Source organism: Anomalospiza imberbis, unplaced genomic scaffold (assembly GCF_031753505.1).
Source record: "Anomalospiza imberbis isolate Cuckoo-Finch-1a 21T00152 unplaced genomic scaffold, ASM3175350v1 scaffold_83, whole genome shotgun sequence".
NCBI classification, from domain to species: domain Eukaryota; kingdom Metazoa; phylum Chordata; class Aves; order Passeriformes; family Viduidae; genus Anomalospiza; species Anomalospiza imberbis.
Window position 1 is genome coordinate 173,226 of NW_027100447.1, and position 69,461 is coordinate 242,686.

The window sequence follows — 69,461 nt, forward strand, 5'->3', positions numbered from 1 at the left end:
GTCTTGGAGGAAGGCGCCACAGCCAAAGTCAATCAGTTTCAGCTGCCCGGTGGCCAGGTCGAGCAGGATGTTCTCAGGCTTGATGTCCCTGTGCAGGACCCCGCAGCTGGTGCAGTGCCGCACGGCCTCCAGCACCTGGCGGAACAGCCCCCGCGCCTCCTCCTCCTCCGGCAGGAACCTCCGCTCCGCCAGGAAACCCGACAGCTCCTGGCACCGCTCCGGACGCTCCAGCACCAGCACGACGCTGTCAGGGAGCTCAAGCCACTCCAGGAGCTGAATGACACCAGTGCAGCCAGAGGACACCTTGTCCAGCAGCACGACCTCCAGGGGTGCGCTGGTGCCGTCGGGCTGCGGGAGGAGCGCGATGCCGTCAGTGGGGCTGAGGCCGTGCCAGGGCTGGGGAACCCCTCAGCCAGCCCGGGATGCTCTGCATGCCCCGCTCAGCCCATGCCCGCTCTCCCTGCAGGGCTCCCGGCGGCTCCCACCCTGCCGGGCCCCGGCTCCTCGCCACCCGGCACGGCCCGGCTTCTGCCGCTGGCCCCGCTCACTCACCAGCTCGCCCCAGTGCCGGACGCGGTTCCGTGGCACCCTTTTGATGGCCACCTGCGAGCAAGGGAGAGCAGTGGGTTGAGCGCACCACCCGCCCCGCCGAGCCCCATCCTCCTCCTCCTCCTCCTCCTCCTTCCCCCTCCTCCTCCTGCTAATCCTCCTCCTCCTCCGCCCCCTTCTCCTGCGCCCGCTGCCGGCCCCGCCGCTCACCGGGGCGCCATCCGAGAGCCGCGTGGCCGCGAAGACGCTGCCGAAGCCGCCGCTGCCCAGCAGCGAACCCAGCCGGTACCGCTCCTGCAGGGCCTCCTCCTGCGCCTTCCCTGCGGGCGGGACGGGGCTGTCAGCGCTCGGCCCGGGGCCAGGAGCGGCCCCCGAGCGCTCCCCGAGCGCCCCGGGCCGGCCCTCCCCAGGCGTTCTGTCCCTGGAACGGGACAGCGGCGGAGCTCGGGGCCGACGGCCGCGCTGCCGAGCGGCGGAGCTCGGGCCGGGGAAGCCGCAGCGGGGGCGGCGGGAGCGGCCGCGCCGCGTGTGTCCTCCGCGGGGCCCGGGAGGAGCCGGGGCCGGGGCCGGGACTGGAGCCCACGTCGGGGCCGGGGCCGGGCTCGGGCCAGGCGGAGCCAGAGGGCGGCGGTGCCGCCCGAGCTCCAGGCACTGATGCCCGCCCAGCAGCGCCACCGCCAGCACGGCCAGAGCCGGGCGGAGGCGAGACCCCGGCGGGACGGCCGGGGACGGGGACGGGGCCGGGGCAGACCCGCCCGGGCCTGGGGGCGGGCTGAGGACATGGCCCGGCCGGGAATGGGGAGAGAGAGATTGGGAGAGGAGGGGACAGCGGGAAAGGGAGAGGAGAATCAAGAGGAATGCGACAAAATCGCTGCTTTGTCTGCTTTCGCTGCTGCAGCCGCTGCCGCTGCCGCTGCTGCTGCTGCTGCCCTTGCAACTGAAGCTCCGGGGCCGTTTGTCCCCGTGTCCGTTTTTCCGTTGCCCGCTCGCCCCCGCGCCCAGCCCCCCGCTCCCCAGGGGCAGCCCCTGAGCCTGTCCAAACACGGGAACTTTGCCCTGGTCAGCCCAGACCCAGAGTCTGGACTCCTGCACAGGGGAACAGGAATCCCCTTGAGCGCTGCTGTGCATTGTCCCCGCTGAGGATCAAACCCTAGGGGAGCACATTCCCTGAATGCTGAATTTGTACCTGACCCAAGGGCTGCACTTAGTCTCCATCACTGCTTTCCAAGTAAACCAGGGGAAGGCAAAAACTGTGTGTAGCTCATGGTATTTTACAGTGTCTAAAACTTGCCATGTCATGGATCTTAGAGATGAGATCTATTTGGATTAAGGGGATGGAGAAGCAGTGCAACATGGAAAAGGGGAGCATAAAAATAAACAGAGAAAAACATCTTGGATTGTTTCTTTCCATTTTCATTTCATTTCCTAAAAGCTGTTTCAGTTTTCCCAGAATCTTCTCCACACTCCTGTTTGCTCTTTCCAAGAACCTTTCCTGGAGAACGAGGCGCAGCTTCTGTCACAAGATGTGCCACCAGCTGCAGCTTCTCTAGGCTTTCCACACCTTGTGTGCAGCTCAACTCTTGCAGCACAGCAGGACAAATGTTTGAAGAACTTGACAGCTTGTTCTTTCTTTTCCTTGTGGGCTGGGCAGTTGTGCCATTGGTAAGGTTTTCATTGTTACTGTTCTGCCCTAAGAAACCATGACGGGCTACCAGGAATTGTCAGGGAATGCAAGCCTGACTGAATGCAGAGAAAGAATCTGCAGAGCCTGCATCCAGAAATGGAGAGCTGTGTGATAATCATTGCAACATCCCCATGGGCATCTTGAAAGTGATCTAGAAGATGAAAATGCTCTGACAGAGGGCGTTTGTTTCTGAGTTCAGTGTAGAGGATTCCACATCTAGTGCATTGGTTCATAAATCAAGAGTTCAATCAGTTCATGGAAAGCACCAGAACAAGCTGGACCTCTCAGCCTTAAACACTTCAGTTGTTCAGGGACCCAAAAATGTTCCATAGAAAGAGCATTAGAAGGAGAGGAAAGAGACAGAGAGACAGAAGCTCCACAGAAAGACACACGTGTGGCTCCCAGCTCCTGGGGTTCCAGTGTGGATGAGACACAAACCCTAGAAGAAGGCAGAGTCCATAGCAGGGGCTGACCTTGTGCTCCTTGGTTTTAAGCCCCTGGGCCTTCGTGGGCCTCCCCCCAGCTGGGACTTGTGATTGCTCGGGCGTTCAGAGCCGGGTTAGCGCTGTCCCAGCTGTGGGACTGATTGACAGCTCAACCCAAGGTGTCTCGGGACACTGATCTCATCCAGCCTCTGACAGTGACCATGGTGACACTGGGGAACCTCATGGAACCGTGGGTCAGTGTGACAATGCAGGTCCAAGGACACCATGGTGATATCCAGGTTTGCTCAGCACCAGAGACACCTTTGCCTTGTTTGCCCCCAGCTGTCATCACTGCCTCCAATGTTCTGCTCTAACTGGAACCCGGGGACACTTTCACATGAGTTGTGTCCCTCAGTGGGACCCATTAAAAGTTAAAGAAAGTCTGGACTTTGAATCTGACTTTGAGTTCTTGAGAAGTTCTTTGAGCACACTCTGAGGTCTGGGTCCGATGCAAAGAGCACCAAAGCCCCAGAGGGTCATTAACGTCCTGGTGCTGTGTCTGTGCTGCTGAGCTGGGCCGGGCTCCTGGCCCAGAGGCAGCTCCTGGCAAGGGCAGCGCTGCAGAGAGACAGCTGTGGCCAGGAGCAGCTCCTGTGCACAGCCCAGCAGGGCTGGGGCACTGCCAGGGCATCGCAGGGACACGAGCAGGGCGCAGACAGAGCTCACAGGGGCTCAGCACTGGCAGGGGCTGTGGGGTGTCCCAGAGGGGGCTGTGTCACAGCAGCGCCTCTGTGGCTGTGTCACGGAGGCACAGAGCAGCTGTGATGTCAGAGGGGGGCTGTGTGACAGCACAGCGTGGGTTGTGTGAGGTCACAGATTGGGCTATGACATCACAGAGCGTGTTGTGTGAGGTCATCAAGCAGCTATGGCATGATAGAGGGGACAGTGTGACATCAGAGAGCAGGCTGTGACATCATGGCATGGCTGTATGACATCATAGAGTGGGCAGTGAGGTCAAAGTGTGTGCTGTGACATCACTGAGTGGCAGTATGACATCACAGGGAGGGTTTTGTGACATCACTGAGGGGCTTGTGACATAGCACAGCAGGGTGTGACATCATAGTGTGAGGCCATAGGGCAGACTCTGCCGTCATGTAGAGAGTGGCTCTGGGACATCAGAGTGTGGGTTGTGACATCACCGAGTTGGCTGTGTGACATCATAGAGCAGGCTATGACATCATGGAACAGACTGTGATGTCACAGGATGACTTTGTGACGTCATAGTACAGGGTGAATTTCTGACATCACAGAATCTTCTGTAACAGCACAGCTTTGTGACATCACAGAGTGACATCGCAGAGTTGGACCTATGACATCACAAGGGAGCTATGCGGCATCCAGGAGTGGGTTGTGACACCACAGGGGCTGTGTGACATCACAGGGGCTGTGTGAGGTCACTGGGGAGGTGACTCTGCCCCAGCCCCCCCTCCCAGTTCCCCCAGAGAAGTCCAACGCTGCTCGTGCACAGCGGGGTCCCCTGTCCCCCCGGGTCCCCCCGCCCCCGGCGCCGCAGCCTCCCCCAGAGGATGTTCCACGAGATCGAGCCCAGAGCCTGACACAGGGCCATGGGGGGCGGGACAGGGGACAGAGACCCCCCGGCAGCGTCCCCGTGTCCCCCAGGGCCAGAGCCTGGCCCAGGGCTCCTTCACCCTGTTGCCAACGAGGGCTTGAGAGCGCTGAAAAAATCCCCAGCAAGGGAGCAGCAAAAACCAGATTTAATATTGAGCAACAGCACCACAAAGTTCCTTGGCAAGCGTCACTCTGCTCCTGACTGGACACTTCAGGCACAAAAAAGGAAACAAAGCAACAACAAAACCAAATAAATTCCAGGCAATTAAATCAGAAATAAACCGAGAACTGGGGCTTTCATTCCTCTGGAAAAGAGCTGTCCTTCTTCCTGCAGGTGCCCATGGCCACAGCTGTGATTTCACCCCCCACACTGCCTGTTGTGACAGACTGGAGGAGATTGTGGGCTGGAAACATTTTGTGTGTGGGGGAGGAAGGGGCAGGTCCAGCCTTGCCCTGCCCTGGAACCCCATGCCACACAGCCCCTGTGATGTCATACAACCTCCTGTGATGTCACACAGCCCCTCTGATGCCACGCAGCCCCTGTGATGTCGCACAGCTGCCCTGTAATGTCACACAGCCCACTCGGAGATGTAACAGGCCACCTGTGATTTCATACAGGTGCCCTGTGATGTCACAGCCTGCTCTTTGAGGTCCCAGTGTGCTCTGTGATGTCACAACATCTGCCCTGTGATGTCACAGCCCAGGCTGTGATGTCACAGCCACCCTGTGATGTCACAGCCAGCTCTATGATGTCACAGCTACCTTTGTGATGTTATGCAGCCTCGCTGTGATGTCACAGCCTGCTCTGTGATTTCACAGTCAGCTCTGTGATGTCACAACCCACTCTCTATGGTCTCAGCCTTCTCTGTGGCATCACACCGCTGCTCTGTGATGTCACAGAGCCCTTTTCTATGATGGCAGAGTCTTCTCTGTGGCCTCACAGCCCATTCTGTGATGTCACACAGCCAGCCTGTAATGTCACAGCCAACTTTGTGACATCACAACCTCCTCTGTGATGTCACAGCCTGCTCTGTGATGTCACAGCCTGCTCTGTGATGGCAGAACTCACTTAACATGTCACACAGCACCTCTGTGGTCACACAGACCCACTGTGTGATGTCACAACACCTTCAGTGATGGAACACAGCCACTCTATAATGTCACAGCACACTCTTTGACCTCACAGCTTGCTCTGCTCTGTGATGTCATACAGGCATGCTCTGATGTCACAGCCTGCTCTGTGATGTCGCATAATAAACCAGAGATGTCACAGCCAACTATATGATGCCACAACCTGGTCTGTGATGTCACACAATGACAGAATCACAGAATTGCTGGGTTGGAAGAGACCTTTAAGGTCATCAAGTCCAACCCATGCCCTAACACCACCTCAGCTAAACCATGGCACCGAGTGCCACATCCAGTCTTTTTTTAAACACATCCCATGATGGTGACTCCACCACCTCCCTGGACAGACAAGTCCAGTAATTTATCACCCTTTCCATAAAAAAAACTTTTTTCCTAATCTCTGACCTAAATTTCCCTTGGTGCAGCTTAAGACTGTGTCCTCTTGTTCAGTCAGTTGCTGTGAGGAGAAAGAGACCGACCCCCACCCGACTGCAACCACCTTTCAGAGAGTGTAGAGAGTGATAAGGTCACCTCTGAGTCTTCTCCAAGCTAAACAACCCCAGCTCCCTCAGTCATTCCTCACAGGACTTGTGTTCCAGACCCCTCACCAGCCTTGTTGTCCTTCTTTGGACACGCTCCAGCCCCTCCATGTCCTTCCCAGACTGGGGAGCCCAGAACTGGACACGGCACTCGAGGCAGAGTGCCAGTACAGGGGAGGAATGCCAAGCACACCAGTGCCAAGCACAGGGGAAGAATGACCTCTCTGCTCCTGCTGGCCACACCATTCCTGATCCAGGCCAGGAGCCATTGGCCTTCTTGGCCACCAGGGCACACTGCTGGCTCGTGTTCAGCCTGCTGTCGACCAGTGGCCCCAGGTCCCTTTCTGCCTGGGCACTGTCCAGCCATGCCGACCCCAGCCTAGAGCAGTGCAGGGGGTTATTGTGGCCAAAATGCAGGACTGGGCACTTGGATTTATTAAACGTCATCCTATTGGATTCTACCCATCCATCCAACTGTTCCAGGTGTCCCTGCAGAGCCCTCCTGCCTTCCAACAGATGGACATGTGCTCCCAGCTTAGTGTCATCTGCAGATTTACCAATGAAAGCCTCAATGCCCTCATCCATGTGGTCAATAAAACTATTGAACAGAGCTGGCCCAGCACAGAGCCCTGAGGGACAGCACTGGTGACTGTCCCCAGCTGGATGCAGCACCGCTCACCACCACTCTCTGGGCCGACCATCCAGCCAGTTCTGAACCCAGCACAGAGTGCTCCTGTCCCAGCCGTGGGCTGCAGCTTTTCCAGGAGTGTGCTGTGGGGGACAGTGCCAAAGGCCTTGCTGGAGTCCAAACAGACACATCCACAGCCTGTCCTGCATCCACCAGGAGGGTCACCTGGTCATGAAAGGAGACCAGGTTGGTCAAACACGACCTAGCCCTCCTAAACCCCTGCTGGCTGGGTCTGACACCCTGGCCATCTGTCACGATCTGCTTGTGCGGGGTGTCGTGATGGTTCTTTTCACCAATCCCAAAAGTGCAAAACGGCAAACAGCAAGAGACTATCAGTTAATCACAACAAATGCACCTTTATTAAGGGCCAAAACAGTAAATGCGATAGTGGGAATCTGAAAGGAGATAAAAGGATAGAGAGAGAGAGAGAGAGAGAAAAGAGGGGGATGGGAATAGCTACCAACACAGGCGAGATCCTCACAGTTATAGTCCACAGAGGAAAGAGGGGGGAACATGCTGGACAGTGAGAGTCTATTGTGATTGCTGTGGGGGAACAGGTGAGTCCACTGAAACCACCAAGGCAGGACAAACACAATGAAGAATAAGTCCGTTGGAATTACTGAAGAAGAACAGGTCGTGTCATTAGTGGTTTCCCCTCTCCCTGTGGGAGGGGTCTCAGTCTCAGTCCTTGGGAGGAGGGTTTTCCATCTCCGTCCGTCTGTCACAGTGGTCACGGGGCAGATGAGAGGTCTTCCGTGAGAGATGATTAGGGTCACCCTAAAAGTTCATTCAGATTCAGGAGGAGAGTGGGCAAATATGCAGTAGGCCGTTCCTTGGTGGGTTCATGCCAAGTCCTTGCCAATTCCTTGCCAACTCCTTGCCAGGCCTTGTTCGGAACAGCTAACGTAACGGTACAGCAACTGCACCTGCACTGCCGCTCTCTCCAAGCCGGTACTGTAATGGGGGAAGGGGTTTCTGCTTGTGGCAATCGGTAGGCAAATGTGGGGGCTTCAGACGGCCTCTTACACCTTCCCCGAGCTGTCTGCAGAGCAATCCACATCAGCCCAGGCTGGGCTGGTCAGTGGCCGGTCAGTTCCATTGACTGGACGCGGCTCTGGACGCTTCCCTTGGAGCGACTCCAGGGAGGGAACGCTGGGGCTGTCACCCTGGGGTGTCACAGACAGGGGAAAGCTGGGGCTGTCACCGCTGGGGTGTCACAGGCAGGGGAACGCTGGGGCTGTCACCGCTGGGGTGTCACAGACAGGGAGCGCTGGGGTTGTCACTTCTGGGTGTCACAGACAGGGAAACACTGGGGCTTCCCCGCTCCTGCCCTGTCCCCAGCAGCTCTGCCAGCGCCTCGAGGGGACACAAAGGCTGATCCAAAGGGTGAGAATTGCAGAAGGGGCTGAGCTGGGAGGGACCCATTGGGATCATCAAGTCCAGCCCCCAGCCCTGCACAGACACCCCAACAATCGCAGCCCGTGAAGCCCCGGGAGTGGGGTCCAAAGGCTCCTGGAGCTCCAACAGCCTCTGGGCTATGCCCATTCCTTGGGGAGCCTGGGCAGTGCCTGAGCCCCCTCTGGGGGAAGAAGCTTTTGCTGATCTCCAGCCCAGCCCTGCCCTGGCCCAGCTCCAGCCGTTCCCTTGGGTCTTGTCCCTGCTCACCTGGGCAGAGATCAGAGCTTGCCCACAGAAGCTGTGGCTGCCCCTGGATCCCTGGCAGTGTCCAAGGCCAGGTTGGACAGGGCTTGGAGCAGCCTGGGATAGTGGAAGGGGGCATGGAACGAGATGAACTTGAAGGTCTTTTCCAAGCCAAGCCCTTCTGTGATTCTGTGATTTTGGGGGAGATGCTGAAGCTCTGTCTCGGCTTTATCTCACCCAGAGTCTGGACCCAGCAGCAGCCATGGGTGGGATCATCTCCTCCTCCCTCTCCCTGTGGCTGGAACTCACCCAATGGCAGCAACTGAATAATGTCCCTCACGGGGCAGTGAGTGCCAGAAAGGAGCGTTGCTCCTCGGGGAAACACAATGTCCTTGGACTTCAGCAGAGCGTTGAAATGGGCCCCCTCAAGCACCTCAGCCCCACTGAAATCTCCTCTTAGTGGACTCAGCCCCAGAGATCTCCCAGTGCAGCTGCAGAGGAGTCGCTGTCAGGAGGAGGGACAATTATCAAAAGCTGATGTAGATCAAAACAAGCTCTGGCACCATTCCACATTTTTGTTTGCCACTGGGAAATAAATACAGATGTCCCCATGCCACAATCTCAGTCCCCCCAGGGTTCCTGGGTTTGGTTTTATCCCCTGGTATGGAGACACGGGAGCTCTCCCAGCTGGACAGGGTGTCAGGAATCCCTTCCTGAGCTTGACACCCTTGGAGAGGGTGGACAAGGAGGTTCCTTGCTGAGGGAGACTGTGCGGGTTTTGGAAACAGGCCAGACCTAGAGAAGGCTCCTTCTACAGCTCCTCAGCACCTGGTAATCCCATGTCTTTATTTGTGTGACTGTCTTGTCAGGGCAGGGAGAGAAAGAGAGGAGCCTCCTTGGGGCAGGGAGAGGAGGCAGAGACACCAAAAGCAGGAGTCCCAAAGGGATCTGGGCAGCTCATGATCCAATGGCTGCAGTAGGTGTGCCATTCCTAAATCCAGTTTGGGAGAGTCACGGCCGTGTTACTGTGTAAGCTCTGAGGTATCTGCTGGTGGGAGATGCTCAGGTTCATCCTGTTTGCATCCCCAGTTCCTGCTGAGCCGGTTTTAAACAGTGCCAGGGGATGCTCCTGGCACTGACCCTGGCATGGCTCAGGGTGCTCCCAGGTGCCTCAGGCTGCTGTGACACCGCTGCACACGGGAGGCAAGAGTGGCAGGGGCTGTGCTGAAAGTCAGCTCCATGTGCTGCTGCTGCTGCTGGGTGTCATTTGTCCAGCCCTTCCCCAGAGTCAGGGATCAGACCCAGGCCCTGCTGCTGCTCCCTCGGGATCAGTCCCACTTTGGGTGTTGCTGTCAGGGCCAGCAGAAGCGGTGGCTGGAGCAGCGGGTGCTGACGGTGCCCCAAGCCCCGGGGCCGGAGGAGTCCCTGGGCTGGGACTGGGAGGGAGCTGCTCCAGCCCGGAGTGCACTGCTGAGTGCTGTGCTCTGGGGCTGGGGCTCCCCGCACAGGGGACTGGACTGGTGTGCCACAGGAGACAGAGAAGCTGCAGCTTCAGCCTTACTGAGGTGGGTGCGTGGGCTGGGAAGAGTGGAGAGGCTCAAGGGGATTCACAGAGCTCATTCTGCTGCAAGGACAAGGAAAAGGGAGTGGGAACTCAGCAGTGAGGACAGCTGAGGGCTGGAAAGCAGCTCTGAATGACACTAAAATCCCACTGGACCTCTGAGACATTGCTGCTCCTCAGCCAGTGACAGGATGAGTCCCCAAGCCTGGGGCTCGGCCTTCCTCATGGTGAGGGGCACCAAGGAAGGCAACAGTGTGATGGAGACTGCCATGGGCTGGGAACTCACTGGGGGACAAGAGGGAGCAGTTGGGAAGTAAAAGGCAGGTGGGGGAGAGAACAGTTCAGAGAAGGGCTGAGCTACAGCTTGAGCAAGCTGCAAAATATCATTTGGGGTCATCCCAGATTGATTTCATTTCAGAAGCTATTGAACAAGTTTAATTTTTGGGTGGTGTCATGTTTGCCCTTGGAGGTGTACACTCTGCAAACTTGAGCTGTGATGCTGAAATGCTCAAGCAGGTCTGTGCTGCAGGTCACCCCATTTCTTCTTTGGCTGATTGCAGCCCGGTGCTGAGCTCCAGCAGAGCCCTGGCAGAGCCCAGAGCAGCCTCAGCACCTGCAGAGCCCGGCTGCAAGGAGAGAAACCAGAAAGCGCCCGTCAGCTGAAGGCTCCTGTCCCCTTGTCCCAGCCGCCCGCAGTGCCCAGGCCATGCTGGCCGTGCCCAGAGCTGTGCCCAGAGCTGCCCATCCCTGCTGCCTGTGGGAGCAGAGCAGGAGGGCAGGACATGTGCCCAGCCTGCAGCCGGCCACGGCACATCCAGCCCTCAGCAGCTGCCCAGAGCAGGATGCTCCTGTGCTCGCTGCCATCTCCCCAAAGCTCTGATCCCACCATGCCAAGCAGACCGGACCCACCTCACGCCATCCCCCGCTGGAAGAAAAGCTGGTCCCAAACGATGTCCTCAGCCTTCTCCCAGGGCACGGCCCATCCACACCACAGCTGCTCCCAAGCACTTCCCCATCCCCAGACTGGACCCCACCTGGAATGCTTCCTCTAGAAAAACACACAACAAATTATTGAAAATAGATTACAGACAAAAAGGGGAACAAGAAAAAGGTCAAAAATCTTATCTCTGTCAGGGGCTAAGGAAGGCCCAACCCCTGCAGGCCAGGGAAAAACCCACCCACAGGTGAGGGAAGCCCAGGCTGTCTCCCTTCCCCCCTGCACTGCCCTCCAAAATAACGGTGATCCCAAAGCAAACAGGGGCAGTGGAGCAGCCCAAGCCCTTCCTTGCCTGCAAAGCAAAGCAGCCCCTGCACAGGTTCTGGAGTCCCACCTCTGCTCCCACCATGGGGGTTTCTTTGTGTCGGGCTGGCTGCCCCAGCCCCAGCCCGGGGCACGGTGGGTGCTGGGGCTGTTGGCAGGGCCAGGAGCCCACTCCCATTTCATCAGCACCCCAGCCCATCCCCCCAGCCCTGCCAAAAGCAGCCTGGCAGCCGACTGAAGGATCAGCTGCATCTGCCCCAGCAATGGGGGAACCTTTGGTTCCCGGCCAGGCTGTGCAATGCCCAAATCTGGGAGCATCCCCCTGCGTGTGGACTCACCTTCAAATTCCCTGTGGAGCCTGGCTTTGGAGAAGGTGTCAGAATCAAAGTCCATCATCCTCAGCTGCCGGTGGCCAGGTGGAAGAAGAGGTTGTCATTTTTGATGTCGTCCTCACTGTCCCCAGCAGCAGCAGCCCCACCTGGTACAGCTTCTCCAGGGGCTTCTTCTCCTTCCCTGGGGTGAGCCCAGGCTGTCTGGGTTCTGCCCAGGGCCCCAGCTGTCAGGGAACCAGGACAAGTAAAACCAGCTCAGATGGTGGCCAGCAGTGCTGGGCAGAGCAGCTCAGCTCCAGCACAAGGGCTGCGTGTTCCCATCTGATGCCCCCTGGGCAGTGACACAGGCAGGACAAAACCAGTCTGGTTGGCTTTGCCACTGATTGCCAGGACATGTGTGGAGCTGTTACCTGCCAGGCCCCTGGATCCAACTGTGCACGTGGAGCTCTCCCATCTTCTAGGGCAGAAGACCACCCTGCACCCATGGATCACGGAAAAGCTCTTCTAAGGATGGCCTGTCCAAGGGCTGCATGGACAAACACCTCTTAATGAGATCCTGGCACTCTGGGGAAACAAACCAGAAATCACCAGTCAGTTGGAGAAGTTGCCCCCCTGTTCCCATGCCCAGGCCATGCTGGGTGTGCCCAGAGCTGGGCCTAAACTTCCCCATGGATTCTGTGTTTGGAGGAGAGCAGGAGAGCAGGACATGTGCCACCTCCTCAGCAGCTGCCAGAGCAGGATGCTCATGAGCTGCTACTGTGTCCCAGCACTGGTATTGCCCCCGTGGCCAGAGATGAGGACCCACCTTGAGAGAGCCGTCGTGGGAACAAGATCCGCCCCCAGATGATCTCCTGGCCCCTCCTGAATGGGTGCTTCCCCATGACCAGGTGGTACAGCAGGAGGCCCAGGGACCAGATCGTCGCTGCCTCGCCGTGGTAGCATTGGTGGTGGATCCACTCTGGTGGGCTGTAGGACAGGGTTCCTGTGGAACACAGACAGAGTTCATCAGGGGGATGCTGCTGCTCCCAGAGCCTGACCCCAGCACCCCATGGCATGTGGGGGCTGCCCCAGTGGCACACAGGGTGACTGCTGCCCTCTCACCAGCACCTGGGACTTGTGTACAGACTTGGGGCTGGAAAAGAAGCCACTGGTGTTGGAAGAGGGCAGCAGAAATCCTGGGAAGGCCCAACCATGACACACAAAAGCAAAACTCATCCAGTGGTGGAGAAAGCCCGCTCTACTCCCCGCCTGCACGGCCCCCCAAAAATGTTAACCAGTCAAGGCAAACAATGGGAGCAGAGCAGTCCAAGCCCTTCTCGCCTGCACACCAAACCATCCAGGGCACAGGGTCAGACGCCCCTCTCTGCTACCCCCACTGGGGTTTTTGTCAGGCTGGCTGCCTCAGCTCCAGCCTTAGCCCAGGCCACAGTGGGTGCTGAAGGCTGTCGGCAGGGCTGGAGCTGGTCCCCCTCCCACCCCCACCCAAATCAGCTTGGCTCCAGCATTAATCCCATCCTGGCTGCAATAGGGGGAGCCCTGGGGCTGCACCCCAGCTGGGCCATGAGATGCCCAGGAGCATCCCCAGGCAGAGCTCACCTGCAAACTGGGTGTAGGCTGTGTCTTGGAGGAAGGCGCCACAGCCAAAGTCAATCAGTTTCAGCTGCCCGGTGGCCAGGTCGAGCAGGATGTTCTCAGGCTTGATGTCCCTGTGCAGGACCCCGCAGCTGGTGCAGTGCCGCACGGCCTCCAGCACCTGGCGGAACAGCCCCCGCGCCTCCTCCTCGGGCAGGAACCTCCGCTCCGCCAGGAAACCCGACAGCTCCTGGCACCGCTCCGGACGCTCCAGCACCAGCACGACGCTGTCAGGGAGCTCAAGCCACTCCAGGAGCTGAATGACACCAGTGCAGCCAGAGGACACCTTGTCCAGCAGCACGACCTCCAGGGGTGCGCTGGTGCCGTCGGGCTGCGGGAGGAGCGCGATGCCGTCAGTGGGGCTGAGGCCGTGCCAGGGCTGGGGAACCCCTCAGCCAGCCCGGGATGCTCTGCATGCCCCGCTCAGCCCATGCCCGCTCTCCCTGCAGGGCTCCCGGCGGCTCCCACCCTGCCGGGCCCCGGCTCCTCGCCACCCGGCACGGCCCGGCTTCTGCTGCTGGCCCCGCTCACTCACCAGCTCGCCCCAGTGCCGGACGCGGTTCCGTGGCACCCTTTTGATGGCCACCTGCGAGCAAGGGAGAGCAGTGGGTTGAGCGCACCACCCGCCCCGCCGAGCCCCATCCTCCTCCTCCTCCGCCCCCTCCCCCTTCTCCTCCTCCGCCTTCCCCCTCCTCCTCCTGCTAATCCTCCTCCTCCTCCGCCCCCTTCTCCTGCGCCTGCCGCCGGCCCCGCCGCTCACCGGGGCGCCGTCCGAGAGCCGCGTGGCCGCGAAGACGCTGCCGAAGCCGCCGCTGCCCAGCAGCGAACCCAGCCGGTACCGCTCCTGCAGGGCCTCCTCCTGCGCCTTCCCTGCGGGCGGGACGGGGCTGTCAGCGCTCGGCCCGGGGCCAGGAGCGGCCCCCGAGCGCTCCCCGAGCGCCCCGGGCCGGCCCTCCCCAGGCGTTCTGTCCCTGGAACGGGACAGCGGCGGCTCGGGGCCGACGGCCGCGCTGCCGAGCGGCGGAGCTCGGGCCGGGGAAGCCGCAGCGGGGGCGGCGGGAGCGGCCGCGCCGCGTGTGTCCTCCGCGGGGCCCGGGAGGAGCCGGGGCCGGGGCCGGGACTGGAGCCCACGTCGGGGCCGGGGCCGGGCTCGGGCCAGGCGGAGCCAGAGGGCGGCGGTGCCGCCCGAGCTCCAGGCACTGATGCCCGCCCAGCAGCGCCACCGCCAGCACGACCAGAGCTGGGCGGAGACGAGACCCCGGCGGGACGGCCGGGGACGGGGACGGGGACGGGGCCGGGGCCGGGAACCGGGACGGGGCCGGGGACGGGGCCGGGGCCGTGGACGGGGACGGGGCCGGGAACCGGGGCGGGGACGGGGACGGGTACGGGGACGGGGACGGGGACGGGGCCGGGGCCGGGGCCGGGAACCGGGACGGGGACGGGGCCGGGGCCGGGAACCGGGACGGGGACGGGGACGGGGCCGGGGCCGGGGCCGGGGACGGGGACGGGGACGGGAACCGGGGCGGGGACGGGGCCGCCCCGCCCGGGGCCGGGGGCGGGCTGGGGACATGGCCCGGCAAGGGGAGAGGGGGACTGGGAGAGGAGGGGACACCGGGAAAGGGAGAGCGGGAGAGGGTGCGGGACAGCGGGCGAGGGAGTCCTCAAAGTGACTGGTTTTGCTGCTTTCGCTGCTGCTTTCGCTGCTGCTGCTGCTGCTGCGACTGCCGCCGCCGCTGCTGCCGCTGCAACTGAAGCTCCGGGGCCGTTTGTCCCCGTGTCCGTTTTTCCGTTGCCCGCTCGCCCCCGCGCCCAGCCCCCCGCTCCCCAGGGGCAGCCCCTGAGCCTTTCCAAACACGGGAACTTTGCCCTGGTCAGCCCAGACCCAGAGTCTGGACTCCTGCACAGGGGAACAGGAATCCCCTTGAGCGCTGCTGTGCATTGTCCCCGCTGAGGATCAAACCCTATCGGGGCACATTCCCTGAATGCAGAATTTGTACCTGACCCAGGCACTGCATTTACATCTCCAGCAGTGATTAAAAAAAAATAAAAAACAACACAAAAAAAACCCCAAAAAAACAAACGGGGAAGGCAAACTGTGTGTAGCTCATGGTATTTTAGAGTGTCTAAAATTCGCCAAGTCATGGATCTTAGAGATGAGATCTATTTGGATTAAGGGGATGGAGCAGTAGTGCAAGATGGAAAAGAGGAGCATAAAAATAAACAGAGAAAAACATCTTCAGTTGTTTCTTTCCATTTTCATTTCATTTCTTAAAAGCTGTTTCAGTTTTCCCAGAATCTTCTCCACACTCCTGTTTGCTATTTCCAGGAACCTTTCCTGGAGAACGAGGTGTAGCTTCTGTCACAAGATGTGGCACCAACTGCAGCTTCTCTAGGCTTTCCACACCTTGTGTGCAGCTCAACTCTTGCAGCACAGCAGGACAAATGTTTGAAGAACTTGACAGCTTGTTCTTTCTTTTCCTTGTGGGCTGGGCAGTTGTGCCATTGGTAAGGTTTTCATTGTTACTGTTCTGCCCTAAGAAACCATGACGGGCTACCAGGAATTGTCAGGGAATCCAAGCCTGACTGAATGCAGAGAAAGAATCTGCAGAGCCTGCATCCAGAAATGGAGAGCTGTGTGATAATCATTGCAACATCCCCATGGGCATCTTGGAAGTGATCTAGAAGATGAAAATGCTCTGACAGAGGGCGTTTGTTTCTGAGTTCAGTGTAGAGGATTCCACATCTAGTGCATTGGTTCATAAATCAAGAGTTCAATCAGTTCATGGAAAGCACCAGAACAAGCTGGACCTCTCAGCCTTAAACACTTCAGTTGTTCAGGGACCCAAAAATGTTCCATAGAAAGAGCATTAGAAGGAGAGGAAAGAGACAGAGAGACAGAAGCTCCACAGAAAGATACACATGTGGCTCCCAGCTTCTGGGGTTCCAGTGTGGGTGAGACACAAGCCCCAGGAGAAGGCAGAGTCCATAGCAGGGGCTGACCTTGTGCTCCTTGGTTTTAAGCCCCTGGGCCTTCGTGGGCCTCCCCCCAGCTGGGACTTGTGATTGCTCGGGCGTTCAGAGCCGGGTTAGCGCTGTCCCAGCTGTGGGACTGATTGACAGCTCAACCCAAGGTGTCTCGGGACACTGATCTCATCCAGCCTCTGACAGTGACCATGGTGACACTGGGGAACCTCATGGAACCGTGGGTCAGTGTGACAATGCAGGTCCAAGGACACCATGGTGATATCCAGGTTTGCTCAGCACCAGAGACACCTTTGCCTTGTTTGTCCCCAGCTGTCATCACTGCCTCCAGTGTTCTGCTCTAACTGGAACCCGGGGACACTTTCACATGAGTTGTGTCCCTCAGTGGGACCCATTAAAAGTTAAAGAAAGTCTGGACTTTGAATCTGACTTTGAGTTCTTGAGAAGTTCTTTGAGCACACTCTGAGGTCTGGGTCCGATGCAAAGAGCACCAAAGCCCCAGAGGGTCATTAACGTCCTGGTGCTGTGTCTGTGCTGCTGAGCTGGGCCAGGCTCCTGGCCCAGAGGCAGCTCCTGGCAAGGGCAGCGCTGCAGAGAGACAGCTGTGGCCAGGAGCAGCTCCTGTGCACAGCCCAGCAGGGCTGGGGCACTGCCAGGGAATCGCAGGGACACGAGCAGGGCGCAGACAGAGCTCACAGGGGCTCAGCACTGGCAGGGGCTGTGGGGTGTCCCAGAGGGGGCTGTGTCACAGCAGCGCCTCTGTGGCTGTGTCACGGAGGCACAGAGCAGCTGTGATGTCAGAGGGGGGCTGTGTGACAGCACAGCGTGGGTTGTGTGAGGTCACAGACTGGGCTATGACATCACAGAGCGTGTTGTGTGAGGTCATCAAGCAGCTATGGCATGATAGAGGGGACAGTGTGACATCAGAGAGCAGGCTGTGACATCATGGCATGGCTGTATGACATCATAGAGCGGGCAGTGAGGTCAAAGTGTGTGCTGTGACATCACTGAGTGGCAGTATGACATCACAGGGAGGGTTTTGTGACATCACTGAGGGGCTTGTGACATAGCACAGCAGGGTGTGACATCATAGTGTGAGGCCATAGGGCAGACTCTGCCGTCATGTAGAGAGTGGCTCTGGGACATCAGAGTGTGGGTTGTGACATCACCGAGTTGGCTGTGTGACATCATAGAGCAGGCTATGACATCATGGAACAGACTGTGATGTCACAGGATGACTTTGTGACGTCATAGTACAGGGTGAATTTCTGACATCACAGAATCTTCTGTAACAGCACAGCTTTGTGACATCACAGAGTGACATCGCAGAGTTGGACCTATGACATCACAAGGGAGCTATGCGGCATCCAGGAGTGGGTTGTGACACCACAGGGGCTGTGTGACATCACAGGGGCTGTGTGAGGTCACTGGGGAGGTGACTCTGCCCCAGCCCCCCCTCCCAGTTCCCCCAGAGAAGTCCAACGCTGCTCGTGCACAGCGGGGTCCCCTGTCCCCCCGGGTCCCCCCGCCCCCGGCGCCGCAGCCTCCCCCAGAGGATGTTCCACGAGATCGAGCCCAGAGCCTGACACAGGGCCATGGGGGGCGGGACAGGGGACAGAGACCCCCCGGCAGCGTCCCCGTGTCCCCCAGGGCCAGAGCCTGGCCCAGGGCTCCTTCACCCTGTTGCCAACGAGGGCTTGAGAGCGCTGAAAAAATCCCCAGCAAGGGAGCAGCAAAAACCAGATTTAATATTGAGCAACAGCACCACAAAGTTCCTTGGCAAGCGTCACTCTGCTCCTGACTGGACACTTCAGGCACAAAAAAGGAAACAAAGCAACAACAAAACCAAATAAATTCCAGGCAATTAAATCAGAAATAAACCGAGAACTGGGGCTTTCATTCCTCTGGAAAAGAGCTGTCCTTCTTCCTGCAGGTGCCCATGGCCACAGCTGTGATTTCACCCCCCACACTGCCTGTTGTGACAGACTGGAGGAGATTGTGGGCTGGAAACATTTTGTGTGTGGGGGAGGAAGGGGCAGGTCCAGCCTTGCCCTGCCCTGGAACCCCATGCCACACAGCCCCTGTGATGTCATACAACCTCCTGTGATGTCACACAGCCCCTCTGATGCCACGCAGCCCCTGTGATGTCGCACAGCTGCCCTGTAATGTCACACAGCCCACTCGGAGATGTAACAGGCCACCTGTGATTTCATACAGGTGCCCTGTGATGTCACAGCCTGCTCTTTGAGGTCCCAGTGTGCTCTGTGATGTCACAACATCTGCCCTGTGATGTCACAGCCCAGGCTGTGATGTCACAGCCACCCTGTGATGTCACAGCCAGCTCTATGATGTCACAGCTACCTTTGTGATGTTATGCAGCCTCGCTGTGATGTCACAGCCTGCTCTGTGATTTCACAGTCAGCTCTGTGATGTCACAACCCACTCTCTATGGTCTCAGCCTTCTCTGTGGCATCACACCGCTGCTCTGTGATGTCACAGAGCCCTTTTCTATGATGGCAGAGTCTTCTCTGTGGCCTCACAGCCCATTCTGTGATGTCACACAGCCAGCCTGTAATGTCACAGCCAACTTTGTGACATCACAACCTCCTCTGTGATGTCACAGCCTGCTCTGTGATGTCACAGCCTGCTCTGTGATGGCAGAACTCACTTAACATGTCACACAGCACCTCTGTGGTCACACAGACCCACTGTGTGATGTCACAACACCTTCAGTGATGGAACACAGCCACTCTATAATGTCACAGCACACTCTTTGACCTCACAGCTTGCTCTGCTCTGTGATGTCATACAGGCATGCTCTGATGTCACAGCCTGCTCTGTGATGTCGCATAATAAACCAGAGATGTCACAGCCAACTATATGATGCCACAACCTGGTCTGTGATGTCACACAATGACAGAATCACAGAATTGCTGGGTTGGAAGAGACCTTTAAGGTCATCAAGTCCAACCCATGCCCTAACACCACCTCAGCTAAACCATGGCACCGAGTGCCACATCCAGTCTTTTTTTAAACACATCCCATGATGGTGACTCCACCACCTCCCTGGACAGACAAGTCCAGTAATTTATCACCCTTTCCATAAAAAAAACTTTTTTCCTAATCTCTGACCTAAATTTCCCTTGGTGCAGCTTAAGACTGTGTCCTCTTGTTCAGTCAGTTGCTGTGAGGAGAAAGAGACCGACCCCCACCCGACTGCAACCACCTTTCAGAGAGTGTAGAGAGTGATAAGGTCACCTCTGAGTCTTCTCCAAGCTAAACAACCCCAGCTCCCTCAGTCATTCCTCACAGGACTTGTGTTCCAGACCCCTCACCAGCCTTGTTGTCCTTCTTTGGACACGCTCCAGCCCCTCCATGTCCTTCCCAGACTGGGGAGCCCAGAACTGGACACGGCACTCGAGGCAGAGTGCCAGTACAGGGGAGGAATGCCAAGCACACCAGTGCCAAGCACAGGGGAAGAATGACCTCTCTGCTCCTGCTGGCCACACCATTCCTGATCCAGGCCAGGAGCCATTGGCCTTCTTGGCCACCAGGGCACACTGCTGGCTCGTGTTCAGCCTGCTGTCGACCAGTGGCCCCAGGTCCCTTTCTGCCTGGGCACTGTCCAGCCACGCCGACCCCAGCCTAGAGCAGTGCAGGGGGTTATTGTGGCCAAAATGCAGGACTGGGCACTTGGATTTATTAAACGTCATCCTATTGGATTCTACCCATCCATCCAACTGTTCCAGGTGTCCCTGCAGAGCCCTCCTGCTTTCCAACAGATGGACACGTGCTCCCAGCTTAGTGTCATCTGCAGATTTACCAATGAAAGCCTCAATGCCCTCATCCATGTGGTCAATAAAAATATTGAACAGAGCTGGCCCAGCACAGAGCCCTGAGGGACGGCACTGGTGACTGTCCCCAGCTGGATGCAGCACCGCTCACCACCACTCTCTGGGCCGGCCATCCAGCCAGTTCTGAACCCAGCACAGAGTGCTCCTGGCCCAGCCGTGGGCTGCAGCTTTTCCAGGAGTGTGCTGTGGGGGACAGTGCCAAAGGCCTTGCTGGAGTCCAAACAGACACATCCACAGCCTGTCCTGCATCCACCAGGACGGTCACCTGGTCATGAAAGGAGACCAGGTTGGTCAAACACGACCTAGCCCTCCTAAACTCCTGCTGGCTGGGTCTGACACCCTGGCCATCTGTCACGATCTGCTTGTGCGGGGTGTCGTGATGGTTCTTTTCACCAATCCCAAAAGTGCAAAACGGCAAACAGCAAGAGACTATCAGTTAATCACAACAAATGCACCTTTATTAAGGGCCAAAACAGTAAATGCGATAGTGGGAATCTGAAAGGAGATAAAAGGATAGAGAGAGAGAGAGAGAGAGAGAAAAGAGGGGGATGGGAATAGCTACCAACACAGGCGAGATCCTCACAGTTATAGTCCACAGAGGAAAGAGGGGGGAACATGCTGGACAGTGAGAGTCTATTGTGATTGCTGTGGGGGAACAGGTGAGTCCACTGAAACCACCAAGGCAGGACAAACACAATGAAGAATAAGTCCGTTGGAATTACTGAAGAAGAACAGGTCGTGTCATTAGTGGTTTCCCCTCTCCCTGTGGGAGGGGTCTCAGTCTCAGTCCTTGGGAGGAGGGTTTTCCATCTCCGTCCGTCTGTCACAGTGGTCACGGGGCAGATGAGAGGTCTTCCGTGAGAGATGATTAGGGTCACCCTAAAAGTTCATTCAGATTCAGGAGGAGAGTGGGCAAATATGCAGTAGGCCGTTCCTTGGTGGGTTCATGCCAAGTCCTTGCCAATTCCTTGCCAACTCCTTGCCAGGCCTTGTTCAGAACAGCTAACGTAACGGTACAGCAACTGCACCTGCACTGCCGCTCTCTCCAAGCCGGTACTGTAATGGGGGAAGGGGTTTCTGCTTGTGGCAACCGGTAGGCAAATGTGGGGGCTTCAGACGGCCTCTTACACCTTCCCCGAGCTGTCTGCAGAGCAATCCACATCAGCCCAGGCCGGGCTGGTCAGTGGCCGGTCAGTTCCATTGACTGGACGCGGCTCTGGACGCTTCCCTTGGAGCGACTCCAGGGAGGGAACGCTGGGGCTGTCACCACTGGGGTGCCACAGACAAGGGAACGCTGGGGCTGTCACCCTGGGGTGTCACAGACAGGGGAAAGCTGGGGCTGTCACCGCTGGGGTGTCACAGGCAGGGGACGCTGGGGCTGTCACCGCTGGGGTGTCACAGACAGGGGAGCGCTGGGGCTGTCACTTCTGGGTGTCACAGACAGGGAAACACTGGGGCTGCCACGCTCCTGCCCTGTCCCCAGCAGCTCTGCCAGCGCCTCGAAGGGACACAAAGGCTGATCCAAAGGGTGAGAATTGCAGAAGGGGCTGAGCTGGGAGGGACCCATTGGGATCATCAAGTCCAGCCCCCAGCCCTGCACAGACGCCCCAACAATCGCAGCCCGTGAAGCCCCGGGAGCGGGGTCCAACGGCTCCTGGAACTCCAACAGCCTCTGGGCTATGCCCATTCCTTGTGGAGCCTGGGCAGTGCCTGAGCCCCCTCTGGGGGAAGAAGCTTTTGCTGATCTCCAGCCCAGCCCTGCCCTGGCCCAGCTCCAGCCGTTCCCTTGGGTCTTGTCCCTGCTCACCTGGGCAGAGATCAGAGCTTGCCCACAGAAGCTGTGGCTGCCCCTGGATCCCTGGCAGTGTCCAAGGCCAGGTTGGACAGGGCTTGGAGCAGCCTGGGATAGTGGAAGGGGGCATGGAACGAGATGAACTTGAAGGTCTTTTCCAAGCCAAGCCCTTCTGTGATTCTGTGATTTTGGGGGAGATGCTGAAGCTCTGTCTCGGCTTTATCTCACCCAGAGTCTGGACCCAGCAGCAGCCATGGGTGGGATCATCTCCTCCTCCCTCTCCCTGTGGCTGGAACTCACCCAATGGCAGCAACTGAATAATGTCCCTCACGGGGCAGTGAGTGCCAGAAAGGAGCATTGCTCCTCGGGGAAACACAATGTCCTTGGACTTCAGCAGAGCGTTGAAATGGGCCCCCTCGAGCACCTCAGCCCCACTGAAATCTCCTCTTAGTGGACTCAGCCCCAGAGATCTCCCAGTGCAGCTGCAGAGGAGTCGCTGTCAGGAGGAGGGACAATTATCAAAAGCTGATGTAGATCAAAACAAGCTCTGGCACCATTCCACATTTTTGTTTGCCACTGGGAAATAAATACAGATGTCCCCATGCCACAATCTCAGTCCCCCCAGGGTTCCTGGGTTTGGTTTTATCCCCTGGTATGGAGACACGGGAGCTCTCCCAGCTGGACAGGGTGTCAGGAATCCCTTCCTGAGCTTGACACCCTTGGAGAGGGTGGACAAGGAGGTTCCTTGCTGAGGGAGACTGTGCGGGTTTTGGAAACAGGCCAGACCTAGAGAAGGCTCCTTCTACAGCTCCTCAGCACCTGGTAATCCCATGTCTTTATTTGTGTGACTGTCTTGTCAGGGCAGGGAGAGGAAGAGAGGAGCCTCCTTGGGGCAGGGAGAGGAGGCAGAGACACCAAAAGCAGGAGTCCCAAAGGGATCTGGGCAGCTCATGATCCAATGGCTGCAGTAGGTGTGCCATTCCTAAATCCAGTTTGGGAGAGTCACGGCCGTGTTACTGTGTAAGCTCTGAGGTATCTGCTGGTGGGAGATGCTCAGGTTCATCCTGTTTGCATCCCCAGTTCCTGCTGAGCCGGTTTTAAACAGCGCCAGGGGATGCTCCTGGCACTGACCCTGGCATGGCTCAGGGTGCTCCCAGGTGCCTCAGGCTGCTGTGACACCGCTGCACACAGGAGGCAAGAGTGGCAGGGGCTGTGCTGAAAGTCAGCTCCATGTGCTGCTGCTGCGGCTGGGTGTCATTTGTCCAGCCCTTCCCCAGAGTCAGGGATCAGATCCAGGCCCTGCTGCTGCTCCCTCGGGATCAGCCCCACTTTGGGTGCTGCTGTCAGGACCAGCAGAAGCGGTGGCTGGAGCAGCGGGTGCTGACAGTGCCCCAAGCCCCGGGGCCGGAGGAGTCCCTGGGCTGGGGCTGGGAGGGAGCTGCTCCAGCCCGGAGTGCACTGCTGAGTGCTGTGCTCTGGGGCTGGGGCTCCCCGCACAGGGGACTTGACTGGTGTGCCACAGGAGACAGAGAAGCTGCAGCTTCAGCCTTACTGAGGTGGGTGCGTGGGCTGGGAAGAGTGGGGAGGCTCAAGGGGATTCACAGAGCTCATCCTGCTGCAAGGACGAGGAAAAGGGAGTGGGAACTCAGCAGTGAGGACAGCTGAGGGCTGGAAAGCAGCTCTGAATGACACTAAAATCCCACTGGACCTCTGAGACATTGCTGCTCCTCATCCAGTGACAGGATGAGTCCCCAAGCCTGGGGCTCGGCCTTCCTCATGGTGAGGGGCACCAAGGAAGGCAACAGTGTGATGGAGACTGCCATGGGCTGGGAACTCACTGGGGGACAAGAGGGAGCAGTTGGGAAGTAAAAGGCAGGTGGGGGAGAGAACAGTTCAGAGAAGGGCTGAGCTACAGCTTGAGCAAGCTGCAAAATATCATTTGGGGTCATCCCAGATTGATTTCATTTCAGAAGCTTTTGAACAAGTTTAATTTTTGGGTGGTGTCATGTTTGCCCTTGGAGGTGTACACTCTGCAAACTTGAGCTGTGATGCTGAAATGCTCAAGCAGGTCTGTGCTGCAGGTCACCCCATTTCTTCTTTGGCTGATTGCAGCCCGGTGCTGAGCTCCAGCAGAGCCCTGGCAGAGCCCAGAGCAGCCTCAGCACCTGCAGAGCCCGGCTGCAAGGAGAGAAACCAGAAAGCGCCCATCAGCTGAAGGCTCCTGTCCCCTTGTCCCAGCCGCCCGCAGTGCCCAGGCCATGCTGGCCGTTCCCAGAGCTGTGCCCAGAGCTGCCCATCCCTGCTGCCTGTGGAAGCAGAGCAGGAGGGCAGGACATGTGCCCAGCCTGCAGCCGGCCACGGCACATCCAGCCCTCAGCAGCTGCCCAGAGCAGGATGCTCCTGTGCTCGCTGCCATCTCCCCAAAGCTCTGATCCCACCATGCCAAGCAGACCGGACCCACCTCACGCCATCCCCCGCTGGAAGAAAAGCTGGTCCCAAACGATGTCCTCAGCCTTCTCCCAGGGCACGGCCCATCCACACCACAGCTGCTCCCAAGCACTTCCCCATCCCCAGACTGGACCCCACCTGGAACGCTTCCTCTAGAAAAACACACAACAAATTATTGAAAATAGATTACAGACAAAAAGGGGAACAAGAAAAAGGTCAAAAATCTTATCTCTGTCAGGGGCTAAGGAAGGCCCAACCCCTGCAGGCCAGGGAAAAACCCACCCACAGGTGAGGGAAGCCCAGGCTGTCTCCCTTCCCCCCTGCACTGCCCTCCAAAATAACGGTGATCCCAAAGCAAACAGGGGCAGTGGAGCAGCCCAAGCCCTTCCTTGCCTGCAAAGCAAAGCAGCCCCTGCACAGGTTCTGGAGTCCCACCTCTGCTCCCACCATGGGGGTTTCTTTGTGTCGGGCTGGCTGCCCCAGCCCCAGCCCGGGGCACGGTGGGTGCTGGGGCTGTTGGCAGGGCCAGGAGCCCACTCCCATTTCATCAGCACCCCAGCCCATCCCCCCAGCCCTGCCAAAAGCAGCCTGGCAGCCGACTGAAGGATCAGCTGCATCTGCCCCAGCAATGGGGGAACCTTTGGTTCCCGGCCAGGCTGTGCAATGCCCAAATCTGGGAGCATCCCCCTGCGTGTGGACTCACCTTCAAATTCCCTGTGGAGCCTGGCTTTGGAGAAGGTGTCAGAATCAAAGTCCGTCATCCTCAGCTGCCGGTGGCCAGGTGGAGGAAGAGGTTGTCATTTTTGATGTCGTCCTCACTGTCCCCAGCAGCAGCAGCCCCACCTGGTACAGCTTCTCCAGGGGCTTCTTCTCCTTCCCTGGGGTGAGCCCAGGCTGTCTGGGTTCTGCCCAGGGCCCCAGCTGTCAGGGAACCAGGACAAGCAAAACCAGCTCAGATGGTGGCCAGCAGTGCTGGGCAGAGCAGCTCAGCTCCAGCACAAGGGCTGCGTGTTCCCATCTGATGCCCCCTGGGCAGTGACACAGGCAGGACAAAACCAGTCTGGTTGGCTTTGCCACTGATTGCCAGGACATGTGTGGAGCTGTTACCTGCCAGGCCCCTGGATCCAACTGTGCATGTGGAGCTCTCCCATCTTCTAGGGCAGAAGACCACCCTGCACCCATGGATCACGGAAAAGCTCTTCTAAGGATGGCCTGTCCAAGGGCTGCATGGACAAACACCTCTTAATGAGATCCTGGCACTCTGGGGAAACAAACCAGAAATCACCAGTCAGTTGGAGAAGTTGCCCCCCTGTTCCCATGCCCAGGCCATGCTGGGTGTGCCCAGAGCTGGGCCTAAACTTCCCCATGGATTCTGTGTTTGGAGGAGAGCAGGAGAGCAGGACATGTGCCACCTCCTCAGCAGCTGCCAGAGCAGGATGCTCATGAGCTGCTACTGTGTCCCAGCACTGGTATTGCCCCCGTGGCCAGAGATGAGGACCCACCTTGAGAGAGCCATCGTGGGAACAAGATCCGCCCCCAGATGATCTCCTGGCCCCTCCTGAATGGGTGCTTCCCCATGACCAGGTGGTACAGCAGGAGGCCCAGGGACCAGATCGTCGCTGCCTCGCCGTGGTAGCATTGGTGGTGGATCCACTCTGGTGGGCTGTAGGACAGGGTTCCTGTGGAACACAGACAGAGTTCATCAGGGGGACGCTGCTGCTCCCAGAGCCTGACCCCAGCACCCCATGGCATGTGGGGGCTGCCCCAGTGGCACACAGGGTGACTGCTGCCCTCTCACCAGCACCTGGGACTTGTGTACAGACTTGGGGCTGGAAAAGAAGCCACTGGTGTTGGAAGAGGGCAGCAGAAATCCTGGGAAGGCCCAACCATGACACACAAAAGCAAAACTCATCCAGTGGTGGAGAAAGCCCGCTCTACTCCCCGCCTGCACGGCCCCCCAAAAATGTTAACCAGTCAAGGCAAACAATGGGAGCAGAGCAGTCCAAGCCCTTCTCGCCTGCACACCAAACGATCCAGGGCACAGGGTCAGACGCCCCTCTCTGCTACCCCCACTGGGGTTTTTGTCAGGCTGGCTGCCTCAGCTCCAGCCTTAGCCCAGGCCACAGTGGGTGCTGAAGGCTGTCGGCAGGGCTGGAGCTGGTCCCCCTCCCACCCCCACCCAAATCAGCTTGGCTCCAGCATTAATCCCATCCTGGCTGCAATAGGGGGAGCCCTGGGGCTGCACCCCAGCTGGGCCATGAGATGCCCAGGAGCATCCCCAGGCAGAGCTCACCTGCAAACTGGGTGTAGGCTGTGTCTTGGAGGAAGGCGCCACAGCCAAAGTCAATCAGTTTCAGCTGCCCGGTGGCCAGGTCGAGCAGGATGTTCTCAGGCTTGATGTCCCTGTGCAGGACCCCGCAGCTGGTGCAGTGCCGCACGGCCTCCAGCACCTGGCGGAACAGCCCCCGCGCCTCCTCCTCCGGCAGGAACCTCCGCTCCGCCAGGAAACCCGACAGCTCCTGGCACCGCTCCGGACGCTCCAGCACCAGCACGACGCTGTCAGGGAGCTCAAGCCACTCCAGGAGCTGAATGACACCAGTGCAGCCAGAGGACACCTTGTCCAGCAGCACGACCTCCAGGGGTGCGCTGGTGCCGTCGGGCTGCGGGAGGAGCGCGATGCCGTCAGTGGGGCTGAGGCCGTGCCAGGGCTGGGGAACCCCTCAGCCAGCCCGGGATGCTCTGCATGCCCCGCTCAGCCCATGCCCGCTCTCCCTGCAGGGCTCCCGGCGGCTCCCACCCTGCCGGGCCTCGGCTCCTCGCCACCCGGCACGGCCCGGCTTCTGCTGCTGGCCCCGCTCACTCACCAGCTCGCCCCAGTGCCGGACGCGGTTCCGTGGCACCCTTTTGATGGCCACCTGCGAGCAAGGGAGAGCAGTGGGTTGAGCGCACCACCCGCCCCGCCGAGCCCCATCCTCCTCCTCCTCCGCCCCCTCCACCTCCTCCTCCTCCTCCTGCTAATCCTCCTCCTCCTCCGCCCCCTTCTCCTGCGCCTGCCGCCGGCCCCGCCGCTCACCGGGGCGCCGTCCGAGAGCCGCGTGGCCGCGAAGACGCTGCCGAAGCCGCCGCTGCCCAGCAGCGAACCCAGCCGGTACCGCTCCTGCAGGGCCTCCTCCTGCGCCTTCCCTGCGGGCGGGACGGGGCTGTCAGCGCTCGGCCCGGGGCCAGGAGCGGCCCCCGAGCGCTCCCCGAGCGCCCCGGGCCGGCCCTCCCCAGGCGTTCTGTCCCTGGAACGGGACAGCGGCGGCTCGGGGCCGACGGCCGCGCTGCCGAGCGGCGGAGCTCGGGCCGGGGAAGCCGCAGCGGGGGCGGCGGGAGCGGCCGCGCCGCGTGTGTCCTCCGCGGGGCCCGGGAGGAGCCGGGGCCGGGGCCGGGACTGGAGCCCACGTCGGGGCCGGGGCCGGGCTCGGGCCAGGCGGAGCCAGAGGGCGGCGGTGCCGCCCGAGCTCCAGGCACTGATGCCCGCCCAGCAGCGCCACCGCCAGCACGACCAGAGCTGGGCGGAGACGAGACCCCGGCGGGACGGCCGGGGACGGGGACGGGGACGGGGCCGGGGCCGGGAACCGGGACGGGGCCGGGGACGGGGCCGGGGCCGTGGACGGGGACGGGGCCGGGAACCGGGGCGGGGACGGGGACGGGGACGGGGACGGGGCCGGGCCGGGGCCGGGAACCGGGACGGGGACGGGGCCGGGGCCGGGAACCGGGACGGGGACGGGGCCGGGGCCGGGGCCGGGGCCGGGGACGGGGACGGGGACGGGAACCGGGGCGGGGACGGGGCCGCCCCGCCCGGGGCCGGGGGCGGGCTGGGGACATGGCCCGGCAAGGGGAGAGGGGGACTGGGAGAGGAGGGGACACCGGGAAAGGGAGAGCGGGAGAGGGTGCGGGACAGCGGGCGAGGGAGTCCTCAAAGTGACTGGTTTTGCTGCTTTCGCTGCTGCTTTCGCTGCTGCTGCTGCTGCTGCGACTGCCGCCGCCGCTGCTGCCCTTGCAACTGAAGCTCTGGGGCCGTTTGTCCCCGTGTCCGTTTTTCCGTTGCCCGCTCCCCCCCGCGCCCAGCCCCCCGCTCCCCGGGGGCAGCCCCTGAGCCTGTCCAAACACGGGAACTTTGCCCTGGTCAGCCCAGACCCAGAGTCTGGACTCCTGCACAGGGGAACAGGAATCCCCTTGAGCGCTGCTGTGCATTGTCCCCGCTGAGGATCAAACCCTATCGGGGCACATTCCCTGAATGCAGAATTTGTACCTGACCCAGGCACTGCATTTACATCTCCAGCAGTGATTAAAAAAAAATAAAAAACAACACAAAAAAAACCCCAAAAAAACAAACGGGGAAGGCAAACTGTGTGTAGCTCATGGTATTTTAGAGTGTCTAAAATTCGCCAAGTCATGGATCTTAGAGATGAGATCTATTTGGATTAAGGGGATGGAGCAGTAGTGCAAGATGGAAAAGAGGAGCATAAAAATAAACAGAGAAAAACATCTTCAGTTGTTTCTTTCCATTTTCATTTCATTTCTTAAAAGCTGTTTCAGTTTTCCCAGAATCTTCTCCACACTCCTGTTTGCTATTTCCAGGAACCTTTCCTGGAGAACGAGGTGTAGCTTCTGTCACAAGATGTGGCACCAACTGCAGCTTCTCTAGGCTTTCCACACCTTGTGTGCAGCTCAACTCTTGCAGCACAGCAGGACAAATGTTTGAAGAACTTGACAGCTTGTTCTTTCTTTTCCTTGTGGGCTGGGCAGTTGTGCCATTGGTAAGGTTTTCATTGTTACTGTTCTGCCCTAAGAAACCATGACGGGCTACCAGGAATTGTCAGGAAATGCAAGCCTGACTGAATGCAGAGAAAGAATCTGCAGAGCCTGCAGCCAGAAATGGAGAGCTGTGTGGTAATCATTGCAACATCCCCATGGGCATCTTGAAAGTGATCTAGAAGATGAAAATGCTCTGACAGAGGGCGTTTGTTTCTGAGTTCAGTGTAGAGGATTCCACATCTAGTGCATTGGTTCATAAATCAAGAGTTCAATCAGTTCATGGAAAGCACCAGAACAAGCTGGACCTCTCAGCCTTAAACACTTCAGTTGTTCAGGGACCCAAAAATGTTCCATAGAAAGAGCATTAGAAGGAGAGGAAAGAGACAGAGAGACAGAAGCTCCACAGAAAGATACACATGTGGCTCCCAGCTTCTGGGGTTCCAGTGTGGGTGAGACACAAGCCCCAGGAGAAGGCAGAGTCCATAGCAGGGGCTGACCTTGTGCTCCTTGGTTTTAAGCCCCTGGGCCTTCGTGGGCCTCCCCCCAGCTGGGACTTGTGATTGCTCGGGCGTTCAGAGCCGGGTTAGCGCTGTCCCAGCTGTGGGACTGATTGACAGCTCAACCCAAGGTGTCTCGGGACACTGATCTCATCCAGCCTCTGACAGTGACCATGGTGACACTGGGGAACCTCATGGAACCGTGGGTCAGTGTGACAATGCAGGTCCAAGGACACCATGGTGATATCCAGGTTTGCTCAGCACCAGAGACACCTTTGCCTTGTTTGTCCCCAGCTGTCATCACTGCCTCCAGTGTTCTGCTCTAACTGGAACCCGGGGACACTTTCACATGAGTTGTGTCCCTCAGTGGGACCCATTAAAAGTTAAAGAAAGTCTGGACTTTGAATCTGACTTTGAGTTCTTGAGAAGTTCTTTGAGCACACTCTGAGGTCTGGGTCCGATGCAAAGAGCACCAAAGCCCCAGAGGGTCATTAACGTCCTGGTGCTGTGTCTGTGCTGCTGAGCTGGGCCAGGCTCCTGGCCCAGAGGCAGCTCCTGGCAAGGGCAGCGCTGCAGAGAGACAGCTGTGGCCAGGAGCAGCTCCTGTGCACAGCCCAGCAGGGCTGGGGCACTGCCAGGGAATCGCAGGGACACGAGCAGGGCGCAGACAGAGCTCACAGGGGCTCAGCACTGGCAGGGGCTGTGGGGTGTCCCAGAGGGGGCTGTGTCACAGCAGCACCTCTGTGGCTGTGTCACGGAGGCACAGAGCAGCTGTGATGCCAGAGAGGGGCTGTGTGACAGCACAGCGTGGGTTGTGTGAGGTCACAGACTGGGCTATGACATCACAGAGCGTGTTGTGTGAGGTCATCAAGCAGCTATGGCATGATAGAGGGGACAGTGTGACATCAGAGAGCAGGCTGTGACATCATGGCATGGCTGTATGACATCAAAGAGCGGGCAGTGAGGTCAAAGTGTGTGCTGTGACATTACAGAGTGGCAGTATGACATCACAGGGAGGGTTTTGTGACATCACTGAGGGGCTTGTGACATCACACAGCAGGGTGTGACATCATAGTGTGAGGCCATAGGGCAGACTCTGCCGTCATGTAGAGAGTGGCTCTGGGACATCAGAGTGTGGGTTGTGACATCACCGAGTTGGCTGTGTGACATCATAGAGCAGGCTATGACATCATGGAACAGACTGTGATGTCACAGGATGACTTTGTGACGTCATAGTACAGGGTGAATTTCTGACATCACAGAATCTTCTGTAACAGCACAGCTTTGTGACATCACAGAGTGACATCGCAGAGTTGGGCCTATGACATCACAAGGGAGCTATGTGGCATCCAAGGGTGGGTTGTGACAGCACAGGGGCTGTGTGACATCACAGGGGCTGTGTGAGGTCACTGGGGAGGTGACTCTGCCCCAGCCCCCCCTCCCAGTTCCCCCAGAGAAGTCCAACGCTGCTCGTGCACAGCGGGGTCCCCTGCCCCCCCGGGTCCCCCCGCCCCCGGCGCCGCAGCCTCCCCCAGAGGATGTTCCACGAGATCGACCCCCGAGCCTGACACAGGGCCATGGGGGGCGGGACAGGGGACAGGGACCCCCCGGCAGCGTCCCCGTGTCCCCCAGGGCCAGAGCCTGGCCCAGGGCTCCTTCACCTTGTTGCCAATGAGGGTGCTTGAGAGCGCTGAAAAAATCCCCAGCAAGGGAGCAGCAAAAACCAGATTTAATATTGAGCAACAGCACCACAAAGTTCCTTGGCAAGAGTCACTCTGCTCCTGACTGGACACTTCAGGCACAAAAAAGGAAACAAAGCAACAACAAAACCAAACAGAATCCAGGCAATTAAATCAGAAATAAACCGAGAACTGGGGCTTTCATTCCTATGGAAAAGAACTGTCCTTCTTCCTGCAGGTGCCCATGGCCACAGCTGGGATTTCACCCCCCACACTGCCTGTTGTGACAGACTGGAGGAGATTGTGGGCTGGAAACATTTTGTGTGTGGGGGAGGAAGGGGCAGGTCCAGCCTTGCCCTGCCCTGGAACCCCATGCCACACAGCCCCTGTGATGTCATACAACCGCCTGTGATGTCACACAGCCCCTCTGATGTCACGCAGCCCCTGTGATGTCGCACAGCTGCCCTGTAATGTCACACAGCCCACTCGGAGATGTAACAGGCCACCTGTGATTTCATACAGGTGCCCTGTGATGTCACAGCCTGCTCTTTGAGGTCCCAGTGTGCTCTGTGATGTCACAACATCTGCCCTGTGATGTCACAGCCCAGGCTGTGATGTCACAGCCACCCTGTGATGTCACAGCCAGCTCTATGATGTCACAGCTACCTTTGTGATGTTATGCAGCCTCGCTGTGATGTCACAGCCTGCTCTGTGATTTCACAGTCAGCTCTGTGATGTCACAACCCACTCTCTATGGTCTCAGCCTTCTCTGTGGCATCACACCGCTGCTCTGTGATGTCACAGAGCCCTTTTCTATGATGGCAGAGTCTTCTCTGTGGCCTCACAGCCCATTCTGTGATGTCACACAGCCAGCCTGTAATGTCACAGCCAACTTTGTGACATCACAACCTCCTCTGTGATGTCACAGCCTGCTCTGTGATGTCACAGCCTGCTCTGTGATGGCAGAACTCACTTAACATGTCACACAGCACCTCTGTGGTCACACAGACCCACTGTGTGATGTCACAACACCTTCAGTGATGGAACACAGCCACTCTATAATGTCACAGCACACTCTTTGACCTCACAGCTTGCTCTGCTCTGTGATGTCATACAGGCATGCTCTGATGTCACAGCCTGCTCTGTGATGTCGCATAATAAACCAGAGATGTCACAGCCAACTATATGATGCCACAACCTGGTCTGTGATGTCACACAATGACAGAATCACAGAATTGCTGGGTTGGAAGAGACCTTTAAGGTCATCAAGTCCAACCCATGCCCTAACACCACCTCAGCTAAACCATGGCACCGAGTGCCACATCCAGTCTTTTTTTAAACACATCCCATGATGGTGACTCCACCACCTCCCTGGACAGACAAGTCCAGTAATTTATCACCCTTTCCATAAAAAAAACTTTTTTCCTAATCTCTGACCTAAATTTCCCTTGGTGCAGCTTAAGACTGTGTCCTCTTGTTCAGTCAGTTGCTGTGAGGAGAAAGAGACCGACCCCCACCCGACTGCAACCACCTTTCAGAGAGTGTAGAGAGTGATAAGGTCACCTCTGAGTCTTCTCCAAGCTAAACAACCCCAGCTCCCTCAGTCATTCCTCACAGGACTTGTGTTCCAGACCCCTCACCAGCCTTGTTGTCCTTCTTTGGACACGCTCCAGCCCCTCCATGTCCTTCCCAGACTGGGGAGCCCAGAACTGGACACGGCACTCGAGGCAGAGTGCCAGTACAGGGGAGGAATGCCAAGCACACCAGTGCCAAGCACAGGGGAAGAATGACCTCTCTGCTCCTGCTGGCCACACCATTCCTGATCCAGGCCAGGAGCCATTGGCCTTCTTGGCCACCAGGGCACACTGCTGGCTCGTGTTCAGCCTGCTGTCGACCAGTGGCCCCAGGTCCCTTTCTGCCTGGGCACTGTCCAGCCACGCCGACCCCAGCCTAGAGCAGTGCAGGGGGTTATTGTGGCCAAAATGCAGGACTGGGCACTTGGATTTATTAAACGTCATCCTATTGGATTCTACCCATCCATCCAACTGTTCCAGGTGTCCCTGCAGAGCCCTCCTGCTTTCCAACAGATGGACACGTGCTCCCAGCTTAGTGTCATCTGCAGATTTACCAATGAAAGCCTCAATGCCCTCATCCATGTGGTCAATAAAAATATTGAACAGAGCTGGCCCAGCACAGAGCCCTGAGGGACGGCACTGGTGACTGTCCCCAGCTGGATGCAGCACCGCTCACCACCACTCTCTGGGCCGGCCATCCAGCCAGTTCTGAACCCAGCACAGAGTGCTCCTGTCCCAGCCGTGGGCTGCAGCTTTTCCAGGAGTGTGCTGTGGGGGACAGTGCCAAAGGCCTTGCTGGAGTCCAAACAGACACATCCACAGCCTGTCCTGCATCCACCAGGAGGGTCACCTGGTCATGAAAGGAGACCAGGTTGGTCAAACACGACCTAGCCCTCCTAAACTCCTGCTGGCTGGGTCTGACACCCTGGCCATCTGTCACGATCTGCTTGTGCGGGGTGTCGTGATGGTTCTTTTCACCAATCCCAAAAGTGCAAAACGGCAAACAGCAAGAGACTATCAGTTAATCACAACAAATGCACCTTTATTAAGGGCCAAAACAGTAAATGCGATAGTGGGAATCTGAAAGGAGATAAAAGGATAGAGAGAGAGAGAGAGAGAGAAAAGAGGGGGATGGGAATAGCTACCAACACAGGCGAGATCCTCACAGTTATAGTCCACAGAGGAAAGAGGGGGGAACATGCTGGACAGTGAGAGTCTATTGTGATTGCTGTGGGGGAACAGGTGAGTCCACTGAAACCACCAAGGCAGGACAAACACAATGAAGAATAAGTCCGTTGGAATTACTGAAGAAGAACAGGTCGTGTCATTAGTGGTTTCCCCTCTCCCTGTGGGAGGGGTCTCAGTCTCAGTCCTTGGGAGGAGGGTTTTCCATCTCCGTCCGTCTGTCACAGTGGTCACGGGGCAGATGAGAGGTCTTCCGTGAGAGATGATTAGGGTCACCCTAAAAGTTCATTCAGATTCAGGAGGAGAGTGGGCAAATATGCAGTAGGCCGTTCCTTGGTGGGTTCATGCCAAGTCCTTGCCAATTCCTTGCCAACTCCTTGCCAGGCCTTGTTCAGAACAGCTAACGTAACGGTACAGCAACTGCACCTGCACTGCCGCTCTCTCCAAGCCGGTACTGTAATGGGGGAAGGGGTTTCTGCTTGTGGCAACCGGTAGGCAAATGTGGGGGCTTCAGACGGCCTCTTACACCTTCCCCGAGCTGTCTGCAGAGCAATCCACATCAGCCCAGGCCGGGCTGGTCAGTGGCCGGTCAGTTCCATTGACTGGACGCGGCTCTGGACGCTTCCCTTGGAGCGACTCCAGGGAGGGAACGCTGGGGCTGTCACCCTGGGGTGCCACAGACAAGGGAACGCTGGGGCTGTCACCCTGGGGTGTCACAGACAGGGGAAAGCTGGGGCTGTCACCGCTGGGGTGTCACAGACAGGGGAGCGCTGGGGCTGTCACTTCTGGGTGTCACAGACAGGGAAACACTGGGGCTGCCACGCTCCTGCCCTGTCCCCAGCAGCTCTGCCAGCGCCTCGAAGGGACACAAAGGCTGATCCAAAGGGTGAGAATTGCAGAAGGGGCTGAGCTGGGAGGGACCCATTGGGATCATCAAGTCCAGCCCCCAGCCCTGCACAGACGCCCCAACAATCGCAGCCCGTGAAGCCCCGGGAGCGGGGTCCAACGGCTCCTGGAACTCCAACAGCCTCTGGGCTATGCCCATTCCTTGTGGAGCCTGGGCAGTGCCTGAGCCCCCTCTGGGGGAAGAAGCTTTTGCTGATCTCCAGCCCAGCCCTGCCCTGGCCCAGCTCCAGCCGTTCCCTTGGGTCTTGTCCCTGCTCACCTGGGCAGAGATCAGAGCTTGCCCACAGAAGCTGTGGCTGCCCCTGGATCCCTGGCAGTGTCCAAGGCCAGGTTGGACAGGGCTTGGAGCAGCCTGGGACAGTGGAAGGGGGCATGGAAGGAGATGAACTTGAAGGTCTTTTCCAAGCCAAGCCCTTCTGTGATTCTGTGATTTTGGGGGAGATGCTGAAGCTCTGGCTCGGCTTTATCTCACCCAGAGTCTGGACCCAGCAGCAGCCATGGGTGGGATCATCTCCTCCTCCCTCTCCCTGTGGCTGGAACTCACCCAATGGCAGCAACTGAATAATGTCCCTCACGGGGCAGTGAGTGCCAGAAAGGAGCGTTGCTCCTCGGGGAAACACAATGTCCTTGGACTTCAGCAGAGCGTTGAAATGGGCCCCCTCGAGCACCTCAGCCCCACTGAAATCTCCTCTTAGTGGACTCAGCCCCAGAGATCTCCCAGTGCAGCTGCAGAGGAGTCGCTGTCAGGAGGAGGGACAATTATCAAAAGCTGATGTAGATCAAAACAAGCTCTGGCACCATTCCACATTTTTGTTTGCCACTGGGAAATAAATACAGATGTCCCCATGCCACAATCTCAGTCCCCCCAGGGTTCCTGGGTTTGGTTTTATCCCCTGGTATGGAGACACGGGAGCTCTCCCAGCTGGACAGGGTGTCAGGAATCCCTTCCTGAGCTTGACACCCTTGGAGAGGGTGGACAAGGAGGTTCCTTGCTGAGGGAGACTGTGCGGGTTTTGGAAACAGGCCAGACCTAGAGAAGGCTCCTTCTACAGCTCCTCAGCACCTGGTAATCCCATGTCTTTATTTGTGTGACTGTCTTGTCAGGGCAGGGAGAGGAAGAGAGGAGCCTCCTTGGGGCAGGGAGAGGAGGCAGAGACACCAAAAGCAGGAGTCCCAAAGGGATCTGGGCAGCTCATGATCCAATGGCTGCAGTAGGTGTGCCATTCCTAAATCCAGTTTGGGAGAGTCACGGCCGTGTTACTGTGTAAGCTCTGAGGTATCTGCTGGTGGGAGATGCTCAGGTTCATCCTGTTTGCATCCCCAGTTCCTGCTGAGCCGGTTTTAAACAGCGCCAGGGGATGCTCCTGGCACTGACCCTGGCATGGCTCAGGGTGCTCCCAGGTGCCTCAGGCTGCTGTGACACCGCTGCACACAGGAGGCAAGAGTGGCAGGGGCTGTGCTGAAAGTCAGCTCCATGTGCTGCTGCTGCGGCTGGGTGTCATTTGTCCAGCCCTGCCCCAGAGTCAGGGATCAGATCCAGGCCCTGCTGCTGCTCCCTCGGGATCAGCCCCACTTTGGGTGCTGCTGTCAGGACCAGCAGAAGCGGTGGCTGGAGCAGCGGGTGCTGACAGTGCCCCAAGCCCCGGGGCCGGAGGAGTCCCTGGGCTGGGGCTGGGAGGGAGCTGCTCCAGCCCGGAGTGCACTGCTGAGTGCTGTGCTCTGGGGCTGGGGCTCCCCGCACAGGGGACTGGACTGGTGTGCCACAGGAGACAGAGAAGCTGCAGCTTCAGCCTTACTGAGGTGGGTGCGTGGGCTGGGAAGAGTGGGGAGGCTCAAGGGGATTCACAGAGCTCATCCTGCTGCAAGGACGAGGAAAAGGGAGTGGGAACTCAGCAGTGAGGACAGCTGAGGGCTGGAAAGCAGCTCTGAATGACACTAAAATCCCACTGGACCTCTGAGACATTGCTGCTCCTCATCCAGTGACAGGATGAGTCCCCAAGCCTGGGGCTCGGCCTTCCTCATGGTGAGGGGCACCAAGGAAGGCAACAGTGTGATGGAGACTGCCATGGGCTGGGAACTCACTGGGGGACAAGAGGGAGCAGTTGGGAAGTAAAAGGCAGGTGGGGGAGAGAACAGTTCAGAGAAGGGCTGAGCTACAGCTTGAGCAAGTTGCAAAATATCATTTGGGGTCATCCCAGATTGATTTCATTTCAGAAGCTTTTGAACAAGTTTAGTTTTTGGGTGGTGTCATGTTTGCCCTTGGAGGTGTACACTCTGCAAACTTGAGCTGTGATGCTGAAATGCTCAAGCAGGTCTGTGCTGCAGGTCACCCCATTTCTTCTTTGGCTGATTGCGGCCCGGTGCTGAGCTCCAGCAGAGCCCTGGCAGAGCCCAGAGCAGCCTCAGCACCCGCAGAGCCTGGCTGCAAGGAGAGAAACCAGAAAGCGCCCGTCAGCTGAAGGCTCCTGTCCCCTTGTCCCAGCCGCCCGCAGTGCCCAGGCCATGCTGGCCGTGCCCAGAGCTGTGCCCAGAGCTGCCCATCCCTGCTGCCTTTGGGTGCAGAGCAGGAGGGCAGGACATGTGCCCAGCCTGCAGCCGGTCACGGCACATCCAGCCCTCAGCAGCTGCCCAGAGCAGGATGCTCCTGTGCTCGCTGCCATCTCCCCAAAGCTCTGATCCCACCATGCCAAGCAGACAGGACCCACCTCACGCCATCCCTCGCTGGAAGAAAAGCTGGTCCCAAACGATGTCCTCATCCTTCTCCCAGGGCACGGCCCATCCACGCCACAGCTGCTCCCAAGCACTTCCCCATCCAGACTGGACCCCACCTGGAACGCTTCCTCTAGAAAAACACACAACAAATTATTGAAAATAGATTACAGACAAAAAGGGGAACAAGAAAAAAGGTCAAAAATCTTATCTCTGTCAGGGGCTAAGGAAGGCCCAACCCCTGCAGGCCAGGGAAAAACCCACCCACAGGTGAGGGAAGCCCAGGTTTTCTCCCTTCCCCGCTTCACTGCCCTCCAAAATAACGGTGATCCCAAAGCAAACAGGGGCAGTGGAGCAGCCCAAGCCCTTCCTTGCCTGCAAAGCAAAGCAGCCCCTGCACAGGTTCTGGAGTCCCACCTCTGCTCCCACCATGGGGGTTTCTTTGTGTCGGGCTGGCTGCCCCAGCCCCAGCCCCAGCCCGGGGCACGGTGGGTGCTGGGGCTGTTGGCAGGGCCAGGAGCCCACTCCCATTTCATCAGCACCCCAGCCCATCCCCCCAGCCCTGCCAAAAGCAGCCTGGCAGCCGACTGAAGGATCAGCTGCATCCGCCCCAGCAATGGGGGAACCTTTGGTTCCCGGCCAGGCTGTGCAATGCCCAAATCTGGGAGCATCCCCCTGCGTGTGGACTCACCTGCAAATTCCCTGTGGAGCCTGGCTTTGGAGAAGGTGTCAGAATCAAAGTCCATCATCCTCAGCTGCCGGTGACCAGGTGGAGGAAGAGGTTGTCATCCTTGATGTCGTCCTCACTGTCCCCAGCAGCAACAGCCCCACCTGGTACAGCTTCTCCAGGGGCTTCTTCTCCTTCCCTGGGGTGAGCCCAGGCTGTCTGGGTTCTGCCCAGGGCCCCAGCTGTCAGGGAACCAGGACAAGCAAAACCAGTTCGGATGGTGGCCAGCAGTGCTGGGCAGAGCAGCTCAGCTCCAGCACAAGGGCTGCGTGTTCCCATCTGATGACCCCTGGGCAGTGACACAGGCAGGACAAAATGTCTGCGTTCCTTTGCTTCTGATTGCCAAGGCATGTGCGGAGCTGTAACTTACCAGGGCCTTGCATCAAAGTGTGCCTGTGGCTCTCTCCCTTCTTCTAGGGCAGATCAATATCCTGCAGCCAGGGATCACGGAACAGCTCTTCTAATGAGGGCCTGTCCGAGTGCAGCATGGATAAACACCTCCTGATCAGATCTTGGCACTCTGGACAGAGAAACCAGAAACCACCGGTCAGTTGGAGAAGGCTCCTGTTGGCTTTGCCCCACTATTCCCGTGCCCAGGCCATGCTGGATGTGCTCAGAGCTGGGCGTAAACTTCCCCATCAATTCCCTGTTTTGGAGGAGAGCAGGAGAGCAGGACATGTGCCACCTCCTCAGCAGCTGCCAGAGAGGGATGCTCACGAGCTGCTGCTGTCTCCCAGCACTGGTATTGCCCCCGTGGCCAGAGATGAGGATCCACCTTGAGAGAGCCGTCCTGGCAGCGAGAGCTCATGGTCACAGCTGATGTTCCAGCCCCTCCTGAAAGGGTGCTCCCCGCAGACCATCTGGTGCAGCAGGATGCCCAGGGACCAGATGGTAGCTGGCTTGCCGTAGTACCAGCCAAACTGGGTCCATTCCGGGGGGCTGTATGACCGTGTTCCTATGGAATACAGATGGAGTTCATCAGGGGGACGCTGCTGCTCCCTGAGCCTGGCTCCAGCATCCCTGGGTGTGTGGGGGCCGCCCCAGTGGCACACGGGGTGACCGCTGCCCTCTCGCCAGCACCTGGGACTTGTGTACAGGTGTACAGACTCGGGGATGGAAAAGAAGCCACTGGGGTTGGAAGAGAGCAGTGGAAGCCCTGGCAAGGCCCGACCATGAGGAGGAAAATCCCACTCAGTGCTTGGGAAAACCATGCCCTCATCCTCCCTGCCTGCACTGCCCCAAAAACCATTATGAAGCCAAAAGAAACCAGGTGAGTGGAGCAGTCCAAGCCCTTTCTCACCTGCACCCCAAACCGGCTGGGACACAGGTTCTGGCCACCCCTCTCTGCTACCCCACCCAGGGGTGTTTTTGTTGGGCTGGCTGCCCAGCCCTAGCCTCAGTCCTGCCCAGAGTGGTGGGCAAAGGCTGCCAGCAGGGCTGGAAGCTGGCTCCCCACCCAGCCCTGCTCAAAAGCAGCTCAGCTGAAATCTCAGTGCCATGAAGGGCAGCAAAAGGGAGAATCCCCGCTGCCACACCCAGCTTGGGCTGTGAGGTGTTGGGCCATGAGATGACGGGATTGAGAGCACACCCCTGTGTGGGCTCACCTGCAAAGCGAGTGTAGGCTGTGTCCTGCAGGTAGGTGCCACAGCCAAAGTCAATCAATTTGGCCTGCCCGGTGGCCAGGTCAACCAGGATGTTCTTGGGCTTGATGTCCCTGTGCAGGACCCCGCAGCTGGTGCAGTGCCGCACGGCCTCCAGCACCTGGCGGAACAGATCCCGCGCCAACTCCTCGGACAGGACCACCCGTTCCCGAATGAAATGGTGCAGGTCCTGAGAGTGCTCTGGGCGTTCCAGCACCATCACGATGTCGTTGGGGAGCTCAAGCCATTCCAGCAGCTGGACGACACTGGGAAAGCCAGTGGAGACCTTGTCCAGCAGCACGACCTCCAGGGGTGCGCTGGTGCCGTCGGGCTGCGGGAGGAGCGCGATGCCATCAGTGGGGCTGATGCCGGGCCGGGGGTCGGGAACCCCTCACCCAGCCCGGGATGCTCTGCGCCCTGCGCTGGCCCTACGCCCGCTCTCCCTCGAGGTGTCCTGGTGGCTTCCACCCTGCCGGGCCTCGGCTCATCCCTGCCCAGCTTCTGCCGCTGGCCCCGCTCACTCACCAGCTCGCCCCAGTGCCGGACGCGGTTCCGTGGCACCCTTTTGATGGCCACCTGCGAGCAAGGGAGAGCAGCGAGTTGAGCTCGCCCGCCTGCCCTGCGCAGCCCCATCCCCCTCCTCCTCCTCCACCTCCTCCTCCTCCTCCTCCACCTCCGCCCCCTCCTCCTGCGCCCGCCGCCGGCCCCGCCGCTCACCGGGGCGCCGTCCGAGAGCCGCGTGGCTGCGAAGACGCTGCCGAAGCCGCCGCTGCCCAGCAGCGAACCCAGCCGGTACCGCTCCTGCAGGGCCTCCTCCTGCGCCTTCCCTGCGGGCGGGACGCGGCTGTCAGCGCTCGGCCCGGGGCCAGGAGCGGCCCCCGAGCGCTCCCCGAGCGCCCCGGGCCGGCCCTCCCCAGGCGTTCTGTCCCTGGAACGGGACAGCGGCGGCTCGGGGCCGACGGCCGCGGTGCCGAGCGGCGGAGCTCGGGCCGGGGAAGCCGCAGCGGGGGCGGCGGGAGCGGCCGCGCCGCGTGTGTCCTCCGCGGGGCCCGGGAGGAGCCGGGGCCGGGGCCGGGACTGGAGCCCACGTCGGGGCCGGGGCCGGGCTCGGGCCAGGCGGAGCCAGAGGGCGGCGGTGCCGCCCGAGCTCCAGGCACTGATGCCCGCCCAGCAGCGCCACCGCCAGCACGACCAGAGCCGGGCGGAGGCGAGACCCCGGCGGGACGGCCGGGGACGGGGACGGGGCCGGGAACCGGGACGGGGACAGGGCCGGGGCCGGGGCCGGGGACGGGGACGGGAACCGGGGCGGGGACGGGGACGGGGCCGGGGACGGGGACGGGGACGGGGACGGGAACCGGGGCGGGGACGGGGACGGGGCCGGGGCCGGGAACCGGGACGGGGACGGGGACGGGGCCGGGAACCGGGGCGGGGCCGGGGCCGGGTCCGGGGCCGGGGACGGGGCCGGGAACCGGGGCGGGGACGGGGCCGCCCCGCCCGGGGCCGGGGGCGGGCTGGGGACATGGCCCGGCAAGGGGAGAGGGGGACTGGGAGAGGAGGGGACACCGGGAAAGGGAGAGCGGGAGAGGGTGCGGGACAGCGGGCGAGGGAGTCCTCAAAGTGACTGGTTTTGCTGCTTTCGCTGCTGCTTTCGCTGCTGCTGCTGCTGCTGCTGCGACTGCCGCCGCCGCTGCTGCCGCTGCAACTGAAGCTCCGGGGCCGTTTGTCCCCGTGTCCGTTTTTCCGTTGCCTGCTCGCCCCCGCGCCCAGCCCCCCGCTCCCCGGGGGCAGCCCCTGAGCCTGTCCAAACACGGGAACTTTGCCCTGGTCAGCCCAGACCCAGAGTCTGGACTCCTACACAGGGGAACAGGAATCCCCTCGGTCGCTGCCATGCATTGTCCCCGCTGAGGATCAAACCCTATCGGGGCACATTCCCTGAATGCAGAATTTGTATCTGACCCAGGCACTGCATTTACATCTCCAGCAGTGATTAAAAAAAAATAAAAAACAACACAAAAAAACCCCAAAAAAACAAACGGGGAAGGCAAACTGTGTGTAGCTCATGGTATTTTAGAGTGTCTAAAATTCGCCAAGTCATGGATCTTAGAGATGAGATCTATTTGGATTAAGGGGATGGAGCAGTAGTGCAAGATGGAAAAGAGGAGCATAAAAATAAACAGAGAAAAACATCTTCAGTTGTTTCTTTCCATTTTCATTTCATTTCTTAAAAGCTGTTTCAGTTTTCCCAGAATCTTCTCCACACTCCTGTTTGCTCTTTCCAGGAACCTTTCCTGGAGAACGAGGTGCAGCTTCTGTCACAAGATGTGGCACCAGCTGCAGCTTCTCTAGGCTTTCCACACCTTGTGTGCAGCTCAACTCTTGCAGCACAGCAGGACAAATGTTTGAAGAACTTGACAGCTTGTTCTTTCTTTTCCTTGTGGACTGGGCAGTTGTGCCATTGGTAAGGTTTTCATTGTTACTGTTCTGCCCTAAGAAACCATGACGGGCTACCAGGAATTGTCAGGGAATCCAAGCCTGACTGAATGCAGAGAAAGAATCTGCAGAGCCTGCATCCAGAAATGGAGAGCTGTGTGATAATCATTGCAACATCCCCATGGGCATCTTGGAAGTGATCTAGAAGATGAAAATGCTCTGACAGAGGGCGTTTGTTTCTGAGTTCAGTGTAGAGGATTCCACATCTAGTGCATTGGTTCATAAATCAAGAGTTCAATCAGTTCATGGAAAGCACCAGAACAAGCTGGACCTCTCAGCCTTAAACACTTCAGTTGTTCAGGGACCCAAAAATGTTCCATAGAAAGAGCATTAGAAGGAGAGGAAAGAGACAGAGAGACAGAGAGACAGAAGCTCCACAGAAAGATACACATGTGGCTCCCAGCTTCTGGGGTTCCAGTGTGGGTGAGACACAAGCCCCAGGAGAAGGCAGAGTCCATAGCAGGGGCTGACCTTGTGCTCCTTGGTTTTAAGCCCCTGGGCCTTCGTGGGCCTCCCCCCAGCTGGGACTTGTGATTGCTCGGGCGTTCAGAGCCGGGTTAGCGCTGTCCCAGCTGTGGGACTGATTGACAGCTCAACCCAAGGTGTCTCGGGACACTGATCTCATCCAGCCTCTGACAGTGACCATGGTGACACTGGGGAACCTCATGGAACCGTGGGTCAGTGTGACAATGCAGGTCCAAGGACACCATGGTGATATCCAGGTTTGCTCAGCACCAGAGACACCTTTGCCTTGTTTGTCTCCAGCTGTCATCACTGCCTCCAGTGTTCTGCTCTAACTGGAACCCGGGGACACTTTCACATGAGTTGTGTCCCTCAGTGGGACCCATTAAAAGTTAAAGAAAGTCTGGACTTTGAATCTGACTTTGAGTTCTTGAGAAGTTCTTTGAGCACACTCTGAGGTCTGGGTCCGATGCAAAGAGCACCAAAGCCCCAGAGGGTCATTAACGTCCTGGTGCTGTGTCTGTGCTGCTGAGCTGGGCCAGGCTCCTGGCCCAGAGGCAGCTCCTGGCAAGGGCAGCGCTGCAGAGAGACAGCTGTGGCCAGGAGCAGCTCCTGTGCACAGCCCAGCAGGGCTGGGGCACTGCCAGGGCATCGCAGGGACACGAGCAGGGCGCAGACAGAGCTCACAGGGGCTCAGCACTGGCAGGGGCTGTGGGGTGTCCCAGAGGGGGCTGTGTCACAGTAGCGCCTCTGTGGCTGTGTCACGGAGGCACAGAGCAGCTGTGATGTCAGAGAGGGGCTGTGTGACAGCACAGCGTGGGTTGTGTGAGGTCACAGATTGGGCTATGACATCACAGAGCGTGTTGTGTGAGGTCATCAAGCAGCTATGGCATGATAGAGGGGACAGTGTGACATCAGAGAGCAGGCTGTGACATCATGGCATGGCTGTATGACATCATAGAGCGGGCAGTGAGGTCAAAGTGTGTGCTGTGACATCACAGAGTGGCAGTATGACATCACAGGGAGGGTTTTGTGACATCACTGAGGGGCTTGTGACATCACACAGCAGGGTGTGACATCATAGTGTGAGGCCATAGGGCAGACTCTGCCGTCATGTAGAGAGTGGCTCTGGGACATCAGAGTGTGGGTTGTGACATCACCGAGTTGGCTGTGTGACATCATAGAGCAGGCTATGACATCATGGAACAGACTGTGATGTCACAGGATGACTTTGTGATGTCATAGTACAGGGTGAATTTCTGACATCACAGAATCTTCTGTAACAGCACAGCTTTGTGACATCACAGAGTGACATCGCAGAGTTGGGCCTATGACATCACAAGGGAGCTATGTGGCATCCAAGGGTGGGTTGTGACAGCACAGGGGCTGTGTGACATCACAGGGGCTGTGTGAGGTCACTGGGGAGGTGACTCTGCCCCAGCCCCCCCTCCCAGTTCCCCCAGAGAAGCCCAACGCTGCTCGTGCACAGCGGGGTCCCCTGTCCCCCCGGGTCCCCCCACCCCCGGCGCCGCAGCCTCCCCCAGAGGATGTTCCACAAAATCGACCCCCGAGCCTGACACAGGGCCATGGGGGGCGGGACAGGGGACAGGGACCCCCCGGCAGCGTCCCCGTGTCCCCCAGGGCCAGAGCCTGGCCCAGGGCTCCTTCACCCTGTTACCAACGAGGGCTTGAGTGCGCTGAAAAAATCCCCAGCAAGGGAGCAGCAAAAAACCAGATTTAATATTGAGCAACAGCACCACAAAGTTCCTTGGCAAGAGTCACTCTGCTCCTGACTGGACACTTCAGGCACAAAAAAGGAAACAATGCAACAACAAAACCAAATAAATTCCAGGCAATTAAATCAGAAATAAACCGAGAACTGGGGCTTTCATTCCTATGGAAAAGAACTGTCCTTCTTCCTGCAGGTGCCCATGGCCACAGCTGGGATTTCACCCCCCACACTGCCTGTTGTGACAGACTGGAGGAGATTGTGGGCTGGAAACATTTTGTGTGTGGGGGAGGAAGGGGCAGGTCCAGCCCTGCCCTGCCCTGGAACCCCAGCCCTGCCCTGCCCTGGAACCCCAATCCCCCCAGGGCCTCTATCCCAGCCCAGCAGTGTCTGCCAGTCCCTGGCACAGCACAGGCAATGCTCCACAGCCACCTCTGGAGCCCCCAGCCCAGCTCCTGAGTGACCAAATGACCTTAAGTCCCACCTGGGGGAAGGGCCCAGGAAGACCAAGGGATATTTAAGGCTGAGCACAAGGCGAGCACACATCTTGACCCTACCTCCTCTTGGAATTTCGATCTGAACAGTGCTGGAACCCAGCAGTTGGTAGCTCTGTGTGTGGTTCTCTAAATCTTTTTCATCATTCTCTATTTCTGTCTCTTCTTCTTTTATTTCTGACCTTTTGAAAATTTTGAGCAACTTAAAACTCAGATGGCTTAGAGTTTGTGAAGTTGACTGGACCAATATACAGGTTTGAGAAGTGTTTTGTGTTCATTGAATGTCTTATTAAAGCTTTTGCCAAAGTTTCAGCTCCTTGGCTCCAACTCCCACCTGCTTTCCTTGGAGAAGGAGCTGCCCCAGACCTAGAGGGATGTTCATTTCTTGTCAGTCAGCAAAGCCAAGGGAAGGCACAGCTCCATCAAATGCAAAACTCATTCCTCTGCTGGATATTAAATCCACTTTGCACAGCAGACAGTCTCAGAGCAATGGAAAACACCTTCTGTGCCCAGCACAGGTCCCAAGGTCCCCCCAAACCCTCCCTGCCCCAATTCTGCCCAGATTTGCTCTTTGCACACACGAGTCACACACTGAAGGCACGAGCTCTTTCCATGCCCAGAGGGAGGAAAAGCGGGAAAGTGGATGAAGAGCTCTCCTGGGCAGAGCCAAGGTCCAAGGGCCCCTGCAGGGAACCACAACTCATCAGGTTTGTGTCCTTTGGGCTCAGGGACTGGTGACACTCAGAAGCACAGAAAGGTTTCTTGCCAACAAACACAAGTTGAACATTTGAACAGTTTAATAACCATCACAGCTCTTCCCTCAGCTCTCTGTGATGTCCCAGCAGCATCTGACATGTCCCCCACCCCCAAGGGATTTCCATACAGGAACAGCTTTAGACAGAGACATAAGAAAAGGCAATACTGTGACAGATATTAATATAAGTAAGGTGTTGATTAATGTGATATTTATTTGAACTTCTTAAAGATTGGGCAACTCCCTGAAGCTCAAAGCACGTAACCAGTCAGTTGAGAGGCCCTTGCGTGACCAGAGAGCATCTGGAGGAGGAAATCTGGGAGTAACAGGAAAGACATAGATCCAGCTGGTCTAGTGAAGAGATGTCCTTAGACATGGCCATTTCAACAGAAGAGGTGGAAATACCTGAAGGAAGAGAGAGATGTAGTAAACAATATTGGTGACTCAAGTAAAGGGGAAGATCAGTATTTCTTCTCCTTCTCCCATCAATACACTTCCAGGAAATTCCTGTTCCTGGAGGGAAGACTTTGGTATTTCTTAAAAGTACTCAAGTGACCCAGATAATAAAAATGTCCTTGTATATTATGAAATGTACAAGAATTTAAACCTGTGCCCCTTTCCAGGCAGATATCAGCTGTGTGCCCATGGACAGGCAGTGCCACTTTTGCCCTGAGGTGCCGAACTGGGATTGGATCTCTCAGAGAGGAGCTGAGGGAGAGCAGAGCACCTTGCAAGCTGCAGGTCCCTGCCAGCCCCGCAGGGCTCCTGTGCCATCAACATCTGCTCTGCTCCAGTCTGAAACAGGGCCCAGCATGGTGCCGGGATCATCAGAGAGCTGAGGTGTGTGCTGGAATTCAATGCCCTCCCCATGGCGCAGCAGCCCTGCATTTCCCTGCTCCAGCCTTGGTCTCCAGCACAGCCATGGAGGCTCTTTGGGCTCCTGAGTGTTCCTGCAGCCACCAAGGGCAGCTGAGCTCTGCCTTTGGCACAGTCAGCCCTGGCCAGCGCAGGCCATGCTCAGCAATTCCTTGTCTGTGCCCGGCCTTGCTGCCAGCCTCGGCAGCGGCTGCGTGGCCCCTTTGTGACCCTGTGCTGGCCCGGCCATGGTGCCACAGCCCCTGTGCAGGCCCAGCCCAGGACAGGAGCATTGCGGCTGGGAACGGCCCCTGTGCCATGGTGCCCACAGCAGCCTTGGGGCTCTGTGCCCCATGGCCTCCCTGCTGGGCAGCCTCTGCCAGCTCCTGCAGAGCCCGTGGCACCTGTGGGGCTGCACAGACAGCCCTGCCCCGGGCTCTGCCAGCCTCTGGGCCAGCAGAGAGGCCAGCCAGGGCTGGCCATGGCCGGGAACAGGCCCTGAGCCCCGCAGGAGGATGGAGCTGGGCCACAGCCAAACTCAGCCCAGGGCAAAGCTGGGCTCAGCAGCCAGGGCTGCCAAGGGCTGGGGACAGAGGCGGGCGGAGACAAATGTCCTGGGCCCCCTCCCTGCTGTGTCCATGCCCCCAAGGGCACACAGCAGCCTCCTCTCTCAGACACTTGCCTGTTTTCTATGCCTTGCACAGGCGCTGGCCCTGCCCCACAAGGCCTGGGCTGAGTCCTGCCCTGCACGCTCAGCCAGGCTGGGATGGACACTGATGGTTCCTGTGCCAGGCTCTCTGAGCCCAGCCCAGCTCCCTGCAAGCTCTGCCAGCTGCCCTGAGCTCTGTGCAGCACCAAGGGCCTCTCCCCAGCACAGCCCAGCCGGCTCTGGCCCCACAGCTCTGCTCAGCCCAGGCTGCTCTGGCCACTGGCCCCACGGCCTCAGCCCCTGGCCAGGGCACAGCAGCAGCTGCAGCTCAGCCAGGACTCAGCCCCAGCCATGGGGGAAGGGGCTTGGCCAAGGCCAAAGGAGGCTCCTTGGGTGCCCTGCTCCCCTCGGGCTGAGGTGCTGAGAGCTCTGCAGCCCCTGCTGCCATCCCATCTGCCCAGGCCAGCACAAGAGCCCGGCCTTGGGGCCCTCCAGAGCTGCTCCTGCTCCAGGCCCAGGGCCCATCCCAAAGCCGGGGCAGCCACAAAGCTGTCTTAGGGTGAAGAGCCTGGCTCTGTGTTCTCCATCCCCTTCTTGCTGGCGCTGCCAGGCTAGGATGAGGAGCCCCTCAGCCTTCCCTGCTCTGGGCTGGACAAGCCCAGCTCCCTCAGCCTCTGCTCACAGCCCAAGGGCTCTAGCCCCACCTTGGAGGCCCTTCCCTAATCCTGCTCCAGCTGCCAGACATCTTTCCTGCCCTGGGGAACCCAGCCCAGGCCACAGGGACCTGGATAATCCACGTCCTTGATGTCCTGGTCACACAGCCCTGGCCCCTTTTCCCCATGTCAGGCTCTGGGGGGGATCCTGTGGAATGTCCTTTGGTGGGGGCTGTGGCTCCAGGTGGACCAGGGGGATACCAGGGGATAAGGGACCCTGCTGGGCATGAACAGCATTGGACTTGTTGGGAGAAACTGTGAGGGGGAGCTGGGGCGGAGTGACCACCCCAGTGACGTCACAGAGCCCTCCTGGGATGTCACACAGCCCCTCTGTGATGTCACAGCCTGCTCTGGGATATCAGACCTCTGCCCTATGATGTCACAGCAGGCTCTGGGATGTCACAGAGGCAGTCTATGGTGCTGTAGCTGCTCGATGACCTCACATAACTCTGTGACCTCATGTTACCAGATGATAAATTATCTACACCAGGTGAGTTAACACCAGAGCTTGTTCTCCAAAACCCCAGGCCTATGGAAACCACACAATGCCCATTGTGTCAGAAGGGGAACTGGAAGTTCACCAGCCTCAGTGTCCTGCCAGCTCAGCCAGGCCCACTGGAACACTGGGGTCCACGACCACCAGGGACCACCAGAGAGACCCCCAGAACAGAAGAGAGCATGCAAAAGGGGAGGGGAAATACGTTAATGATTCTGGGGGAATGATTATCAGATGTGTGTTTAGTCCAGGACAATCAATGAATATGTGTGCAAAATACAGAATATGAACAGAAACTTTCCTGTACTCAGCACGCTCGGCTTTGGGAGGAGCTATCCCCCGTGCATCCGGCTGAATAAAGAATGCTGCTTCTTAATGCTGCATTGGGGTTAAGGAGTTTTCTGTTTTACTGAATTTTTGGAAACACTCCACTCCAAAGGAAAGCTCTGTCTCCTGCTGCTCACAAACAGAGAAGCGCTGGTGGCAGATGTGGGGGTCGGAGGCTGCCTGGGGCACAGTGACCATGAAATAATCAAGATTTCAATGTTTTGTGAAAGAAGGAGGGGTAGCAACAAAACTTCCACATTGAAATTAGGAAGGGCAGACTTTGGCCTATTTAGGATGCAGATTTGGGGAGTACCGAATAAGGTACTGATTTTTTTAAGGGAAACAGCCCTTTAAAACAAAGGCGTCCTGGGAGGATGGACACATTTCAAGGAAGTAATCTTACAGGGGAAGGAGCAGCCTGTGCCAGTGTAGCAAAAGATGAGCTGGTGAGGAAAATGACTGCCCTGACTGCCCATGGAGCTTCTGTGGGAACTCAAAGGAAAAATAGAGGGTGCATTAACTTTGGACAGAATGTCAGGCAACTTTGGAAGTGTTAAAGGATGTTATTAGGTCATGGAGAAAGAAAAGTTGAGAGGTGAAACTCAACTACTGCTTAAGTTGGCCACTTCTGTGAAAAAAAATTGAAAAGGTTTCTGTAAATAAATTAATAGCAAAATCTGGGATAAGGAGAACATCTTTATTGGATGCAGTGGAGAATATAGTAAGTAAAGACAAAGAAAAGACTGAGTAACTTAACACCTTGTTTGTATCAATTTTCAATATTAGGATAGGTTGTCCTCAGGACAAGAAATCTCCTGAGCTGGTAGATAGGCACAGGGAGCAGAACAGCCCCCTGTAGTCCAGGAGGGAGCAGTTGGGGACCTGCTGAGACACTCAGATGCTCACAGGTGTATGGGATCAGATGGGATCCATCCTAGGGGGATGAGGGAGCTGGTGGATGAACTCGCCAAGCTGCTCTCCATCATTTACCATCAGTCCTGGCTCAGCAGGGAGGTCCCAGAGTACTGGAGGAGCCATTGTGAGCCCATCCCCAAGAAAAACTGGAAGGAGGATCTGGGGAACTCCAGGCCTGTCAGCCTGACCTTGGTGCCTGGCAAGGTTATGGAACAGATCACCCTGAGTGCCATCACAGGGCACCCACAGGATGGCCGAGGGGTCAGAGCCAGCCAGCTTGGATTTAAATGTCTGCATTCATGATCTGGATGAGGGGACTGAGTCCACCATCAGGAAATTTGCAGATGACAAGCTGCCTGTGAGTGTTGATCTGCTGGAGGGGAGGAGGGCTCTGCACAGGGACCTGGACAGGCTGGATCCAGGGCCCAAATCCAGCAAGGTGAGGTTTAACAAGTCCAAGTGCCAGGACACGGCACTCGAGGTGCTGCCCAACGAGTGCCGAGCACAGGGGAAGAATCACTGACCTCGTCCTGCTGGCCACACCGTTCCTGATCCAGGCCAGGAGCCAATGGCCTTCTTGGCCACCTGGGCACGCTGCTGGCTCATGTCCAGCCTGCTGTCCATCAGTCCCTGCAGGTCCCTTTCTGCCTGGCTGCTGTCCAGACACTCTGTCCCCCGCTCTGCACACAGACATTGCTGCTGCAGCTCCAGAGAAGGCAACAAAAGGGCATCTCTGCTGAAAATTCTGCTGGCAGACCCTTTAGTTCCTTTAAATCCACCAAGAGCACAGCCCCTCATTGACACAGTCTGTGGCCACAGGGAAGGTGGAGAGAAACAAAATGAGAAATGGCACAAACAAGGACATTTCTTTGTGGACAACATTAAAATGTAAAACAAAGAAAAAGAACCTCCAAAATGAAACCAACAAGAAGCATCAAAGATAACTTTTATTACAAGTGATTTGCAGAAATTGGCCAGCAGTTTAATGTTCCTGAAAGCATCCAGTCATCAGTCTCCTCACTGCAAACTTGAGCTCCTGGTTCCTCAGGCTGTAGATGAGGGGGTTCAGGGCTGGAGGCACCACCGAGTACAGAACTGACAAGGCCAGATCTAGGGATGGTGAGGAGATGGAGGGGGGCTTCAGGTGAGCAAATGTGGCAGTCGTGAGGAACAGGGAGACCACAGCCAGGTGAGGGAGGCAGGTGGAAAAAGCTTTGTGCCATCCCTGCTCAGAGGGGATCCTCAGCACGGCCCTGAAGATCTGCACATAGGAGAAAACAATGAACACAAAACAGCCAAAAGCTAAACAGCCACTAACCACAATGAGCCAAAGTTCCCTGAAGTAGGATTTGGAGCAGGAGAGCTTGAGGATCTGGGGGATTTCACAGAAGACCTGGGCAGTGCCATGGCACAGGGGCAGGGAAAATGTATTGGCCGTGTGCAGCAGCGAATTGAGAAAGGCACTGGCCCAGGCAGCTGCTGCCATGTGGGCACAAGCTCTGCTGCCCAGGAGGGTCCCGTAGTGCAGGAGTTTGCAGATGGACACATAGTGGTCATAGCACATGATGGTCAGGAGGGAAAACTCTGTCCCAAGGAAGAAGATAATCAGAAAAAGCTGTGCAGCACATGCCATGTAGGAGATGGTGCTGGTGTCCCAGAGGGAATTGTGCATGGCTTTGGGGACAGTGGTGCAGATGGAGCCCAGGTCGCTGAGGGCCAGGTTGAGCAGGAAGAAGAACATGGGCGAGTGCAGGTGGTGGCCGCAAGCTACGGCGCTGATGATGAGGCCGTTGCCCAGGAGGGCAGCCAGGGAGAGGCCCAGGAAGAGGCAGAAGTGCAGGAGCTGCAGCTGCCGCGCGTCTGCCAGTGCCAGCAGGAGGAAGTGGCTGTTGGAGCTGCTGTTGGACATTGGCTGTGGCTGCACATGGGGTTCTGTAATAAAAGTAATCATGGAATAGTTGGGTTTGGAGAGGACTTTAAATATCCCAGCACAGCTTGGGGGCACTTCCCCCCCCTGCCTGCCCAGGGCTCTGCTGCCTGGAGCTGGCCCTGCCAGCAGCTGCTCCCCTGTGCCCAGGGCTGGGCCCTGCCAGTGCTGCCAGAGCCCAGCCCAGCCCTGGGGGCTCAGCTCTGCCCTGCAGACCCCTCCCAGCTCAGGCACTGCCCAGGGGCAGCTCTGGCTCTGCAGGCTCTGATGGCAATGTCAGAGCAACCCTGAGGAGGCTGGAAAAGCAACACTGATGCTGCCTCTAAGGGGCCCTGTGCTCATTTCTGTCACTGCCTGGTTTATTCAGATCTGAGACAATTTTTTTATATTTCTCATGGTGAACTGAGAAATTAATATCTATGTGCAATTTCCCATACAGGCAACACAGATCAGTACACTAAAAATGCAGGATTTTCCCATTTTGTAGCCCATGACTGGCTGTGCTCCCTGTTTAATATGCTTGGAAATGTTCTGGAGGTAAATGTCATGCTGGGAGCAATCCTGAGCAATACAGAATCCTCACCACACAAGAAGAACACTTTCCAGCCTTTCCAGCTGTCTCCTTCCACCCACATTTTGTCCCCCAGCGCTGGGAGCAGCTCCCCGGGCCGGCTGAGAGCTGTCCCTGGCAGGCAGCAGAGTCCCTGGCCCAGCACAGCGCCCTGAGCTGCAGGACCCTGCTCTGCAGGACAGCCCTGGGCACCCCTGGCTGCTCTGCATAAGAGATGATCAGAGAATGTACTCACAGGGTCTGTGGGCATTGGGATGTTCCAGCTGTAGGAGATCACTCCAGGAGCTGCAGCTGCATTGTCCTGCAGCCAGAGGTTCCTGTGCCAAGGGCTGGCACTGATTCTGCCCCAGGCACTTCTCAGCACCTTCCCAGCCCTGACTGATGGAAGCTCTCTGTGCCTCTGTGCTGTGCCCGGGCTGGCTGCAGGCAGTGCCCCAGCCCTGCTGGGCTGGGAGCAGAGCTGCTCATCCAGAGAAATGTGCTTTTGAAGCTCTCCTTGGTTACCAGGATCACCCTCTGTGCCAGGAGCCCGGCCCAGCTCAGCAGCACAGACACAGCACAAGGACTTTAATGACCCTCTGGGGCTTTGTGCTCAGGCCCTGAACATCAGGCCCTGAGAGGGAGCTGCAGAAACCTCTCCAGAACTCCAAGACAGAATCCAACTCCAAAGTTTCTTTGACTTTTAATGGGTTCCACTGAGGGACACGACTGAGAAAGTGTCCCCAGGCCCCAGGCAGAGCAGAGAACTGGAGGCACTGATGACAGGTGGGGACAAAGAGAAGCCAAGTGTTGGTGCCCTGGGGCACAGCAGCATCTGTGCCACCAAGGGCCGTGCCACCAAGGGCCGTGAGGAGACACCTTGTCCTGAGGCTGGGGCCTCCTGGCACAGCCCCAGCCAGGCTGGGCACTGTCACCCCCTTTTCCTGCCCTCAGCATCCCCCCCTAGCCCACATCCCAGTGGCCTCAAGGATCTGCTGGAAGGAGTCCCTGGGGAGCCTTGCTCAGGAATGGCCCTGGGGGCTCCTTCATGCTCCCAGGGACTGCAGGTTTTTCAAAGCACTTTGGCTTTGGCTTTTGCCTTGGAGTCTCTGAGAGCTTTGTGCAATCATGGCCTCCAATTATCTGCTGTAATTAGTCCCTGGAGAGGCTTTGTCAGGAACAACACTCAGTGGGGCTCATTAATGCTTCAAGGTACTTCAGTTCTTTTAAGGTACTTGGTGTTTCCCTTTTGATCCAGACTCTGTGAGAGGTTTGTGCAATCATGGCCCCAATTATCTGCTTTAACGAGTCCCTTGAGAGCTTTGTACTGACACTCAGTGGGGCTCATTGATGTTTTGAGATACTCAAGGAGTTTAAGGTACTTTGGATTTTCCTTTCCACACTGAGTTTCTGAGACTTTTTTTTTTACCATCCTGGCCTCCAGTTCTCTCCTCCAAGGAGTCCATGAGGAGCCTGTGTTTGGGATGGACCTCAGTGGCACCCATTAATGCTTTGAGACATTTTGGGTTTTTCCTCTGACTTTGACTCCTGGAAAGGTTTGTGCAATCTCCTCTCAGGCCTTGAGGTTCCAGGGCTCAGCTCCAAATGCACCACAGGGCTCATTAGGATCAAGCAACTTCTGACAAACCATGGCTCTGCCTTGATTTCCCTCTGCTCTAATGTAGTTCATTAAGAAGGTTTCCTTATACAGTTATGGAGAAATATTTCAAAGAGCTTCTAAGAAATATGTATTCCTATTTTAAAGAGTGTCTTTTATTACTGTTCTCATTAGAGAAGAGGTGATTGCAGCATTCTGTGATTGATATTGATGTAGGGCCGCTCCTAAAGAGGTCTGGCCAGGTCAGAGAAGTTTAACTTGAGGTCTGACCCAGTGTGGACACCTTGCCCCACATTCCCTAACCCCATGTGAGAAACTATTTTCACTTTCACAAATGTAAATGGTTTATTACGACCTTATCAAAATACAACAGAAGAGTGAATAAAGAATAAATACAGTGCCAGAAGCAAAGCATTCAGTCACCCTGTGCTCATCTACAAAATGGATGCTCTATCTTTTATACCTCTAGCCCCTCCCAAAGTCTTGTCAATCCACTTCTTCTTCACTGTCCAGTGGTGGAGATCACTTTCTTACAGCTTGATTGGAGGTCAGGCGCTGCCATAGCAACAAGCCGACCCTCCCAAATGCCTTGACTACTGAGGGCATCCCGTGATAACAATGCAAGAGGGAGGGGAAAGATAACTATACACCTACACAACTTCTCTTAACATATACTTAATATTCACCCCTTAATTGTGAGAGTCAACAATAGGATTACCCATCTATAACAAACCCCCTTTTCTTTTTCTATAAGTCATTTTGCTTGAACAATTACATTAAAAAAATTCTCTCTCTCTTGAATGAGTCATACTAGCAGCTGTTGATGTGGGCAAGGACAGTGGGAACAGGAGAAAAATCTCAGGTTTTCCTTAGACACACTTATTTGGAATGGACAAAAGGGCCTTACAGAGGTCCAGTATGGCTCTGACTCCCATCTACCGTGCCTATGTGGTTGCGATCCATAGTCATTGTATCTTAGGGGTCCAGAGGCCAGCTCGGTCTCGCCCTCCAGTCCCTTTTGTATTCAAAGACAGTTGGGGAATTACAGATGTCCAGTATGGCCTTTTGTCCCTACCTTACCATGCCTACGGGGTTGCTACCCACAGCAGGGCTATGGGGTCTTCTTGGTAGTGAACAAAGGGGTCTTGCCCTGCTTCCTTTGTCTTATTTTCTTAAAGAAGCTGTCCCATCACCTTTTACAGACCCTTGTGTACTTCCCATCAACAGATGCTGATAATTCTCACCCATTAACACAGGAAGACAGTCCTCAAACTGGTTGGTGGAAGCTTGACTTTGGGCATCTTGGTGTCTTTCTGGTTGTCTTTCAGTCTCTGCTTAAGAGTCAATCTCGTTTCACCCAGTCTGGATGTTGTAGTTCACTCTTTGGGTTCTTCTACCGGGCCTTTAACTGTTGGCATGAGTCCATCTGTTGGCATGAGTCCATCCCCACTCTGCAGTTCACACGGCTGATTCGGTGATGAACAGTGCCTGAAAGGGACCTTCCCACTGAGGAGTTAGAGGTTGATCTCTCCATGACTTGATCATTACTTGATCCAATCCCCAGAATTAACATTATGGATTCTGAAATCCAGGGTGTTAGTTTGAGGAATTGCTCCTTTATGTTATAGCCCTTGTAAGGTTTCTCCTATAGACATAACATATTTCTTGGCATTGGCTTCCCCTTCCTCATAGATGGCAATGCTCTGGGGTGAGGTCAAAAAGGGTAACCAAATGTCATTTCATAGGGTGACACCCCCAGATCTGACCGGGGTTGGTTTCTAATTTTTAATAAGGACAAAGGGAGACATTTTATCTATGACGTGGGTTTCAGTCATCAGCTCAACTAGAGCTCTTTTAAGAGTTTGATTCATCCTCTCAGTGTGACCAGAACTCTGTGGATGCCATGGAGTATGTAATTCCCATTTACTCCCAGGGTTTGAACAACTTTTTGCAATATTTTAGAGGTGAAATGAGTTCCTTGGTCTGAATCAATCCTGTTCACCATCCCATATTGGGGAATGATTGATTCTAGAAGTGTTTTACTCACAACATTGGCATTGGCTTTAACCGTGGGTACCGCCTCTACCCAGTGAGTCAAGTTGCCTACTATCACTAGTAAAAACTTCCACCGTTGTACATGGGGAAGCTCGGTAAAGTCTACTTGGATGTTTTGACAGGGTCTTAAGGCTAGTTCTTGCCCTCCTCTGGGTGTTTTCCTCATGATTTTCTGACTCACTTGTTGGCATATCACACACCTTTCAGTTACTTGCTTAGCTATCCCAAAAAAATTCCAATGCAGCCCCAGTCCCTTAGAAATTGATCACTTAGCGCTTGTGTACCCCAATGTGTTGTTCCATGTATGCCTTCTAACATTTTCCTGGCAAGGAGTTTATTCAACATTTGTCTCCCATCTGCTAATCTCCACTTCCCTTTGTTATCATTCTTAGCTCCTATTCTAAGGAATTCTTTCTCTTCTGTCTCACTGAATACGGGAACTTCTTCTATTTCTCCCATAGGGGTTAATGCTATCATTAGTTTTTCTGACCCTGATTTGGCTGAATTCTTAGCGTCTAAATCTGCTAAATGGTTCCACTGTTCTTCTTGAGTCACCCCTTTTTTATGTCCTTTAACATATACTACTGCCACTTCTTCTGGTATTTGTAAGGTTTCTATCACTTCTAAAATAAGTTTTTAGTTCCTTTCCCCATTGAATTTAATAGCCCACACTCTTCCCAGATTTTCCCATAGGTATGCACTACTCCAAAAGCATATTTTGAGTCTGTATATATTGTTCCTCTTTTCTGTGCTAATATTTCCAGAGTTTGCTTTAGGGCATACAACTCACATGCTTGGGCTGACCAGTTGGAAGGTAACTTTCCTTTTTCTAGGGCCACTAACTCTTCATCTACTATAATGTATCCTGATACCCATTGTCCCCGGATTACCTGTGGAAATCCATCAATGTACAATCATTTCCCTCCTTGGAATGGTTGATGTGTTAGGTCCTCTCTTACTTTAGTTTGATAATTTATAACCTCTAGGCAATTATATATTAATTCCTCACCTGGATTTCCATCTAAAAACTGGGCAGGGTTCAGTTGGTTACTCACAATTAACTCTAATTATCCATTGTCTATTAGGATGGCTTCATATTTTAGCACTTGGGAATCAGTGAGCCATTTCTCAGCCTTTTAGCTGAGGATACTCCTTACTGAGTGAGTGGTATATATTTTCAATTTTCCCCCAGAGGTTAATTTTTTGCTTTCTTCTACGAGTAGGGCGCTCGCTGCCACCGCCTGAATGCAGGTTGGCCACCCCCAGCTGGCAGGGTCTTGCAGTTTTGATAAACAGGCCACTGGTTTCCTGGATCCTCCCCGGTCCTGGGCTAACACTCCATGTGCTGCCCCTTTTTCTATATCCACAAACAGATAGAAGGGTTTGTCTAAGGCAGGAAGACTCAGTGCTGCTGCACTGACTAATTTTTTCTTTAAAGCTTCAAAATTTGCTTGTCGTCTTCTTCCCACCTTATCTCTTCTTCTATTAACTTTTCAAACAAGAACCTGATGGCCTGCATGTATCCTTCAATCCATAGCCTACACTATCCCAACAGGCCTAAAAGCCCTCTGACTTCTCTCTTAGATTTTGGCCGTGGGAGTGAGGCAATCCCTGCAATTCTCTGAGGGTTCAGCCACTGGCTCCCTTGACAAATCACACGTCCTAGGCATTTTACTTCCCTCTCTACAAATTGGAGTTTCCCTTTTGATACTCAAAGTCCTTGGCTCCCCAGAAAACTTAACAATGCTATGGTGGATTCTCGAACTTTGTTTTCTTCCCGTCCTGAGAGAAGCAAATCGTCTCCATACTGGATGATCTTTATCTCAGGTTTGATGGAGAATTGTTTGGTTTGGGGATTTGGAAAACCCTTGTGGTAACCTAGTCCACCGAAGCTGTTGCTTTCTCCCTGAATCGGGGTCCTCCCATTCAGAGGCAAACATATCCCTACTTTCTCCTGCCAGTGGACATGCCCAAAAGGCATCTTTTAGGTCTGTCACACTAAACCACTGGTGTGCTGGGGGGATATTACTCAGTAGTGTATAGGGCTTAGGCACTACTGGGTACTGATTCACTGTTCTTTTGTTAACTTCTCTTAAATCTTGGACAAGCTTGTAAGTCCCATCAGACTTCTTTACTGGTAAAACAGGTGTATTATGGGGGACATACATGGTTCTAAGGCACCCTACTCAAGTAGGTCCTGGGTGGCCAGCTGCAGTCCTTGTCTCCCTTCCAGGGAGAGTGGGTATTGTCATACCTGAACTGGATGGTTCTCATCAACTGTTTTTATTACTACAGGTTTCATGTTCAATTTACCTTAATTTTTTGGTTTTGCCCGCACCATCTCATGAATTTTGTCCTCATTCTCTTCTGTTAATTGGAGAAGTTTAACCACCATTTTTCCTTCCTCTGGCAGTACTCCAATGTCTAACTGCACCTGTAAATCCCACCCTAATAGATTTCACCCTGCTTCTGGAACTAATAGAACATCCCCTGTTGAGGATTTTTTGCAGGACAATGGACACATTCAGCAGATGCACAGTCCAGCCTTCTGATAACAAAGGAACCAGTTCTAGAAACGGGGTCAGTGAATCCTTGACGACAGGAAAAGAAGAAGTCAGAGGAATCCGCAAAGTTGTCAGCAAAATAAAAAAGAGAACTCAGGGTGGGCCAGACAACCAAAGCAAGACGCATGAAGAATCGGGTGATCCAACCAGCATTTAATTTTAGACGCATAAACAGCTAGGATTAACCAATCATGTATTAGATAGAGACTCTTGCAGACAGCAGAACTGATTCTAAATACAGGCCTCTGTACAATAAAATTGGCTTCACTTGATCATATTGATCATGGCGAGATGTCCCATTTGTGATTCTCCGCACCACAATTCCTATCTCAGACCCCAGGTCTAATGATGCATGGCGATGCATAGCATCCCTTAGACACTCTAGAAACTCAGATGGAGTCTCGGAAGGCCCCTGCTTAATAGAATACAGGACAGACCATTTTTTGGTGTTTGGGATAGCTCTCTCCACTCCCAGTGCTATCCAATCTTGATAATCTGCTAATTTCTGAAATTCTGCCGATATATTTGGATCCCATTTAGGATCCCTTGGAGAGGGAAAAATTCTCTTACATCCAATCACTGGCTTTTACGGTGATCCTCTGCCAAAGCCCCTGCTGTTCTCAGGATCAGCTGCTTTTCTGTTTCAGTGAAAGTATCCAGTAATACCTGGGTGTCTCTCCAATCTGGGTTGTGTTGTTTGATAACATATTGTAAATGCTTCGCAATAAGTGTCAGGTTGCTGTGGTAATTTTTAGCAATCCTTTCCCACGCCTCTAGATCAGGGGTGGAGAATGGTACTTTAACCATCAGTCTCCCTCCTTCTGGTCCCACTGCCTCTCGCAGAGCGGCCTGTAACACTGCTTGTCTCCTGGTTCTGGACAAAACCGGACTGCCAGGAGGGGAGTGGGTTTGAGTAGATGTCCCTTCCAAGCCTGCATCCTCTTTTTTTGGAAAGTCCACCTCATCCTCATCCTCATCCTCATCCTCATCCTCATCCTCATCCTCCCGTCTCCTAGGAGGCACTTTCAGCAAATCTATTGCATCTTGTTCTTGAGCTGCAGCACGGTAGACCTTATCTGATTTGGTACATGGCTGTCCTATGCTGCACGCTGAGCAACATTGCTTAATTTGCCCTCTATTTCCTTTGTTTTCCTTCTCAAGGGCTAACACCAGTGGGTCTGAGGGAGCGCTGAGCCCACAGTGCCTCTCCCATTCCAGATGATTTCGTAAGGCAAGAAACATATCAGCATAAGAGACCTCATCCTACTTCCTTCCTGTCTTAAAAACCGCATTAACTGCAACAAGGTATTACAATCTAAAGTTCCTGCCGGTGGCCACTTGGCTCAATCTTCCAGCCTGTATAATGGCCACCACCGCATGCAGTGTTGGATTAAATCTTGTTCTCCAATCCCCCCCTACTGGTGACTTCTTTCCAGTGGGTTAAGATACACCCTAAAGAGCTAGCTCGGGGTAACTTCTTTGCTCTGGTGCGTTCCCATTATCTCCTTCTCCTTCTCACTTCCACCCAAAACTCTCTTCACAAAGCCTCACAGTCCTTTCCCAATTCTCCTCCCACGTGCAACCCCAGGTTACAGGTACCAGATGTGATTTTCCACACACAAGCTTTAAAATCTGAGGTTCAAAATGGGCTCAATTAGGAAACATCCATCCACACTCAGAGCATATGCCCCGCCGCCTGCTGAACAGCAATACCAACGCTTCTCACAAACTCCGCACTGCAATAGTGCCCATGGAGGGTGCCAGTCTCTCGAGGTGCCCAAGGCTCCCAAGAATTGCCCACAAAGGCAGGCTATTCCACTTACTCCTTCGTGAATTTCTAAATTCTCCACAGTGGGTTGCTTCCAATCTAGAGAAACGATGTAAATTACCTTTATGTTACCATTAGCTGAGGTCCAATAAAGTCCCTCTAAATAAACCCATTCATCCCCTTTATCTATCCAGTGATTCACTGGATTTACAAACTCCCAGGGGTCAAACCCGAACCACTGAGGCAGTGGAATCCTCTCAGTTCGTCTAGCCACAGTTAAAACATGCACAATCTACACAAACACATTCAAACATGCCACGTGTCCTCACCCACACTTCTTTGCTTGCTCTGCTTCTCCCCAGCTGCCTCCCCGCAGGACGCTATCTGCCCACACAGCCTCCCAGCCGGCACCCTGGGCCTCACTTGGCCGCCTCACTAGTGGGCAGAGCCTCCCCGCCCCGCACCATGGGTACACTCACTCACTCGCCCCCTCCTTCGTATAACTGAGCCCACAAAGGCACTCACTCACACAATCACAAAAACCCACCTACATTAACCACAATGTCCAGACACCATAAGCGCACAATAGCAGTAAGTAGAATCACAGCATTAAGGTCCAGATTCACTTGACCCACCCCCAGGATCACTAGTGGTCACAGAATTGAACAGTAAATATCCCTTCCTCCTGCCGCTCTATTGGCAAATGGACCCTTCCCCCTCCCTCCGGCCATGCTTGGTTGGCGACTGCTTGCAAGCCCCAAACCTTTACTCACACAGGGACTGAGCTGTGCACCAGATGTCTCTGAGCAGCTTACCAGCAGCCCTTTTGGTCAAGGCCCCTTTTAAGCTTGATACACACTGTTTATCTCTGCACAGAGTGCCCAGAGCACGGTCAGGCAGTGCCGGGATCCCGGGTGTGGTTCTGGTCCCCACAATTGAGCAATGGCAGCCCCAGGCTCAGAGCCAGTCAGAAAGCCAACCAAGTGAGACCAGAGGGAGGGCACCCTTCCAGTTTCTCGTGGGCATGGCCGCAAAACAACCCCTGCTACTTCTTCCTCCACCAGTGTTTGGGCTGTGCTGGTGGCAGAGCCAGCCAGGTTGTGCTCTGCCTTCCAAAGCCTGTTGGGAGCGGGCATGAAAAGCTCTGCATGCACAGCGGAGAGTCCTGGAAGGTGCTGGCAACAGCTTCCTGCGGGAACAGGGCTCTGGGCTCTGGCTGGAACAGCCTGGTTTTGGTGCCATGACCGCAGGCAGGAGTTGAGGCAGGTGAAGAGGCAGCAGGCAGCTTGTGTTTGTAGAGGGCCTGGGGCTGCCCCTCTGAACCTCCACCTGGAAACACACTTGGGAGAATATGAGCTACAGCTGGAGTGCCTGTCCTGAAAGGACCTGAAGTCATTAAGCCTTTCCAGCTTTTCTTAAGAGTGTGTTGGTGTTGCCCAAGAAAGCTTCATTTGGGGAAATGCCTTTGGAGGAAAAGGGCTTGCTTCTCAAGGAAAGTGCTTCCCAGGGAGCTCCCAGTGAGGTAGGTGCAAGGGTCCCCCTTTGGCTCTCTGTGGCAGAGTGGCAAGGGAAGGGAGAAGGCTGTGAAGAGCGGGTTTGGCATCTGCCTGGACCTGCAGAGACCAACCCAAGCACCTGCAGCAGGGTGTGTTCCCCCTTTGGACAGAGGCATGAGCAGGAGCATCTCTGTCCAGCCGTGAGCCCCAGAGCTCTCTCTGAGAGCTGTGAATTAAAAGGCCTTTACACACACACTTTTCACCTCTTCCCTGTCTGCTGTGTTTCAACTCTTGGCAATGTGCATTTGCCTCTTGCTTAGTGGAAGCTGCTGTGGCCCAGAGCCAGCACAGAGCTGGGCTGTGTGGGCCAGGCAGCGTGGAGAGTCTTGGCTGATCTTGGTGTGTCCCTGGCCTCAGAAAAGGCTGGGAAGGTTTGCCTCCCAAGGCGTCCTGCTCATTGGCTCTCCCTGTACATCCTGGAGAGAACAAGGTAGGCATTTCTGGCAGCTGGGCATCAGCAGGCCTGAGTGTGGGGGCATGTTGTGGAGCCAGCCCAGCTGAGATACCCTGAGAGGAGCCCAGTGCTCCTTGCTCCCCTCTGCTGACAAGTGAGTGTTTGTCTGGTTTTGGGATGGCCCTGGCTGTGTGAGGGGTGCTGCGTGGACACGAGACAGCCGGTCCTGTCCCGCTGGGTCCCAGCAGTGCCTCACAGCAGTCCTGCATCCACGTCAGGATGCTGGCCAAGAGAGGTCCTGGAAGCTGAGGCAGCTGATTTTAAGCTTGTGCAGGTGCCTACAGGCCAAGGCCAATGGTGTTCCCTCAGGATACAGCAGTCCTGAGGGGTCTCCCTCGTTCAAACAAATCGGCAGCCAAATGTATGGTCTACCAAAAGCCCTTTTATTGACCTGGCGGGAGGGCAGGGGTCTGCACCCACTAAAATGTTTCTCTGCCACATATAAATTTAAGTGGGTTGATGTAGGAATGTATCAAACATACCGTCCTTCTTTACACGGCTGTGGTGATTTGATAGGCAGGGGGTTAGAAATACATGGTGTCTGATTCCCAAACTTGAAGCTGATTTCCAGGCGCTGGCCAGGAGCGGTCTCGATGCCCCAAAGCAGCACAAAGTCTTCATCACAGCTTCCCTGCACAGGGCTGATTCCACACTTGCCCTTAGTTCTTCTGGTAGACTATGTCTAAAGCTTTTTGTCAGGTCACTCTTATGTCAAGTTAGGCCACCAGGTTCTTCTTATGCTAACTGGTGCTAAGTACTTAGGTATGTCTGTGCTAATTACTTGTTTACTCATGTGCATTGCTTGTGCTTACTTATGTCAAACAAAGGCCTTGTTTCATCCCCAAAGGTGCCTGAGGCCACCCGCTCCTTGTGGCACCAGTTGCTTTCCTGTGGAATGTTCTCCCTCCCCAAGGGTAAAGAGGGAGCTGGAGAAAGAGCTTGCCCGGCTGCTCTCCATCCTTTCCCAGCACTCCTGGTGAAGTGGAGAAGTCCGAGCTGAGCGCAAAGGTGCAAATGGAACAGCCGTGCACGGGAAGGCTCGGTGGGAAGGATGATCCAGGATCCATAGGCCTGGCAGCCTGAGCGTGCTCCAGGGGAAGGCCTTGGAGCAGATCCTCCTGAGTGCCATCCCACGGCACCTGCAGGGAACCAGGGCGTTTGCTGGAGGGTGGGAAAGCTCTGCGGAGGGATGGGGACAGCTGGGGCTCCTGGCGGGGTGTTGAGGGCTTCTGTGTGGGAGTCTGGGGGGGTTGGTGTTGGGGGGGTGTTGGAGAAGGAGTTGTCTGGAAGGTGAGAGGTCTAGGCTGGAATTTGAGTCAGTTTGAAGGCAGCATCTGTGCTTTGGCACAGTTTTGGTTAGGGAGAGCAGAAAGAATATCTGTGACTTTTCCTCTTCATGGTCCTGATTCTCCTGCAGGGAACAAGAGGGGAGAGCTGTACTTTACTGGCCACTTAGAAATCTGTACCAGGGGGAGGATTAGCCCTTTTGTAATCTACTCATTTCTTTGGGCTACTTTTGTACCACTGAGTGGACTCTCATTTCTTGAGAGCTTTTATTCCTTAAGAGAATTAGGATATTATCATCCCTTCCTAGAAAACCAAAGCATGCCCCTTGTTTTTTGCCCTTTTTTTGTGTAGTGTTATGTTCTGTAAAGTGACCCTCAGTGGATGAAGTTAAGGCAAATGAGTTGCTGCTTTGAGATGGGAAGCAAAATTACAAATCTTCACCTCCTCAGGCCATCCCAATTAATTTGGGAAGTTTGCAACTTTTTGGAACTACTTGAGTCGAGCAATGGGAAGTAAAGCATTCCTGAACTGAGGATTCTTACTTGCCAGATTCTTCTGTGCCTTCGCCGCTGAGATGGTTTTGTGCTGAAGGCAATAACTTCAATGAGAAGATAATTTCAGCATGGAGTAAGAGCTTCTGACAGAGACCCAAGTGTTGCCAGCAGTTGCTCCAGGTGCTCCTGCCAACAGCCCCTGCAGGCAGGAGCGCAGCCCCCAATGCACGTGGGCTTTGGCTCCCTCTGGCACAGAAGCCCCCCACGGGCACAGGTCTCTGGGGCAGGAGACAGGCACTGGTGCTGCCAGGGCTCGGGGGTGGCAGGTCTGCTTGGGCAGGGACCCTGCCACATCTGCTGATGTCAGCGCTCCCCGGGCGCAAGGGGTCAGAGCAGCATTCCTGCCCTGGCCCACACGTTCCTCGTCTGTGTCACACGGCCACGCTTAGGATGGCCACCAGCCAGGACGTGTCCCAGGGAGGCCGTGCCAGCTTCTGTGGAAGGCCCCATGCCCTTCCCAGCGCAGCTGCGTCGGCAGCCCTGGGGCCTCCTTCTGCTGCCCTGAGCCCGCAGAGCAGGGCAGCGTTTGCTGATGGTTTGAGCCGTTCCTAAAGATCCTGTCGGGGTGTCTTAGACACTTGGGGTGAGGGATTCCTTCCAACCTGAGCCACTTTGGGTGGGCTGGGGGTGGTCCCAGGGCAGGGGGCAGTGTGTGCAGGGGCCCTTTGTGACATGGTGCAGCATGGTCACCGTGGCATGGAACGGGACAGCGTGTCCAAGGGCCCTTTGTGACACGGTGTGACATAGGAGCTGGCGGTGACAAGGCCACACCACAGTGCTCGGAGCACGCGACGGGACAGGACGGGACAGAGCGGTGCCGTGAGGAGCCCCCGCACAGCACACTTGTTCGTGTCTGACCCAGAGCTTTTCCGAGGTGCTATTCCTGCAGCTGACCTCGAGGCCAGACCACAGGACTTGGTGACCCGTGGCCTTCCCAAGGCTTCTCTTCTGCAGGTGTCCTCGAGGGCAGACCGTGGGACTTGGTGCCCCAGAGGCATCTCCCATCCCTGCCACCAGTGCCCTCGAGGCCAGACCACAATCCTTGACAGGAGTCTCCTGTCCTTGTGGCAAGGAGCCCTCGAGACCAGAGTGCAGGACTTGCTGTCCTGTCGCCTTCCTGAGGCTTCTCTCTTGAAGGTGCCTTCCAGGCACGACTGCAGGCCTTGCTGACTCGGAGATTTCTGAGACATCTCTCCTGTGAGTCGTCACAAATCCAGTCACTGACATGGAGCAGAGATCCCTGAGAGTGCCCAAGCTGGCCTGGGTGGAGGAAGAGGAAGAAGGCCCTGGAGCTGGCCCAGCACAGGAGACTGAAGAGGTGGTGCGGTTCAAGCCTCTGCAGGAGGGTGAGTGGCAGAGGTGGGCTGCTGGGCTGCAGGGCTGGTGGCTGCAGCCAGCTTGGCCACATCCCATCCCATTGCATCCTATTGCATCCCATTGCATCCCATTGCATCCCATTGCATCCCATTGCATCCCATCCCATCCCATCCCATCCCATCCCATCCCATCCCATCCCATCCCCTGGGGACATGCCCATGGACAGGACGGAATAGGGGCCAGGACAGACACCCCAGAGCCGTGCTCCATCCCTTGGGACATCCCGGGGCTGTTCCTACCTGGGGAGCGCAGGGCTGGGCTGTGTTCTCCGGCCTCGCCCGCAGCCCCTCAGCTCAGGCTGCGCTCGCTCTTTGCCAGATGCAGCCGTGCAGCGCACACAAGAGCAGGAACGCACCCGTGGCCTCTTCCGCAGAACAGCGCAGGTACCTGCAGCCATCCCCACCTGGGCTGGGCCTGCTGTCACTGCTCAGCCGAGCACCGCGCTTGGAGCATTCTGTGCAACATCCCTGGCTTTGAGGGCCATGGCAGTGGGGTGGCAAGGGAAGCACTTCTCTGGGGAAGCTGGGGACATTCCTCCCTCTGGCAGCTTTCCAAGTCTCCCCGTGCCTTCTCCAGGTGCCTGCCATGGTGAGGTACATCCACCAGTGGCTCATGGCCAATCAGTTTGCTGAGCACAGGCTGAACAGGGCCCTGCTGGATCTCACCAAAGAGCAGCCTGCTGACGTAGTAATGACGCTCCTGCGTGTGGCCCCATCCTGTGACAGGTATGGGGCCCACCTGCCCAGAGGGCTCAGGGCTCCCCAGCCCATCAGCCTATACAGCCTGTCCCAGGTGTCTGACCAACAGAGAGTTCCAGGGCCCTCTGGCTGCTCCCTTTGCCAGCCCTGGCACGTCAGCCCCCGAGCCTTCTGCCATGCTTCCTCGCTGGCCCTCAGGGACCTGTCCCCACAGGGCTGGGCTGTCTGGGTGCTGCTGGCGAGGGGCAGTGGGCAGAGGCAGGGCTGGCAGCCAGCTCAGCTCCCCGCTGCCGCCCAGGCCACGGTGCTGTGTCCCAGACTCCTCTGAGACAGAGCTCTGACCCCACAGAGCTGCTTTGACCATGTGGAAGAGCATCATGTGCTCGCCCAGGACTGCGGAGCCGGCGCAGCTGATACTCCTCGATGTGCTGGGGAGCTGGCCAGAGCACAGCACGTGCACCTCCGATGGGGACAAAACGGGTGTCTTTGTCCTGGCTGTGAGTTTCTGACACTGGCCTTTGCTGGCCCCAAGGCCACCTGTCCAGCAGCTCTGCATCCTCCTTCCCCCACTGCATCTCCCTGCCTCAGGCGCTGGGCTGAAACCTGGCCTCGGGGCAGCTTCAGGGCCACCAGGCCCGGTGCTCCCCCTGTGTCTCTCCGGGCCTCTCCCTCCCATGCTCGGGCCCTGCCACACGGACACCTCGGCACTGAGCACTGTCTCGGGCTGCTCTGTCCTTTGCAGGCAACTGTGGTGATGTGGAAGTTCCTCCAGATGCCCTGTGTCCCACATGTAGTGACCGTGTATTTCCCCCGCCTCTTTGTGCATCTGCTCTTCCAAGTGTTCTTCAGCACGTTGGATGTGCCAGCGGAGGTCGATACCTTCTGGAAGGGATGCCAGCAGCAATACGGCCTTGCCACCAACCCCAACAGGTGCTCCATGCCAGTCCTCCTGTCCCTGCCAGGTGCCCAGGGCAGGAGCCAGTGCTCCCAGCGTGACCTGGGCTTTGCTCTGCATGCAGGTTTGCAGTGCGGACCCTGAAGTCCCTGCTCTGCCAAATGCAGCACGAGGATGTGGTGGTGGCAATAGAACGCAAGTGTGGCTGGGACACGCTGCTGTGTGCTGACACCCACCACTATGCCGTGGGTCTGCTGGCCAGGTGAGACCTCCTTCTCCCCACTGCCTCTGACATTTGTGCTCAGTGCCCAGGGTGCCCCACACAGTCCCCGTGGTCGTGGGCCAGAGGGCCTTGTCACCGAGGAACAGCCAAGCCGACTGGAAAAGGCTGGGAGAGGAGGGGGCCCACAAGGAGCCACCTCCCAAATAGCCCAGGGCCCTTACAGGATGCTGGGGAAAGGCCAGACCTCTGTGAGTCAGTCCTGGGAGAGGTTTGTCCCCCGGCCCAAAGTCTTGGTTTCTTTTTCTCCTGCCAGGGAGATGTCCTGTGTCTCCATCCCCTTGTGCTCAAGGATCGCTCGCGACCTGCTCCGGCTGCTCAGCACACAGGAGCCACGCTGGGAACTGCCCGCCCTGGCGTTCCTTGTGGAGGTGAGCCTGATGGCCAGCGCTGCCTCGCTCAGCTGCCTCCCAGCTCTCTGCCCTCTCGTAGCCGCAACTGCCTGGGACGGTGCCCGCGCCCTGCGCTGCTGCCTGGGCCCAGCCCTGTGCTGTTCCGGGCTCTTGCCGGCCAGGTCCCCTGTCACTGCCCTGTGCCTTTCAGGTTCTTGAGTGCCTGAACTTGAGTGAACGCGGTGCTAAGAGAATCCTGCAAATCTTGTCAAGGCACCTGCGGAGCGAGTGCAGGGAGAGGCGTCGCCTGGCGCTCAGGGCCCTTCTTGTGCTCATCGATGATCCCTTGATGGTGAGAAGGGGGCAGCGGCTGAGGCTGCGCTTGGGAATGCAGTCGCTTGGGCTTGGCTGGGCTTTGGGCGCTGGGGCAGCTGCTCCCAGCTCTCCTGCCTCCTGGTTCAACTGCCCAAGTGCTTCGGAACAGCCCTTTGGCCCCTAGGCCCTGCGGCAGCAGGATGGCGTTTCACAAACTTGTGTTCTGCACAGAGCGAAAAAATGTGGAGCCTGACTGAAAGTCTTGTGGAGCTCCTGTGGGACGCAGATGGAGAGATAGTCAGCATGACAGTCAGGCTCCTCAGCTTTATCTTCTGGGACAAGGCCATGCTGATACCCAGCCCCATCGCACTGCAGCTGGTTGAGGCGCTCCTGCCACTCTTTGACCACGTAAGGCTCGCTGCCCCCAGCCACGGCCACTGACTGCTGCCTGGACACTTTGTGCCCTGTGGATTTGCAGGCCTGAGCCAAGCTGAGCCCCGTGCAGCCGATGCTGAGGTCTTTTTTTCTTCCTTTCATACAGGACAATAGCCATGTGCAGCTGCTCTCCATACTGCTCTTCCAAACATTGGTGTCTCTTCCACTGGAAAAGGAAGAAAAGGCCCTGAAGACACACGTGCGCCAGAGCCTGCTGCCACTCTTCTTCCACTGCCATGATGAGAATCAGCATGTGGCACAGGTGAGGACTCATGGGCTGCTGCTGTCCCCCTGGGAGGGGGCTCAGCTGCCTCCTGCCCTAGCGCCTCGTGGGCTGCAGCCTCCTCCAGGCCTTGGCACAGGGACACAGGGACACAGGGACACAGGTCCTGCGCCCTGGGCTGTGGGGCCATCTCCGCATCTCTGCTGCTCTCCAGGTTTCTCAGGAAACGCTGCTTTGTGTGGCTGAGTTCCTGAAGAGGAGGGATCTTCAAAAACTGGTGAAGAACAAGAAGCTGTGGAAGTTCACTGAGTGCCTGGTAAGGACGGCCTGGAAGTGCCAGCCTCAGGCTGGAGAAGCCCCCTGAGCGCGGTGCTCAGTGTGTGGGCTGGCAGCTGTGCCCCTGCCCGCTGCTGCACCCAGAGGCTGCGCGGGCTCTTCTCCAGGCTCCCGTGGGCCCGAGCCGGGGCCGATGGAGCCCCGGCCCGGCGGGGCCGCGGGGCGGGGCGGCGCCGCGGCTCCCGGGGCAGCAGCCGCCCCTCTGCCCCCTCCAGAGCCCGGCGCCCGCGGCTGCTGGCCGCGCCTCAGGGCTGTGCGGGCAGGGGAGGCCGGGGCTGGGCGCAGGGAGCGCCCGGCACAGGGGCTGAGCCCGCGCCAACCCTTCCCTCCTGCCGCTCTCTGCAGCTGGCCGACGACAGGAGCCGAGCGGCCGAGCACCTGCGCCGGGCCCTGCAGTACCTGGACAGCCCGCAGCAGTCCCTGCGAGAGGAGGCCATCAGGTTCATCGGTGAGCCGTGAGCCCGGGCTCCCCTTCCCTCCCCGCCCCG

At 56.8% G+C, this 69,461-nt stretch overlaps 2 protein-coding genes and 1 pseudogene across 2 annotated transcripts; 1 reads left to right on the forward strand and 2 right to left on the reverse strand.

Annotated features, from left to right (window-relative positions):
- LOC137467871 (serine/threonine-protein kinase pim-1-like) overlaps positions 1–861 on the reverse strand; it is a 2,044-nt pseudogene extending 1,183 nt beyond the window's left edge.
- Positions 862–11,936: 11,075 nt separating this feature from the next.
- On the reverse strand, positions 11,937–40,715 carry LOC137467873 (serine/threonine-protein kinase pim-1-like; the record flags this gene model as incomplete). The annotated part of the gene is made up of 9 exons (XM_068179290.1): positions 40,583–40,715; positions 40,391–40,441; positions 39,830–40,196; positions 38,966–39,180; positions 13,830–13,901; positions 13,605–13,655; positions 13,034–13,400; positions 12,243–12,419; positions 11,937–12,001 (listed from the first exon to the last, which is right to left on the reverse strand). Coding segments are annotated over exons 3-9 (1,203 nt in total), but the record flags the coding sequence as incomplete, so codon positions are not given.
- A 25,323-nt stretch (positions 40,716–66,038) lies between these two features.
- Positions 66,039–67,450, forward strand: LOC137467869 (maestro heat-like repeat-containing protein family member 9). Its single transcript, XM_068179287.1, has 4 exons — positions 66,039–66,184; positions 66,507–66,654; positions 66,900–67,087; positions 67,177–67,450. The coding sequence occupies exons 1-4, from the start codon at positions 66,045–66,047 to the stop codon at positions 67,316–67,318; spliced, it is 618 nt and encodes a 205-aa protein (XP_068035388.1). The 5' UTR covers positions 66,039–66,044; the 3' UTR covers positions 67,319–67,450.
- The last annotated feature ends 2,011 nt before the right edge of the window (positions 67,451–69,461 follow it).

What these genes read in the sequence shown, in the direction of transcription:
- LOC137467869 (XM_068179287.1), top strand. Translation starts at nt 66,045, where the DNA reads ATGGTGAGGTACATCCACCAGTGGCTCATGGCCAATCAGTTTGCTGAG. An exon ending in GTGGCCCCATCCTGTGACAG is followed by an intron (nt 66,185 to 66,506) that starts GTATGGGGCCCA and finishes CTGACCCCACAG; the next exon opens with AGCTGCTTTGACCATGTGGA. An exon ending in CGGGTGTCTTTGTCCTGGCT is followed by an intron (nt 66,655 to 66,899) that starts GTGAGTTTCTGA and finishes TGTCCTTTGCAG; the next exon opens with GCAACTGTGGTGATGTGGAA.